This window comes from Cibotium barometz, chromosome 20 (assembly GCF_041138505.1).
Source record: "Cibotium barometz isolate CiBa-2024 chromosome 20, ASM4113850v1, whole genome shotgun sequence".
In the NCBI taxonomy this organism is placed as follows: domain Eukaryota; kingdom Viridiplantae; phylum Streptophyta; class Polypodiopsida; order Cyatheales; family Cibotiaceae; genus Cibotium; species Cibotium barometz.
The window spans coordinates 43,060,288-43,132,376 of NC_141065.1; the positions used below are offsets into that span (position 1 = coordinate 43,060,288).

The 72,089-nt window shown below is 40.4% G+C and overlaps 1 protein-coding gene across 1 annotated transcript; it reads left to right on the forward strand.

The window, feature by feature from the left end:
* Positions 1 to 25,916: 25,916 nt before the first annotated feature.
* LOC147627907 (uncharacterized) lies at positions 25,917 to 43,006 on the forward strand. The gene is made up of 14 exons (XM_086814878.1): positions 25,917 to 26,373; positions 26,453 to 26,905; positions 27,283 to 27,378; positions 27,459 to 27,542; positions 27,713 to 27,770; positions 27,990 to 28,033; positions 28,150 to 29,667; positions 29,863 to 29,945; positions 30,063 to 31,483; positions 31,692 to 32,748; positions 39,114 to 39,353; positions 39,477 to 39,601; positions 40,411 to 40,997; positions 41,093 to 43,006. Exons 3-14 carry the CDS (start codon positions 27,310 to 27,312, stop codon positions 42,815 to 42,817), a joined length of 7,011 nt encoding a protein of 2,336 aa, XP_086671004.1. The 5' UTR covers positions 25,917 to 26,373; positions 26,453 to 26,905; positions 27,283 to 27,309; the 3' UTR covers positions 42,818 to 43,006.
* Positions 43,007 to 72,089: the final 29,083 nt, after the last annotated feature.

A 72,089-nucleotide genomic window follows, 5' to 3' on the forward strand; every position in this document is an offset into this window, starting at 1 on the left:
TCACTCCAATCGATCGAGCGGCTAACTTGTGGGGTTTATCCCGTGGCTTGTCCACTGCCTACAAAAAGTGGCCAATATTTGGAAGGGTGGCATCCCCTTTTGGTAACTCAGTTGTGTGTGTGTGGTGATGAGTAGTATGGTGTGTGTGTGTGTGTGTGTGTGTGTGTGTGTGTGTGTGTGTGTGTGTGTGTGTGTGTGTGTGTGTGTGTGTGTGTGTGTGTGGTCAGGTGAAATTCCCATGTGTGACTAGGAATGGAATAAGACCTCACGGGAAAAAAATTAAAAATAAAATTTCTTATAACACTATTATGAATTGAATGAGTTTAAACGAGTCATATAACATGTTAAGGAAAAACATTTGGCTTCAGAATCTTTAAAAGATTCCCTTGAAAATACATACTTTTATATCTGGCAACTTTGAAAAAAAAACATTTTTCCCTTGAAAAACATTTAGCTCCTTTAAAAGATTCCCTTGAAAATAGTTATTTTTACACCAAATTCGAAAAACTCTTTACTTATGAGTAAAATTATATCCTTTTCTACACCTAAAAAAATAAAAAAATGTTGGAAATGGCCCAATACTTGGGACATTACCAACATAGTAGATTTAAAAATATGAATTTCCATAACTCTAATGAAAACTCAATGATTGAATTTGACATTTATGATGGTGGTTTTTTTCACGCATGCACATTGTAGCCTATGAGCACAATGTATCAAAACTTTAAGATCTATGCTATTGTGCATGCTCTATGCATCATGCTTCTAGGCAACAGATGCATAGAGTATTACAATGCATGCATTACATTGCATAGAGTATCACAGTGCATGCATTTCATAACAATGCATTGCATGCTCTAGGGTATTGTAGTGCATACATTTCATAACAATTTATTACAATGCATGCATTACATTGCATAGAGTATTACAGTGCATCTATTTCATAAAAATGCATTGCATGCTCTATGAAATGCATGATTTATACTTGTAGGCAAATATTTTACATAGAGAATTTCCATGCATGTTTTATGCATGATCTATGCAATGCATAAATCTCTTATGCATGCTCTATGCAATGCATGTTTTATTCTTTAGGAGTTATGCATGGATGTAATTCATAGAGCAATGTTTTGTGCACAAAGAATTAATTTAATATATTCATAGAGATGCATTGCATAAAGCATGCAATCCATAGCGCTATGCATTTTATAAATCTTTACGCTTTAAGATCTACCCCTCTATGAATAGCTTTATGCATGCTCTATGTAATGCTTACATATATGCATAGCTCTATGCATAAGAGATTTATGAAATGCATGCATGCTCTATTATTTTTAATATCTATTATATTGAAAATATGTTCTTATGTATAAGGGCATAAGACCTTTATTGCATAGATGATGCATTTGTTGTATAACGCATAGCTCTTAAAGCATAGAGTAGGCATGTATAGCTCTTAAAACATAAAGCGTGTCAACATAGCTTCTAAAGCATGAACATATTCTTGTTTTAATTTATGGGTGTTTTTGTAAATTATTCTTCACTTTGCATGTGTATTGCCAACATTCACTCTTCATGTGAGGTAAGAGTCTCTCTTATACATTTTTTCTATACACCCTCATGTGCATTGGCTTTTCTTTTTAAATTTTGGTTTAAAAACAATGCATAAAACTCTATAGCATAAGATTATAAGAGTTGCATGCTATTATTATCTTATATATTGCATTGAAGTCTTATGCAATGCAATACAATCATGAAATTGCATTGGAGTTCTATGAAATTATGCTCATTTCATAAGAGCTCTATGCAATTCATAAGAATTTGAATCATCATAATTAAGTAATTGCATGCATTGGAGAAATTGCAATTATGCAAATTCATATTGTAATGGAGCTCTATGCTCATTACATAAAAGCAATTGCATGCATTGGAGCAATTATTGCAATTATGCAATTTCATATGAAATTGCATTAGAACTCTTTGCTCGTTGCATTGGAGCAATTATTGCAATTATGCAATTTCATATGAAATTGCATTAGAACTCTATGCTCGTTGCAAAGAGCTCTCATTGCATAAGAGCCCTATGCAAGTAATAAGAGTTTGGATCATTGTAACTATGCATTGCATTGGAGCTTTATGCAATGCTTGAATTGGAACTGCATTGGATCTCTATGCAACTATGCTCATTGCATAAGGTCTTTATGCTTTATGCATGAGATATCTATGCATTACAAATTTGCATGGCATAAGAACTCTATGTATTTCTCTTATGCATTATTGTATAAGAGATCTATGTATTTCTTTTACGCAATGATAGAGCTTTCATAATTGCATATATAAGCTCTATGCATTGATCATATGCATGCTTAAATATCTTATGGAGTGTATAGATCATGCTTAAAGCTCTTATGCAATGCATTGATCTATGTGTTGCATTTAATTATGCTCTATGCATTTGTCATTGTTGTGTGTCCAGGGCTTATATCATAGATGGGGTGCATATATCATATATCATATGCATGCTTAAATGTCTTATGGAGTGTGTAGATCATGATTAAAGTTCTTATGCAATGCATTGATCTATGTGTTGCATTTAATTATGCTCTACAAATTTTGCATACAATTATGCTCTATGCATTGTATGTAATTATGCCCTCATACTCTATGCATAAGAACATTATAAGATCTCTATGCAATGTCGTGGCTTTAAATCGCTTGATGTATTTTCTTACTCAATTATGCTCTTATACTCTATGCATAAGAGCATAAGAGCTCTATGCAATGTACTTCTCTAAATGGCTTGATGTATTCTATTACTCAAGAACTCCTCAAAAATATGGCTTGTATTGGAATTGCTTTTTGTCTATACCCCCATGCGCAAGTTTGAGAAGCCTCTTGATTTGTGGTCCACATAAGCCTCTTTCCCTATCTCAAGCAATTTTTGCAACTCAAACATTCCAATGGTCACTCGCATCACTCTAGTGGTGGTTATATGTGTTGCGTTAGGGGTAGAGACATGTCACCCTCTTCCTCTCCCATGTATCAGTGCTCATCACTCATCATCACAAAGGCATGGCAAGTCCAATTTGAAGGATGAATTGGACCCAAATACATATGGCAATGTCATTGAGGATGCTTAAGAGAGGCATGTCATTACACATATGCTTAAGAGAGGCATGTTATTACACATATGCATGGCCTTATTAACCTTGAATTACCTTTTTGTTTCACAAAGTGAAGCAAGCAAGCCAAGGCTAAAAAATAATACGAGAATAACACATACTTGATGATTTGAAGATGGAGTACTTTATGCATCATTCAACTTTGCCCTTGAATGATGAATTCATGAAAAGTTGGCTAAAGCTTCACATCTTTAGCAAGAGATCATTTATATGAAGACATATAAGGACTAATGATAAAAACTATTAATTCAAATATGAGTGGAATTTTGTAAAGGATGAACTTAAAAGATATCTTAATCAAATTTCCACCAATAAAGAGATACAAGTCACACTCAACTTGGAAATGTGCCGTGCCTTTGCATTGTGGATCTAATTGAAAGACCCTTTTGTGGTTGCTTTGTAAACTTCTACACTCTTCTTTCTCCCCCTTATTAAGTTTTAAAATAGATTACTTGATACTTGAATTCTTATAAGTATCTTAGAAAGAAGTAGTAAACCACTCACCAGAGTATGGATACTACTAGAATTATAACATTTCAAAAACATTTTAATGGTGGGTGCACTATGAATCTCTTAGAACTCATGTTAATGTAAGTATGCCTCTAAAATCCCTTATTGATTACATTATAACCACTTAATTTATTATACTATTTGTATAAACCTTACTATATGTGGGTGTAGGATATAATGATGATGATGATTATGGTAAACATGTTGATGATGATAACATTGATGGCAATGATGAGACGATGCATGAACTCTACATTTAGTCAATGAGTCTTTTTTATCCTTTTTAAAATGGTAATAATATATATTTTTGTTAGTGGTCTCTTGTATACACCACAGACCTTATATAACTTTCCTTCAATAATATAATTACAATGTTTTTATGTGGTTTTTCTTTAAAATCATAATGTGAACATTTTGGCATGTGCATTATGATTCTTTTGACGCTTTGATATGTAATCAAGAATTTTGGGGCATATTGGGGGAACTTTCTCATTCTAGCTTCTTTCATTCATATGTTTCTCATTGTGGCCTGGAAAATTTTTCCTTTATTTATAATTTATAATCTTGGAACATGTTGAGGACTTTCCCAAACTATTTTAATTATTTTTTAAAAAAATAAATTACTACTATGCTCATTGTTATTATGCTACTCGAGTATGCCCACAACAATGAAAATAGCAACAAAATGGTAGCTTTATTGGCTTGTTTTGTTATGCACACAAAAAATAATTCTATCTATTTTGAATTTGTTTTTTTAATTAAATTTATTGGGAAAGAGAACAAGCCCAAACTACATTAGTCCAAAAAAGATTAGATTAATTCTTGGATGGTTAGCGAGCTTTTGTATATTTAGACTTTGAGAGAAATAAATCCATTCTAGGTTGCTATTTTTACATTCTTTTTAATTACAATTTTTTTTAATGCATCCTAATTTGGTTTCTTTATAATGTCATAAACTTGTAAATATTTTCAATAAACTCAATTATACAATAACTTACCATATAAAATAAAATTATAAAAGGGAAATAACACATTTGATTCTTTTTGTCTACCTTGAGAATAGACTCAAATCATTAGATTCTAATAAATTTATGGTTCATTTTTTACATTATTTTTTAAAATTTAAGTACGTTGTTTCTTATTTACAAAATTGGTTCAATCTTTTTTATTGTTTTTAACATGTTAAAGATTTTTAATATCAGTTAGTCATACTCAAGGGTTAGTTACATATGTGGCTCATGTTTTGCATGGGCAAGTCCACAAGTACATATATACATACATACATGTGTGTGTGTGTGTGTGTGTGTGTGTGTGTGTGTGTGTGTGTGTGTGTAGAGAGAGAGAGAGAGAGAGAGAGGATTTGTTGTACGTTATTCACACAAAAGGATGTGTGTGTGTGTGTGTGTGTGTGTAGAGAGAGAGAGAGAGAGAGAGAGAGAGAGAGAGAGAGAGAGAGAGAGAGAGAGAGAGGATTTGTTGTACGTTATTCACACAAAAGGATAAATTCAAATATCTCCTATGATTTTAGCCAGATGATTAAGCTATGGAGGTATTTAGTAGTGTCCATGTTGAAGACTCAATGAAGATCATCGACTAAATTTTAAAGCTTGGTAATTTCTATGGGGGCCTCACTTTTAAGAAAACCTCCATATCACCTACATTAACAATTACGCATGTGGTATGTAACACACTTTAAAACTATGCACTAGTGTATAAATGGTTTTCTCTTTACTTATGACACAAATCAAATTTGTGGACAATTGGTAATAACACAATATTTTCAAAGTTAGTAGTATAGAAGGGGTGGAAATGTATAAAAAAACATTGTTATTAGATTTTTTAAATCTTAATTAGAAACACCATGATATTTAAGGTTTCACTCTATTGAAAATAAACATATAGAGTACATGTATTAAAGTAAGAACTTTTATTTATATTTTAAGCTTTTGAAGGTTTCCTTTCTAGTGATGTTTTTTCTCTTTCTAAATCCCCCGCCCCTCTCCCCCCAAAAAAATTAGAAATAAAAACTCCCTATGCAAATGCTGTAATTGACATGTCATCTTGGATGTTTTAAAGACTCTTCAATCACATCAAGTTGCTATAATCTATCTAGAAAGGATGTTGTGTAGACCCTTTGAGTTTGTAAAATAGTATATCAAAGCTAAATGGAACCATTTGAAAACTATTCTAGAGATATAATATATTGAGGCTCTCTAAAGTTTTTGAATCTATCATACTAAATATTGAACGATTATGTAATCAATATCCATGGGGAACATAGGATTGAGATTTAGAAGTTAGCATGTTTTATAGTTATGATGAAACTTCCATACATAAATACCTTCAACGAGAATAAATCATTTTTATCATGTGGAGCGTCATAAACTATTTGAAAAAAATATTTATAAGACCTTGGTGCTTTTAGCATTGCCCATGACATATGCACATGCCTCATAATTGAGAGTGTAATACCAACTTTCTCAAGGTGGTTAATTGAGAGTGTAATACTATTTTGACAATGTGGTTGATGCTTTTATTCTAGAATGTGTGATCAATATCGCCAAAAGGGGGGATGAATAAAAATGTTATTTTGCAATCATCTTAAATAGACATAAAAATGTTTATTTGCTATCATCTCAAATAGGCATAAATATGCATCTAATAAGTTTGCTCTTATATTGTAATGTCACAATAATAATTACCCTTTTGAAAATATAATTTAATATTTAATGTCACATAACTACATTATATTTAAATTTAGATCAAAAAGGGACATATGGGAATGGAAACATCGCTCTTTAGATACACCCCATTTCACTTTTAAATTCACAAAAATACTTTTCCCTTACATGTTTAGTAAAATAAAATACAATAACAAGAGAATCTTATTACAAACTTAATAAGATATATATTATAATGGCAAGGCCAAATCTACACCACCTCATTTGCACAATATACACTACAGCTGGTTACTCATAGCATGTGGAACGGTGTTAATTGCTTTAAAAGATGCATGCAAAAAATGAAACACAAAATGGTTCACCGAATCTACTGAAAGATAACTATTACAGGACCTTTCCTCCAAATACAAGTTTTCAACAAATTTTTTAATTTCTTTAAAATACGTTAACTACAAGTTAATACATCAACCTTAGAAGAAGAATTAAATGAAATTAAACTTAACTGAAAAAATATTTATAAACACAAGACAAAAGCATTGGGTCCAATCTGCCCCCCCCCCACATATGTGACACCCACGGTCTCACATATGAGTGTTTTGATGATTTATTAAGGTATGAAATAATTTGATATAATCAATACATCTCCTCATCAGGGGAAAAAAGAGAAAATAGAAAGAAAAGAGAGCTTCATCCAAGGAACCTACAATTCAAGTTACAAACCATGTTTAATATCTCACACATACACACACACACACACACACACACTCATGAAATAATTAAACTATATAAGGAAAACAATAAGAGAAATGGATACTCCCTGTAGACGTTTGCATGTCTCAACCTATCCTAGCTCCATGTATGTAGATACAGGCTTGCAACTTGCAGCTGACTGTAAGTCTTTGGTTTTTTGCCAGAATATAGTCGAGTTGGTACTCAAAATTATGGGAATATGCCTGGTCTAAAACTTAGCAATGGCCGTTTTACTAAATTCAACCATATGTAAAATCTAACCTACTTTTTGGGGGATCTTAATCATAAAGATGCTATTTTTATCACAAATTTATTTTCTTTAAATTTTTCTAAAGAAAAATATAAACTAAGTTACCACCCGAGAAAATAATTGTACCTAATCACATACGCATTACTAGAGGATTATAAAGTTTATTATTAAACTTCTTATAGTTATTGTTTTTATCCATTTCAAACTCCATTTTTTCTTTAATAGCAAACAACTTTTCAACTCAAGGTAAGTTTCTCCAACTTTGATATCAATAATTAGTTGATATTTTATTTTATCATGTCAATTTTCTCATAAATTGTGTTGAAGAACTTTATATTTTGTATGCATAAAAAGTATAAAGCTTCACATGTCTTTGGAGTGTTAAATTTTTTTTTGATAGATAATTTCAATGACATTACAGCAATAAGATATTCATTCTCTACCATTCTTCTCATCACAAATATTTGTTATTTCTTTAGTTTTAGTTATGAAAATCTCACCAAAATGCCCTACACTTCAAGAACAAATTGACTCTATTATCGCGAGTTCTTATATAAAGAACGGAAACTTCAACAAATATTCCAGAAGAAACTTTTCAAACGACTGAGTAGAAACAACACAAAAAAGAGCTAAGAAAAGTTAATAACAACCCTTGTAATTCCATTACTAACAAAAAGTCCAAGAAGTCTGTCTTTACGTGTTACATATGTCGTCAAAAAGGACATTATACAAAAGAATTTCCAATGAAAAATGAGAACACCCTCTTATCTACTCTCTCATAAACTAATGACAAAAATCTCAAGCAGGAGGGTATCATCACCAATACATTATCAACCATGGAGGTATTTGTTAACTTTGTTTCGTAAATGGTTTACATTTATTTTATCATTTCTAGTACTATCTAAAGACTTAAACAGTAAACACTAGCAAACCATACATTCAACATTTAGATTATATCAAATTAGAAAAACTGAAGAAATATCTTTACTTTTACAATAAGATTTTGAAAATAAATTCATTAGCTTATCATTCCTTTCTCAAGTAAGAATAGATTTTAGAATGTATAATTTAAATATTTTCACATTTTAGCTAATAATTAAACAAATTTAAGATAAAGAAAATTTGTGTCAGAATTTACGTTTCAGAGGGAACTGGCCTATCCGTCTCAAACTTATATTCTGAAGGTGTGATATGTGGAGTTAATCCGGTGGCATGGGACATCAGATTCATTTCATGTACTTACACCAAACACATTTATGTCTTCTATCTTTTACCATTTTGTGTGTGTATGTGGAATGCACCTTTGTGGTATGGGACACTTAAACTTGTTTCACATATGTTTATTTGATTGGTTCGTTGGATATATTCATTATGTGTCAAGTTTTTCCCAGTGGTTTTTCCGTGCCTATCCTGACCTTATCCAATCTTACTTTCAAACATGGGCCAGTTGATATAATGCAACTAAGGACAGTTGCTATCCCAGGCAAGAGGGATGTTATGGATTTTTCGTTCGTCCGTTTTTTTGGGGACGCCCACTATGTTCGTAGCATGGCACTTGGGTGATTCTGAATATTCCACATGTAGGACATATGAAATTCAAGATGGCTAGAACTAAATGTTGGATTTAATGCTTATATGTTGTTGTGTAATTTTAGCAGATGTTGCTAATGTGAAATGTGTTTGACTGGACAACCTGTAGGTTGGTGAGATTGATGAGCCTTGTGCTCATAAGCCGGTATGGTTGGGACATGATGGTGGTGATTTGGCGTGAGCAATTACTGGGATGGTTCTCTTTTTTGGTATTTTGGCCGTAGTATTTACTATGAGATACTTTGTATTATTGTCGGCCGCCCACTTTTATTATATATGGGCATGGACCTATTAATTTTGTTGCACGTGAATTAGCCCTTAGGGTTCTTTATGTGTTTTTCATTTAGTGGTTTAGATGGGAAGAATTTATCTAAGCTTGTGGTGGAAGTAACTCCTATTTTTATAAAAGGGCAGGCCCATGCGTAAGCGTGCAACTATTTTTGACATATGGCCTATTTTTATTAATAAACATAAATACTCAAGAAGTGGAAGGATGTGGACACTTCTTGGGGAGGGAGATTGGACCCAATACTATGTTGAAGGTGATGTCTACTCTATTTCTTGTTTTTGTTTCAATTTATGCTCATCGTGTCAATTTAAATTCAATTCTATGGTTTAGTCGTTGTTGTATTTGTGAGTTTTGTATTATTATTCAAAAAATATTTTAAGGTCCTGTGTCGAAAATACACCGAAAATTGATGAATCTAACAAGCAATTAGAATTAAAAAGATTTTGATATGCAAGATCAAAATTTTCAAGGTTGGTTTCAAAGATTATCTACCAAGCTTACTCTATGGGCTTCATGGCTTGGGATGGTGGAGGTAGGGTAATTGGGAACTCCATGTTGTCCTTGGGGTTATGGTGGACTTATAAGTTTAATCCCCCCCTAGATGCACTTGATATTGAAGTGGCAAAGATTCTCAATAACAAAGGTATTAGATATCTGGCTGACTATTGAGACAGGGATGTGGCTGGGTGGAAAGAGGTGAACCTCTTATCTGAGGAATTTTAGTTAACCAAGAGAGAGAAACTTGATAACTCGGGTGATGGAGATGTTGCATAGTGAATTATGCTCCACAGCAACAACTGATACTTCAGTCTGGATCAAGGACTGGTCTTGGATTAATGGTGTCAAACTAAAGGAGGGCAAAACTAGGGATATTTATGCATTAATGAGAAAAGGGGATGCCAATGTTATATATTGCAACAAAATATGGAATGTAAAGTGGAGTGCCTCTAGTTGGAAAAAGAGATGGCACTTGATCTGGAACTACCAAGTCCTTAGGAAGTTTCAAGTTTTTTTTGTGGAAGGTTAGCATGTGGGCATTACCTATTCGTTATAAGCTGCAAAAAAAGAAACATGGCTAGTGGCATTTGCCCTAGATGCAGGTCTTCACAAGAGAACGTGGCAAGCATGTGTTTTGCGAATGTCCAGCCTTAAGGAGCACTTGGTGCAAAATGACTAAGTGGATAGAGAGGGGTCTGAATATGCAAACCTTTTCGGAGGATTGGTTACTTGGGAAGTGGGCAATTAATGATGAGCACAGTGGGTTGGTGTTTACCATTGTCAAAACTTGCATCCTATGGGAAATCTTGACTAGCAAAAATAAAATTGTGTTTTTGGGGGCTACATGTATAGGATTGCAGGATAGTGAGCTGATGTATAAATGTATATGCATGTGCTGGTCTATATGTAATGTAAATAAAATTAGATCTCTGGAGCTCGATTTGTTGATTCAGAATTTGCAAAGGAATATACCTTGATTATTTCCCTGATTTTGGCTAAGCTTCATGCATACTAGGGTTCTTTCCCTAATGTTGGTTTGTTGGGTGCAGGTGACGTGTTGGATTGAGAAGAAAAGGCCTCCAAGATTTGGTCCTAAAACTCACAGATATGGTACCACAAGGAAAAACAGTTGGATCACACTTTTGTGGTTGGCACTAGACCTACTGTCAAGGTGTGGTCAAAGCATGGGGGTATATTAGAAAAACAGTCCTCGCATGGCTGCACTACTGAGGCCATGATGGAGGCTTGCTTATTACTGGGGTATTAGATCTCGTGGGATCAGTCTAGTTTCTTGTGTGAGGATGAAAGATGGGATTTTCTTTGTAAAATCTTGAATGAGGTTAAAAAGGAATTGATAGTTGAGTCTTTGGGAGTGATGTATACCTGATTTTGAACAGTTAATATAAAAAAATTATTGGTCCCCAAAAAAAAAATCAAAGGCAATAGTCTTTTAGCATCTTTTTCAAAAGTCTCCTCTCATTCACAAATGCTCCCCAAGTGAAACTCCTTTCTATATCAAGTTGCAATGAAAAAGCACTCATTGATAACTTGGATGGTATGTTTATCGAATTTAATAAATGCATTGAAAGTTGTGAGTGTGAGAAGGTAACCTTAGTTGTCTAATAATAATAAACATAATTAAATAAAAATTAGAAATAATCAAGAGATGTAAATGGGTGTTATGACGGCAAGCGCATCTATTATTATTTTTACATGGTATCGAATTTGCCTCCTTTCGCTTGATCTTGGAAGAAATACATTTGCACCAATCAACATAAACACTATGCCAATAAATTAGTGCATGATGATTGAAGCGCAGGAGGTCATTTGATCAGATAGAAGTGATTGTCTCCCTTTAAATGCCTGTGCTACTTGCATGATGATCCTAGAGTAGAGAAGATCAAAGAGCAGTCGTCGTGGAGACCAGACCTCGTTAATGCCAGCAATAAATGATCCGCACTAGATTGATGCCAACGTGCCTACAATTCGAGGGCTCACAGTTTGCAACAAAACAATAATTCCCCCCTCTAAATCTTAATCCACACAATATTAAGCTTTTATTATTAAATGAAGTTGTTAGAGCAGGTCTTAAATTTGATGAGAATCAACAAGTTATGCATGCTTGGTTCTTTTGGATCTACTCTCAAGACCGGCAATATGGTGTCCATTCATCTCTTTCTTTTACAGGAGGGAGATCCATGCAACATTGGTTGTCTGATAACTAATATATATATATATATATATATATATAATTAATTTATAATTAAAAATAATGAAGAGATGCAGCGCTTGAATGGGTACAAACGCCTCTCAAGTCTACCGGCTGTTTATCAACGTAATCGAATCAATCATTATAAACTAGTCCATGTTCGTGTCGATCGTCTTTCTCAGTCTCTCTGAGTTTTCACGCCTTAACTGTATTAACCACATCCACTATTATTATCTTTACAGTGAGATCGTGTATGGAAGACAGCTACAAAGCGCATCAAGCACAGGGATATGTGGCGAAATCCATCTAAGCTCTGATACCATGTTGAAGTCCATGGTACCTTCACTAATGCAAGTGGATTAAGCTAATCACATGCTAATGATAAGTGATTATACTAAGATAAGATGGATGGTGTCTAATTACACCCATGATGATGTGTATTTGCAAATAAACTCAAATCAATTAGGTTCAAAGATAGATTACCTTGGACCCATAGAGAGACTTGAGATGTGTGCAAGTTCTTGTACATTCATTGCTTGAAAATGATCCCTTGTATATTGGTAGAGCACATTTTTGCTTGGTCCATGCATGTGGGATAATCCAGTTTTGCCATATGGCTTCATGTGCACTATGGCACCACACTTCTGAACACCATGGCCATACATAATGTGAAATGGCCTTGGGATAGAGGCATGGATTTTAAATGTACGACGAAATGTGTGAACAATGTGTCCAAGGGTACATAAAAGGTGGTGATGGTGAGTTGAACAAGTTGGAATAGTGTGTTGAGGTGATAGCAAGGTTTCGCATGGGCATCCTAGTGGCAAAGTCAAACAAAAGGTTTCACATGGGCATGCTAGGTGGGCAAGGTAAGCAAGAGGTCACCCAATCTACATCTACCTTTATAAGAGAGTACTAACCAATAATGGGCATGAGAAATTCTTAGAAAGAAAACCAAGGTTGAATGAAAATGCCATATTTTGTGTCTTCTCTTTTGTCCTTGTCTCTTTGGTTTTTTGCATACCCATACCTGTCAATCCATATTTATATTCCTCCACAATTGTGGTATTTATCTTCTCTTTCTCATGAAATCACTCATTTATATAGTAGTTCCTTTTAATAAATATATCTAGCCAAGCATGATCTAGATTTTGTTTATACCAACAAAAACTTCTCCAAGCCATGGAAATTCAAATCATTATTTCTATTGGGAGACCATAGTACTAAAACATATATCACATATAATTTTATAGCAATTAGGAAAGAGAATATAAGCAATATATTTAGCAAAGCTTGATCTACATTTTGTTTATACCAAAAAAACTTCTCCAAGCCATGGAAATTCAAATCATTATTTTTATTTCTCTTTATCAATGACCCTTTCATGCAATGTAATATAAATACCTTACGGAGTTTGTCAAACTACTTTGTTATAAGTCTTTACATATATATATATATATATATATATATATATATATATATATATATATCCCTCTTATTGCTTTGTGCCTGTGCTTTTTGCTCCTCCCAATAGAAATTCCCAACATTCTTGTATATATATCGGATCTAAGAGATGATTGTTTTTGAATTCCTCCTCATCCTTGGTGGAGGCAGTTCCACACTACTTTTTCAAGTTTCATGCCAATTACTTGCTTTCGTTGATGGGAGCTTTGATGAGACCATCTTGTGAAGGGTAGTTGTGTAGTATGGGTCTTCTATGCACCCATGCACCACTTTCCTAAGATTTCATGTTAATTTCATAATCATGATATCATAATTGTGAGTTTCTTTATGAGAAGAAATTATGTGTGAGGTATTGCACGAGCTTCCATTCTCTATGTGAGAAGAAATTATATGTGAGGTATTGCACGAGCTTCCATTCTCTATAGAGGCACCGATGATATTAATAGTATATTTTTAACCTAGCAACCTCACCCCCACCAATGGATGTTGCACTGGCTTCCCCTCCAAGAAATCCAAGATGGTTGCTACTAACACCGTCCTTAAGTGAAAGATTTTAAAGGTGAGGGCTAAGAGCCTAATGTGGTAATAGAAGTGGCTTGTAGATAGTTTCTGATGGTATTAGAGTTTGCTAAAAGGCTATGGTGGATGGAGGATATCCATGGTGTGTGTACTAAGGGAAAGGCTATGGTGGATGAAAGATATATCCATGGTATGTGTGTTAAGAGAGAGACAGAGAGAGAGTATTTCGCGACTCAATGATTACTTCTATTGATCTGTAAACCTTCACCAAATATAATGCTTTTATAGTCATGTAGCCTTATCTTTTGACCCATTGGAATCAAACATCCACACTAGACAAGTAACACATGGCACACTTTCCTATCCACTCATGAGAGAGAGAGAGAGGGAGAGGGAGAGAGAGAGAGAGAGAGAGTTGTGATAAAGCTCAAGAGAGAGAGTTTTGAATAACTCAATGATTACTTCTATTGATCTGTAAACCTTCACCAAAGTACAAATGCTTTTACAGGCATGTAACCTTATCTTTTGACCCATATAAATCGAACATCCACACTGGATAAGTGACAAATGGCACACTTATCCTATCCACTCATAAGAGCTCACACATTACCAACACATTAACCCTTTTAGGGGTTGTTCACACATACACACATATGGATACACAAATAGGGGTTTACACATCTCCAAATCAGAGAGTTGTTGTAGAATAGAACCAAGATTACTTAAGTGTTCTCCCAAAGCATCAAGCGCATTCATTTTTAGACCAATGAAAGACTTTGGAATTGATAATTTTGTTGCTAAAAATATTTTCTAGCTTATCCCATATCTCTTTGGATCTTTTGTCAAAGTCTACATGATGATGGTGGATAAGATTGTCGAAGCCTAATGAGTGCCATTAATATCATTCCAATCCTCCTAGGTATAGATGTTCTCAGCACTTTGGTCATCGTCTCCGGGCTTATGTTGACCACATTCCAAACACCATCTCTCATTGGAATATGGCACAACCACCCATGCATCAATCTCTTCATTTGAAGAGGAACAACTGCTACCTTAAGCCACCCATGCCAGGGAGACAACTAAGCCTATTCCCAGAAAGTTAGCCAAATACCCTAATCCCATTGAGGAAAAGGAGAAGCTAATAGCAACCCAAGAGTTGGTCCGGGATTACCAAGCTCAACTAGAGGATGAGCCTCCAACAGTTCTTACCTCTAGCCATGCCCCTTGGTTTCCAACATGCAAGCTACTACTAAGGAAGCGCAAATCCCTACGCCTCCTGAGGATGGACCAACCGACTGACCAACGCCACCCGTCTGGCTCGCAGAACTTACCAAGGCACCACCACCAAGGATGGGGTAGAGTGGTCGAACATCACCAAATCATTTCAACAGATGCAACCTCTCTAACTAGGGACCTATCCTTTCTTCTAACCACTTGATGGACAAATCATTTCAGCAGATGCAACCTCTCTACACATGCTAGGGTCCACTAAGGCACACTTGTCAACTGGGCAGAGTACCTCCATAAGGAGTTGCATTTAGTATGTGCAAACCCACAGCAATCACGGCCATGTCCCTACTCACAAAGGTACTATACCATGCCGCAGGATGGGAAGAACTCCCTAGAGCCATCTAGCTGGAGGGTCCAGATGCTGTTCCAACCTCTCTCCCTCCCACCTCTCTCCTTTCCCACCTCTCCACCCCCAAAGCGCCATCACCCCGACCCTCAAGGTTCCACAAGAGCAGCTTCCCCCCAATCCGATCCTAGCCTAGATACTAAGGCACAAGCTGCTGAAGCCCACCGCAAGGCTGCTAAGGAGGAGGCGCAACGCAAAGTCTTTTTTGACCAGAACCTCTACGAAACCCCACCACCTTTGAGCTCCTCTCCATTCCCTAGTCACTTGTCAAAAACCATCTTCCCCTGCCTCCTCCCAGTGCAACACTTTGGAAACCCTCCGCTGGGCGCAAATAGGCATCTTCTGCTCACATGAGACTCTGAAGGCATCCGTTCATCGCATGGGGAAGTGCCATACTTCACCTAAGGCTTCTCCCACTTGGCCAAAGAGCTTATCAACCAGATGACGGATTACATGTACAAGCAACAGGAACCGGCAATCGTGGCACAGCCAACAGATGTTGCTTTTTGCAAAGGCCCAAGAGCAACAGAGCCAAGAAGCTCTTTACAACATTAACCTCCAAAGCAAAACCTAACCAACACCCTCTCCTCACTCTCAAAGCTTCAAAGACAGCTCCAGGCAGCACAAGAAGCAAAATAGTAGGCCCTACATGCGCTTTCCCTTGCCTAGGCCGAAGCAGGGTGGTTGCAAGATCAGGGTGCCCAGTTTTGTCCACTCAGGCACCCTGTAAACAGTAAAAAAACAGGCATTTGTTTACCTTTAGTGGCTAATCTCTCCTAGTAAATGAAGGAATTTTGTTTCAAGTTCTTTTGTTGGAACATCATATTCAAAGTTGGAAATATAGTTGCATAATTTGATTAAGCATTAGATAGTCAAAAGTCCTCATTTTCTTAGGTACAAAGTCAATGTATACACCCTGTCCCAAATTTGAACTGATTCCATAAAATGCTAATATCTTTTACATATAAACTCATATGAGATTCCCACTTTGTACCTTAGATCTTTGCATAATATGGAGCTTAACTTGATTTTTTGAGAAAATTTTAAGATATTTGTCTATTTTCTTTAAATATTTCAAGGTCTTTAAAGTGTTATAATATACGCCACTTTTTGTACCCACAATAGCTACCACTTAAAATCCTCAATCTTATAGATCAAAAGAGTGGGTAGGTACTGAAACATTAGTAGAATGTGGTGGTTAGTAAAAATTGCAAATCCAATGGTTGGATTTTTAATGATCTCTTTTTTAAAATTCTTCCAGACTATCAGAAGGCCTACAAATATTAATAATCTAATTAGTAAAATTACATTTTTGATGTGAATCATATAAAACCTATAGGGACTAGTGTGCTTGTAATGGTGCATCTATGGAAAAATAAATTGGATCACTCTAAGTATGGAAAGATCATTTTTTAATCATTTCATCATATTTTTGATTAATTTTGATTAATTAGACTAATTTATATTAATTTAAGTTATATTGGGTTAGTTTAAGGGCAAGCGTATTTTCTATTATTTGCTTGATCTTATTTTAAGTACCTTGCCCCCCAAAACTTGCTCTCCAAGCATTGTCCCAGTCCAGCATAAACTGGGATAAAACTGGACACCCTGATCTTGCAATGACCCAGCACAAGACCTTCAACATAAGAGCGGCCACAACTGAAGAAACCCTCACAACCACCAACCTTGCCTTCTAGCAATACCGCAAGGTTGCGGAGGAGGCCCTCCACCACAAAACCTCACTACTCAAAGCCGCGAAAGCTCGGGCTGCCCAACCCCCACCCCACCCCATTTGGCCCTATCCCCAACGAGCTCGAAAAAAGGTCGACGCGTTGATGGACACTGCCAACAAAACTCCCCATCCTTGCCATTCCTCCCCATAACCCATCCCAACTCATTAGGGTTGGCTAAGTGCAACTCTCCTTACTTGAACCTCGCATTTTGTCTCTCTTCTCCTCTCCCTCTCTTGTGTGCAAGGTATTATGTTAGGATCAACAGTGGGGGCACCGAGAAGATGTGTGGTGGTTGGGTGATGGCCTCTATACACTACCAATAGGCACACAACATAGAAAAGAAATGGGATTAAAACTACAATATGCTGACACCAATCAGACCTGCAAATATCCTTTAGTCCTTTAGCTGACACAATGATCAACCACCCTCTGCCTCCTCTGTTGAGACTGGGTTTAGTTGGCTCCTGCCTCACAATTCAGATGTAGAATTCTACCTCCGAAACCTCTAGAGAAATAGAATGTCCCTCTTGTGTCCTTTGTCATCCTCATATCCTTAGGCAACACTTATCTAATTAACATCTCACCCTAAAATCTTTCTGTTGCCTACAATTAAGACCCACACAACTGCCTCAAAATGACTATACTCACAAAGATGGACAATCTGATCCAGCTTAAGTAGCCTCTCTCTCTTCTGGGTCAACTGACTCCTCTAGATTCTCTAAACACTCAACCCAAGCATTGATCTAACCCTTTTGACTCCTAGCTGACTACACCCTATTTGTAGCTGCCATATAGAAGCCCATTAGATTATCATCCTTTTAACTATTGACAGGCTCATATTCATCTCCCTTCTACCCAGACACACCAAAGCAAAGTCTCTACACCCTTAGCTAATTAGTCTGATGTCCAAGTGACTCACAACTAGTTCTGTTCCTCCTGTAACACCTTTGATTCTAACACAAAATCACTTGCCAACAGATCAGACTAGCATACACAAAGGCTTCTTTTCCTCAAACTCAATGAAAATATATCTCTCACAACAAAAACATCAAAGCAAGAAAAATGTGTCAAAACACAAAAAGAACACAAAAACATGACATCGTCTCAACAACCCTGAGACCTGGGCATATACATATCGGAAGAATAACTCAAAGACACAAGGATTCCCCTCAAATGGATCACAACAACCAGTTTACAAACACCCGAACCATTTGCATGAACTTACTAAAACATGATATTTTCATCGACGAACCCCTCTCACAAGCCACCTTCTCCTATATCCTAAAAAAACTCCTATATCCTATAGCCACCTTCTCCTATATCCTAAAAAAACTCCTCCTTCATAGCATCCCCCTACTGGCAGCCTTCTTCTTTCAGGGCTAGCTTTCTTTCACCCACCCCACCATCTTTTTTGAACTCCCTATCCATCCCCTCCAAGCCAATCTCATGAACTAGGCACACCTCCTCCGCTTTGGACAACCAACTGAGCAAACTAACCCAATCAACCTCGCCATCCCAGATGGGATATGCCCTTACCCCTACTCCTCCCCCCTAGACAGACGCCCTCTGATACCTCCACAACACTGAATGGGATATTGTACTTGCGGCTTACAAATCCCTCCATCGCTACAAGCTCTCCCTATATAGCTGAGGGCCTCCTCATCCTTTACCATCAATGCCATCTTCAAATGGAGGTGATACAGGTCACGGGGATCATGCAGTTTGACGGCCTTCCCCATGGAGTTCACCTCCCAAGAAGCCGCAGAAGCCAAAACCTTCTTCCACTCCAAAATCCCTGACAACACCTCCTGAGTGACGAAGATGACAACAACAATGATGACAACAGGATGAGGAGCCCTGAGCACCTACCCCCATCAACAACCCCCACCCTCATCTCCCCCACATCAACCCCCTCCTCCCAGCTTATCTCACCCCAACACAAGCACCCAACCTCCCCCACCCCCACCCAGCACCACCACACTTCTTTACCCCAAAATCCTCTACACCCCTCCCCTCCCCACTCCACCTCCATCACCAACTCCTCCCTCACCTACCACTCTCAATCTCCACTTAGGCCTTCCCATACCCAAAAAAAGACTTACCCTTTACATCGACAAGTCCTCCCCCTTTATTTACCGTAACCCTCACCACCATTGCCTCATCATCGGCCACCCCTCCACCTTCGTCACAACCGCCACTTAACATCCCTTCCCCCACACCCTTGAAGGGAAGTCCCCCCACCCCCACCTCGAGAAAACGAGGAGGTAGATCCACCCTTGAACCCCCTCAATTGGCACGATCCATTAGATCGCACACGGAGTTCGAGCAGACAATAAATATCCTACTCGATCGACAACTCTAGGAGGCCCCCAGCACCAAGGTGACTGACCACATGGACATCCTTGTTCTACGGCCATACCTCGACACCAAACATTGCACTTGGAAGCATGAGCATTCCCCTCGTCAACGCGGAGGCTACCACCGGTCCCCCACTGCTCGCCCCATCACATTCAAACTCATGGGTGACCAGTCGGCCTGGCGATGTCCTTTCCTCCTTAAGCCATTCATTTGGGACCATTATTGCAAGGCGTCATGCCAGCTCCGGAATATCTGCCAATCTGCCTGTTGGGCCTGGAACCTTAGGTGTATGCATGGAGTGGATGATGTGAGTCTAATCTTCTCTTCTCTTCTCCCTTCTCTTATCTCCCTCTCAAGATCCCTCTTGCATACACATTGGCATTGAGTGGAGGTAGAGCTTTCCATAGCTCCCTTCTTCCTTGCTCACTACCTAGCTTGTGGATCTCCATTTGGGTGACACAAGTGGAGGTGGAGTGAGCCCCTAGCCACCTCACATAGGGGAGTTAACCCTCATTAGGGTTGGCTAAATGTAAGTCTTCGAATCAACCCTTGCATGGCATTATTCTCTTCTTCTCTCCCTCATTAGGGTTGGCTAAATGTAAGTCTCCGAATCAACCCTTGCATGGCATTATTCTCTTCTTCTCTCCCTCTCTTGTGCAAGGTAGTATGTTTTGGTTAACAGTAACTTATGGAGCTCATGTTCAATTCACCTTCCAAGGCATCTAAAAGTAAAGTTAGTGCCGCGCTCAACTCAATGTATGCACAAAAACCTCCCTACGGTGCTTTGTGTGATCACAATTTATGTATCTTGAAATACGCATAAACACAAAAACCTCCTTAAGGTGCTCTATGTGATCACATATTGTGCATCTTTAAATATGCATAAGCACAAGCTCAACACACCTTAAACATGAGAGCTATTTATCAACATTCATATGGTGTGTAACTATTCCAACTCTTTAAACATCTAGCCATAAGGTATGGACATATAGGAACTGAAATGAACAATTAATTTCAAAATTTTGCCTAAACTCTTTGTCTTTTTGGGAATATATATATATATCTCCCAACTGAAGGACTTCATGTATTTCCATGACATCCATTGTAGGAAATTGAAGGACTTTATGTATTTCCATGGGATCTATTTGTAGGAAATTGAAGGACTTCATGTTAGGCTGTGGCATAACCCTATTGGTGAGATGGGCTTGCCTACTGGAGCTCCTTGGAAGGAAGATTAGGCTCCATATTATTGTTAGCCTTCTTTACAACTTGCTCTCGGTTGATAATAATAATAATAAACCCAAGTGATTGTGATTTTATTTATTTATTTTGCAATATCTCCACCTAATAACAAACAAGGGCATATAAATTTACACGAGGTAATGAATTTTTGAACATGTGTGCATTCTCTTTTATGATGTTGAAGTGCCATTTTATGATGTAATACTTTGCACTATGATGTATCTAATTTTGCCAATAAAACTAGTGCAAAGCATAATACTTTGTGATGTAATACTTTGCACTATGATGTATCTAATTTTGCCAATAAAACTAGTGCAAAGCATAATTAAACTAATGTTTATAATCGTTTGGAATTTAAGTAAAGTGAAAGCATTAACCTTTATTAGAAGAGTATAAGGGAAAATTGTTATTGAAAACAAGACGGATTGTTTACATAACAAATTATTGCTTTGCATATCCTCTTGTTAATCCCAATTTCTTCAATTTCTTACGTTGTGTCCATTTGTTGATTTGCTTTACTAGACATAAAATACGTGCTTTAGTAATTGTGCTCCCATCATGAACACAACTCAGCTTAACACATTCTACTTTATAACTTATAAAGAAAAGGAATCAACACAATAATTATGAAGCTTATTATGACATAATGGCATGCAAGTGACGACTCACATAAAATCATCATGACAATGGAACTTAAGTTTGCAAGAAAAGAAGAATTGCAAGTAACATCTCCAAGGCATTAGATCTCAACACCCAATTGGGAGGTTGTGGGTCCAAATACTGAGGAAACCACTTACCTCTCCTCAAGGGGAAAGTCACTTGGATTTGATCAACTAAGAAAGCGGGCATGCTAGTCTCACTACACCTAACAAATCAAAAGTTTGCATACCTCAACGCCATTTGAGCAGGATGTGTTAGAGAGGGATTTAACCACTTCCTTAATTACTAGGTCTTAAGTTTTTCCTTGAACTAACCAAGTATGCAATGATCATGCACAAAGACTCCCTATACATATGATCTTAGCTAGTTTACTATCTTTAAAATTTTGCTCAATCCAATTTTGATATGTGAATGAGTATAATCATCTCGTAAGATGTTGGTACTTTAAACTCATCCAAGGAAATTTGCAAATATGACTCTAGTTTCTTGGGTGCTCTGAGAATATGACTTTATTTTCTTGGACATTACACTGTTTGAATAACAACGTTGCTAAAATTTGATTGCATTCAAATTTACATTAAGACTGACAACATTAGCATTCCTCTTTTTGTTTTGTTTTCCCCAAGACTACAACACCAACATTCCTCTTTTTGTTTTGTTATAGTCTTCACTTGCATCAAGACTACAACACCAACATCATTCCCCTTTTTGTTTTGTTTTTCTTTGTGGGAGAAGGGGGGGGTGTGCATATTTGGTCTTAAAGACCCATTTGACATCAATGACTGACCGTTTTGACCGCCTCGGTACCAACTCCCAAGTGTTGTTCTTCTCAATGACATCCAGTTCCAGCTGCATGGCTTTCCTCCAAGTATCCTGTGCAAGGGCTTCCTTGACGGAAGTGGGCTCTTTGTCCCACATGATACGAGACATCAAAGCATAGTTTACCTATAAAAGCTCTGCTGAATGACTTTTGTCACGGACTCTATGCGATCTTTGAGGTCCGTCCTCTGTGGTCCATTCGGAGGGAAGCTTCGTGACACCCGACTCCCAAAGGGTGTCCACTAACCACCTGGGTACTCAAACAGAAGCGGAGCCTCCTGCGGGAGCTCAACTCCAGCTGCAAGCTCAACCTCCTGAACTGACGTGTGAGGTGTGCACACATTGCATAGTTAAGGCAGGGCCAAATTTATGAACAAGAAAATTAACAATATGTTGACGTAGTCTAAGTATTAACATCTACTTACCATTGTAGACTTTTTCAACTATCTTGTAAATACACCCTTCATGCTTAGGCCTTGTTGCTTTGATACTCATCTCCTTTGGCATTTTTTACTCTTTCTCAACAAAAAACATAGATTTATGAGGTGCTATGGGCAATGAATAGAGAGTTATATATGTTATTTAACAGCAACAACTTTTAAAACTCAATGCTACTAAAGAAATAATTTCTTTTTAGTTATATTTTAATATTTTAGGTACGAGCAATATTATTAGTTAATTTGGAGAAATGTAAAAAATATCCTCAAGCCACGTGACCACAACATTTTAATGCTATGGTACAACATGGTTGAGTGAAGCTAAAGCCTAACACACTATTTAGTGTTAATTGATTTTAGTTGTGGAAAAAAGTGTACATATGAAACAATATTGATAAATTGTTTACATATGAAGAAACAATGACTTATATGTTCCTTTTGTGTGTGTGTGTGTGTGAGAGAGAGAGAGAGAGAGAGAGAGAGAGAGAGAGAGAGAGAGAGAGAGAGTATCTTCATGGTAAAGGGCTACTCAAACATTGTTTAGGGCATTTTTATAAATAAGAGAAATAACAATATGTTGACGTAGTTTAAGTAGCATCTGTTCCTACCACTGTAGACTTTTTCAACTACCTTCATGCTGAAGCCTTATCGTCTCATCAATGCCATCTACTTTGGCATTTTTTACTATTTCTCAACAAAAAACACGTGTTTATGAGGTGTTTTTTGCAATTAATAGAGAGCTAGATACATTGCTTAACATCGATTCATCTTTTTATTTTAATATTTTAGTTATGAGCAACATTATTCGCTAATTTAGTGAAAGGTAAAAAATATCCTCAAGCCATGTGACCACAACATTTTAATGCTATGGTACGTGGTTAAGTGAAGCTAAAGCCTAACACACTGTTGAGTGCGAATTGATTTAGCTGTTTAAAGAATTTGTACGTATCAAACAATATCGATCAATCTTTTACATATGAGTAAATAATGACTTATATGTTTCTTTGTGTGTGTGTGCACATGCGTGTGCGAGTACGCGCACGAGAGAGAGAGAGAGAGAGAGAGAGAGAGAGAGAGAGAGAGAGAGAGAGAGAGAGAGAGAGAGAGAGAGAGAGATCAGTGTAGAGGGGCTACTCAAACATCACTTATTTGTGGAGTATATCTCATACATATGGAGATCATTTTGATCATGGTTTTGAGTCTATATTTGTGCTCGTTAAGAATTGGGGAAGAAGAAGAGAGACATTGGAACATTTTAAACTCTTTTATGTAATGATTCTAAGGGAAAACACGATAATGGGCGTAATTAATAGTATATTTACTCCATTCCACTTCATACATTTGGCAAATCACAAGAAGCCATGATAGCAATCTCTGGGCCATTTTCTAAAGCACGTGGAAAAGAAGCGAAGGATTGCTAATCTTGGAGGGGGGAAGGGGTGTGTGTACTGATTAAGTTGCCCTTCTTTAATTCGCACTCCTACTCTACTATAGTGAAAACAATGGTATGACAATAAGTCTATAAAATTGTCATCTTTTTCTCATCTAGCCTAAAGTAAAAGATAATTTTGAATGAAGCTGCAAATTTTTGAGGAAGGACCTTGGTTGTGCATGGTAAATAAAACGTTTTGTGAGCATATTTATTAATGCCACTCACGTGGCATTAATAAAAATGCCACGTATACCTTTGGTAAGGTATACCTTTCGCTACTCGTCTCACCAGCCTACTCCACCTACTCGCCCCGTTGTTGTCAAGGCTACTCAACATACTCGCCGTCATCTAGCCTTCGCGTTCACCAGCGCCTACGCCCAATCAACTGGAGTTTGAGGTTGGGCGACTCGCTGCTCCAAGAGGGGGCGACGTTAGGGCACGTGGGCTAGGCAAACGTGAAATCGTTTGGGCATAGGCAGTTGAAATCGTTGTTGGCACGGCAAACCCACACGTGCGTGAGGAGGGCTCTAGCTATGGCGAGCGAGGAGGGTCTCTAGCTATGGCGACCGAGGAGGGAGAAGGAGGAAGGCCATCTGCAAACGCAATCTAAATGTGTGTCCCCTCCCCTCCGAAATGACATAGACGACGTAACTCTAGCTAGAAAAAACTAGAACACACCCATGTTTTATCACATACTAAAAAAGGCAAATCGCTTGATACTAACAATAACCTGGTCTAGAAAATTAATTAATATCGACCTACAAAACAAAATTAATTCATATTGGCCTACAAAACGTTTTGGGTGCATATTGGTGTCCAACCCTAAAAAACATTCATTTTATTTAACCAAGGATCTTGTTCTTTATTTTATTGTTTAGCCATGGTAAAGGGATTGAAAGGTACACATTTGTAATTGGAACCAAGATCTCTTTTAAGAAAAATGATTGAGAGAGAGAGAGAGAGAGAGAGAGAGAGAGAGAGAGATGGGATGAGTCCATATTGTAGGCAAACTAACATGCCACATGTGATGCATTTGTAATTGGAACCAAGATCTCTTTTAAGAAAAATGAATGTGTGAGAGAGAGAGAGAGAGAGATGGGATGAGTCCATATTGTAGGCAAACTAACAGACCACATGTGACCCATACGACATCATTGAAGAAAGGAACGGGGCTTGGAAACCAGATTTGTCAATCGACTAAACGTGATATGTAGAATGGCCATGGGAGCATTCTGAAGAGAGAAGGATAGATGCTCAAATGGATGGTTGTTGTGTGTGTGTGTGTGTGCGCGCGTGTGTAGAGAGAGAGAGAGAGAGAGAGAGAGGGGGGGGGGGCGTGGAATTTTGAGGGAGGGAGGAGTTACAAGGAGGAGAGTTACTCACATGGACGGTGGTAACGAGGAATGGAATGGAATGAAATGAAATGAGACGAAACTGAAAATGAAATGCTCTCCCTGGAGCTTAGGCTAATGGTACACAAAACAGGCATGGAAGGAAGGGGCTGGGGGGGGGGAGAACGATGATGATGACGACGACGATGACGACGACGCAAGAAGGGCTCGTATGAAACATTACAACGGAAGCCCAAAAGCTATTTGGAGGGTGGGCTGCTACTGCAGCACATCCTTTCTTGCACGCATCACAACAGCCATAGCCACACACACAGCCAAACCCACCACAGGCATCGACCTTTCCTTCTTCTTGCTAACCTTCTCTCCATCTTTCTTCATCATCACCACCACCACCACCACGGAACCCTACTGATTTATATATTGCAACCTATATCCATTTTCTATATTTATCATTTTCATTTAATTTGCGTTTATAGCCTATGTATATATTTTAGTGTAACGCAGCCTGTTAAGGGCATATGTTTCATCGGTCCTCCGCTTCTCCCTCGCGAAAAAGGAGTCTCTTCATCGCCATCGCCAGTGAACAAGAAGAAGAAGGGGCTGCCTCTGATCCGTCGTCTGATCGCCATCGCCATGGCCAACGTCTGTTTAGCAGAGAGAACCCTCCCACCCAGTCGCACCGGAGAACCCACTCCAGCAGCAACAAGAGGATCTCAACAACAAAATCTGCTGCGGAGAACCCACAGAAGCTTCGTACTGACTGTACGGTTTTTTTTGTGCTTATGCCATATCTTTTTTTGTGCAGGATCAAGAACTGACTCCTTTCCTGTCATAAAAACAGTCGATCCAAGCACCAAGGGGATTAGCTTTCTGAGGCCTTCGCATCTGTTTGTACCCACGTCATTAATGTCACTCAAGATTTGCGCCCACATCTCTGATCTGACTTAATCAGGCGCCCACCTGTCGGAAACCCCTATCAAAACAGCCCACTTTCTTAGATTCCCTTAATCTTCCCTGTACCTAGTCCCCAATTTCCCAAACCCTTCATGTTACTCAACCAAATCAGAAAGCCTTCATTCACCCCCTAGCCTAAACGACCAGGGAAAAAAAATAATCATTTCTCTTTCTAACCTCTTGCAAACCACACAATCTGAGCGCCTACCTTTCTGAATTTCTTTGCTATCAGCGTCATCCTTGTAAATCCTTTAAGCTTTTCCTAACCCTGACCTCTGCACTGTTTGGGGATTTGGATCTTCATCAATAACGCTAATGCCAGAGCAAACACTGTGAAGAGGTCTGTACTTTTTCCTTGGACCATGTGTATACATCATCGCATTCAATTAAAATCCACATTTTTGGGGTGAGTAATTATTTATATTATAGGTCTAGACAGTAAGGGGTGCGAGACCACTAAGGCTAGGGTCTCGGGACAAGAAAAGTCACATATTTTGCATAGTTTTCATATTCTTTTCCCTCTTTAGGTCTCTTGTGAAGTAATACTAACTCATCTAATGTACATTTAGTATACAAGGATCATCAGTCTACATCGTTGAGGTCAAACGGGTTGCTGCCCAACACGCAGCTGGGGTTACACTTGATCTAACTTAATTAACTTGAATGGCTATGTAACATGAGATCCAACTCATGCCATCTCTAACCTTGGACTTGCAGGTACGATAGTCCTCTTGTTTTTCCAACATGGACAGATACAAGCAGCGGACACTTGCAGAGCTTTTGAAGAAAACTTTCAAGATTAACAGACCCAAGGTATATTTGCTTCAAGATAATTATGTTAGCGTATGTTTAGCATGGTTAAACACAACTAAATTTAGCTGTTCTTGACATAGATGACTTCAATATTGGAGGGAAAGGATCGAATGCAAGGGCCGCTTGATAAAATGGATGCTGAGATGGACTTTAGAGCATTACAGGTGTTTTTGCGAACCAATTTTTTTTTGCATAATTTGTGAATTTAGCATGGCCAGTGGTTGTGCAGTGGTGTTTGCTTAGAGATGTTAATGGATGTTATTGCGATTAGTTTTGTAATGATTGTGACTAATCACAATTCATTCTATCTTGTGGTGTGGCGTAATTGTCACAGGTCTGTGGGAACTGCAGGAATCATCTTGACGCAAACACGTCTCAGGATTGTGGAATTTGTGAGTTGAAGAAGTGTTTTGCATGTTTTTCGGTTTGTGTAACACAAGGGTGGCTTCAGAGATAGTGACATAAAAGGTTTTGGGGTCAGAGGTTGTGAAAGGATCCTATGTAGACTTGTCATTTTTAATGTATTGTGATGTGATGTCTTTAAAATGTCAAGGTTTTACCACATTGACCTTCAATTGATGCTGAATTTTGGCTACTTTGCTGGCGGGCAGGCAACAGGGGATACCACAGCTTTTGCTTGGAAGTGCCACTGAATGTATGTATAGAAATAGCTAGCACTATTTTTCTCCCATATTTTTGATTGTGGAGCACAATCGCTGAACCTTTGTTCTTAACAAACCAAACAACTACATGTTTACCATTTGTGTGCAGGCCGCCACGGATGGTCTTCGATGCTGCTATGATTGCCAACATCAAGCTGCCTCTGATGATTTTCAACCTGGTTCAAGGCTAGCAATACCTCATGATAAGCAACCAGAGGAAGGAATGGATGTCTGTAAATCAAGTGAGAATGGGCAAGGATTTGAAGGGCCTGGGACATCATACAGTGCCAATGAGCATTCAGCTTCTTTGAAAGGAATGGATATGAATTGGAAAGAGGCCTCTCCTTCTAACTCAAGTGTTGATCCTGAAGATATGTTTTCTGACACTCTTTACAAGCCTGCAAAGACACGCGCTGCTCGAAAGTTGGGGATCCGACGAAAAAAGATTGCAGATGATCTTGGACACGATAGCTCCTCTGGTCATGTAATGTTATCTGACCTGGATACATCGAGGTCTACATGCGAGGGCTCTGGGGTGGACGCCGTGCAGACTAATGCTAAGGTCATTGTGGAAGTGGGAGGTGTGGTGTCTCCTTGTCATGAGGTAGCTCCGGATGAAAGTAAAGATCGCAACTGTGCAGAACCTTTGGATGCAGACATACAAATGCGGGATCTAGGACAAGCAGATGTTTTTCAAGAGAAAAAGGATGACCAAATGCTTGAATCCAGTTTAGCAGTTCAAGACAAAAATGCCGAGAATCTGATGGAAGGGGTTGTAACAGGGGATAAACCAATCAAGGATGGCCAGAAGTCAAGTGCGGCGTCTGCTGTTGTCCTCACTGCTCATAGAGTAGACAGTGTAAAGGCTGGTGTGGTATCAGAGCATCTTCCTAGTGAACGCTTAGTTTGTTGCAATGTTGGTATGGTCTCTGAAGGGCATCCCCATGGGGCCATGCAAGATGAGATGAGAGTAGTTGGTTCTCTAATTTTAAGAGAATCAGATGAAGAACTGAATCCGCCCAATCAAATTGAGGTTGCTGCAACAAGGTTAGTGCCATCGACCCAAGTGTCAAAGGAGGATCAAACAGGATTCTTAGGTCAGCACAATGTTGTTGGTGAAGGGCAGTCTTGTATGCAAAGATGGGGAAGCTCAGTTGGCCAATTGTCAAAACAGGATGATGAGGCCCACCCAGTTTCAGCACAATTAAAGGGAAACATGATACATAATGCAGATATGCCCCTGCATGACACAACAGATGAAGCAGTTCATCTCCCAATGGCTCATAGAACGGCTGTCATGAATGAGGATGCAAAAAGCAAATGGCCATCTCCAGGCTCAGCAGAGCAGACACAGGATGATAAGGTTAAGCCTTCAATTTTTGTGGATGAGAAATGGGTGTCACCACCAATTGCTGCTGAATCTGAAGAAACACTTGAAGGGTATCTGGGTGGCGCAGCTGTTGTCAACAAGAGTGGACGCAAGGAGGAGATACCACCCAAAGAGAACCTGAGCCCAAGTGCTGGTGTGGAAACAGGCATGGAAATGGGAAGAACCTTTATAGGCCCAGAGCCAAGCTGTGCAGTTTCTCTGGTTTCATCCAACACTAAGTCTGCAATTGAGGATGACGTAAGTCCCCAGCTGAATGCTATTTTGATGCCTGTCAGATGATGTGCAGTGTGTAGCTTATTGAAGCTTCTTTATTTTTTGCAATATCCATTCTGTTCTCTGTCTCTCTCTGTCTCTCTCTCTCTCTCTCACTCACACACACACACACACGCACACCTCTCATGTGTTTCTAATTGTCTTGATTATATGTAATAGATCAAAGTTTGTGACATATGTGGGGATGCGGGTTACGAAGATATGCTTGCTGTTTGTAGCGAATGCAATGGAGCAGAACATGTGTAAGTTTCAAATGTAGTTTCATATTTTCAGAATCATCCATCTGCTAGGCTATTTCAATTTTCAGACACACATGAGTTGTTTTTAATATTCTTGGGTTTCTCATACTTCTTTTACAGGTACTGCTTTCAAACCTTGATGGGACAAGTTCCAGAAGGGTATTGGCAATGTGAAGTTTGTAGAATGAAACAAAGGACCGGTGATTCACGACCCCCCACCGACATGCGACCTGTCAATCCTCTGCCATTGAGGTTGGCATCTTTTAACAGTACTAGAAAACAGAGCAGTGTGGGGAATGCTCGCTCGAGGCTTTCAGCATTGCTACAGAAGAGGAAGTTGCCGCCTGAGAAGAAAAGAGCGTTGAAGGGAGTTCCTTCATCTCAATATCCAGCAAAGCGGGGCGCATTGGAGGATGTGGCAGATGCACCGGCCACCAAAAAGCAGGCTGTGGAAATTTCTAGCCCTGTCTACATGCCATCTCCAAGGCTTGGTCTGGCTAGAGAAGGCTCTTTCAAAATTTCAGATACAGCAAAAGTTAAGTTTGTGTCACATACAACCTTAACAGGTGCAGGGGGCGAAGGCATAGGACTGTCTTCTCGTGGAAGTGGCAAACTGTCCCTTCCGGCTGGGTCATTTAGCTCACTTTCCCTCAATTCTAACACAGTTCAGTCTGGTCTGACCTCCAAGGGCCGTTTCTTGACTGCAAGTAACTCATTTGCCGGCTTGCCCGGGAGTGGAAATGCTAAGGGCAACATGACTACCCTAACAAACAACTCATGTCCAAGTGTTCCTTCAGCTACTCCTGGCTTGAAGACCTCAGGCTCATTGAAGTCGAGTGATTCACTGCCTTCATTTCTACTTCCTTCCAAATCCTTTGGTTGTAAGCTTCAAGCAAGTGCTAAGAGTTCAAAAGATGCTACAGAGGTTGTAGGCATGCAAGGGTTGGCAAAGGAGGGCTTATCAGGACAAGCAGGGATGTCAAACACGAGGACACTGATCAAAGTAAACTCATTCAAGCTATCAAAGGCCACTGGTTTGAGTGGCGCAGCAGAACAGAAGTCAAGGACTGATACCAATCCGGATTCTGTAAGATTATCTGGTTCGAAATCTGTGCATTCTGATCTAGGACTGGTGAAAGCAGTTGAAAGTAAATGTGAGGTAGCGTCAGCAAGCAGTATGGCAGAGAACAAAAGCAAAGCATCTGCAGCTATTGAATTGAATGCACCTTTGGAAGCACACAATGGTGTAAATAATTTTGGGAAACTGATCAAACACGAGCTTTCAAGCAGCCTCCAAGTCAGAAATCCTCCTGTAAGAAATGAGGCTGTGCTTGTTGGATCTGGCAGATCTGAACTTTTATTCTCTCATCAGAGTTCTGATCCTAGCAGCTCTACAAAAGATTTTCAGGATTTTATCATTGAAGATGACAAAAAGACGGCATTTCAAGCAACTTCGCCGAACACCTTGGCTAGGCAGAAAACAAAGGCAATAGACAAAGCAGGACCTGATACTTTGAAAGAGGTGTCTAAGGCGAGTGCAGGTATATCCTTGCTATCAGTAGCGTGGAACAGTTTCCAGCACTGAATCTTTTGCCCCTTCCTTCCCTTTCCCCCCTTCCCATTTTTAGTTTTTTTTTTTTGGGGGGGGGCACGTGCGCATGTGTGTGTGTGTGTGAGAGAGAGAGAGAGAGGTTTTTGTTTATTATTGATTGTTTTATTTTTTTCTGTGCCCTGCATGTGATAATGCAGATGACATCCAATTGATTGTTCCGGCACCCTATCCTCTGAGTGCTGCCAAAGAACCTTGTAGCTTTAAAATAGAGGGAAGCAAAATATTACAACCAGGTGCTAGTGTGGATGGGGTTGGTGAAAAGTATGCTTCAGCTTTAGTGGACAAGGCACCTACACATGATGAAAGTAGGAGTAGCTTCACTCCTAGAAGCCGATCTTTTGGTGCATGGGGCTCCCCAAGTTTTGTGCCATCACTTGGGAGTACTAGATGCTACAGATGCAAGGAATTGGGTCATGCTGCTAAAAATTGTAGTAACCGCAGCTCTATGCCTTGCATATCCTCAGACACGGCTGGTGCATTGAAGGGTGTCGTGCCTGCATCCAGCATTGACAGTGCTGGTGCGTTGAAGAGTGTGGTGCCTGCATCCAGCATTGACAGTGCTGCAAGAAACTCACAGATTGTTGTTGAAGCTGCAGCTAAGGTTAAGGCCCCAACTGAAATGACTCCCATTGTTAAGCTCCCTGACATTGACAGAGGACTGGCTTCAAAAATAAGCCCAACACTTGTTCAGAAGTTGAACTTGATTGTAGGCGAGGTACAACTACAGGGGCAGGAAGGGCAAACTCTGGGAGTCCTTTCATCATCACCTTCTTCAGATCCCATGGTGGAAGTAATGAGAACAGAAGAAGAAGAGACTCCTAAGCAGAATATTGCAGAACAAATCACTCCGATGTTGAGTCCTACACAAATCAGTCTGGGTGCTGATCACAGAGATGATGTTACTGAATCTGTCAGCAGTAAAAAAGATGATGATAGTGGTTCAGTCCGACCTGTGAATCCCACCTGTTTGGGTGTCCCCATTGGAATGCAGTCGGCCACATCACCAACAGAGTGCCAACCCACAGTATTTTCTGTTCCCTCTGCAACCAAGGGTGCAGCCTATTTGTCAGCTGCACTTGGGACGCTGAGTGGTGTTGGTTCGAAGGGTACAAGCCCTTTTGTCTCACGGTATCAAGAATCTTCACGATATCAAGAATCTCTGAAGGTGTGCCCGGAAGCTGAGATTGTGTGGCAGTAAGTTGCTTCACCCCCTTTCTCTTTTGAAGTGCATTTTTACTGTTTTGGTCTTTGATGTAATAATGCTGCAAATCTTACCAGTAATTTGTGGCCTGCTACATGCTGACATTCCCTAAAGCAGCTTGTGGCTTCCTTGTGTGCATAATGCAGATGTCCATGGATAAATTTGTGAACATGCATGTGTGTACGTGCACACATTCATTATACGTGTGTACGTGCACACATTCATTATACATATCAGTACATTAACGATGCACATAATCAATACCTTGGCCATGCTATCCATTTCTCCCATCACAAAGATTGAAACCTTGTGTGTCTGGTAGCATAGAGCAGAAGATTGCGGGGCGCTGGAGCACCAAGGAGCAGTCAAGTTATGCATTAATAGTGAATGCAAGTTAGCAGAAGTCCAGGTTCAAGACCAGATGTGAATTCAGCATTGTAAATACTCATGATCATTCTGCTAGTTAATGCATATACATCAGATTAGGTTGAAATGCCTACCTCTTCTCTTGTGCGTTTTCAATGTTCTGCATCTAATTAGTGATAATCGGCATAAATTGCAGCACTTAATCAAGCATGCTTCTTGTTTCATCCCTAACTTGGCTTGGGACCAGTGTTAACTTGGGATTAGGATAACCCATGGTTAAGGGACGGGCTAACCCAGATTAGCTAGGCTGAGGCTTGGGACCAGTGTTAACCTGGGATTAGGATAACCCATGGTTAAGGGATGGGCTAACCCAGATTAGCTAGGCTGAGGGTTGGGGTAAAAAGCTAACCCTAGAGTAGGGTTTAGCTTCTAGACGGACTTAGGGCTTGGGAGAGCCTTGGGTGGGTGGCTAGGGCTAACAAGAATGAGGTTTGGATGGCTGCATCTGGACGTCCAGTCTCATTGGGTACCATTCAAGAGAAAGGGGTTAGACCAAACGGTGACATTTCTTCCCTCTTCTAAACAATTGTCTACAATTGAGGATTCCCCCGCTTCATAAAGAAGCAAGGTTATCCTTGTTTCTAGGAACGTGCTTGGATCTTGAATCATGGAGATCCTCACCAATGTCTAGTCAATTCGGAAAAAGAGACGGGGCTGGTCAAACGAGTCTTCCATAGTCAAATGGCACCTCGATCCCTTACTACCTAACTTCAGTCATGTGACACACCTACGAGTATGTAGGGCAAAGCCAGACATCCGATATCAGCCGATAGGCAAAGTCGGACAATGCAGACCTATTGGTTGGATCAATGATGACAGCTTCAGATTTGGCTCTTGGACCACTTTCTTGTTATTTCCTAGATGAGGGAGACAAGTTGGATGGTGGTAACTTTCAGTCTTGGAAGTTGCAGGTTACTTCTATTCTCAAGGAGTATGATTTGATGGAGTTTCTCTTGTACAAGAATCGGTGCTTGTTGGACCTTGCCTCTGCGGAGGATGTGTGTCGGTGGAGGAAGACTGACGGACAGATCTATGGCTTTCTCCTCCTGAATTGTTAGGATTCGGTTCTTCGACACTTCATCTATGCTCCTGATGATGCTTCTACTTTCTATGTGTGGCAATTGCTTTGTGACCTGTATGGTGATGCCAGTGATCGACAGATGCTTTCTACTTCTGGGTGCTATGTAGCCAGTGATCTTGTGGATACTTCTTTTGGAGATGTTTCTACAGCGAAGGATAGTGGGCTAGTTTTGCTCAGTGCATCTGAGGAGTTTGTTTCTCCTATTGCCTTGCCTTCAGTTTCTGTGCATACTTCTCCTTGCCAGGATGATATATCTGGTAATGTTTTTGAGGCAGATAGTGGGCTGGGGCTGAAGGCCAACCCTGCGGTACTGAGTGAGAGATCTGGAACCGCTCTCCTCTATGACCGCAAGCGAGCACACTACTGTGGGCATCAAGATAGATGCATGAAACTCCCTTGATCCATCTTTGAGAGAAACCCATATGGCTAAGAGTACCCTCAAGGAAGTCCCAACCTACTCTATCATAGGCCTTCTCAAAAATCCAAGAGCAGAATGGCTAAGGGTTGATTACTGGCTTTGGCCCATTCCACGGCCTCCCATGTAAGAGTCCATTCTGAGTATCATGAATGACATCCTGCAAAATTGGCTGCAATCTAATGCTCATTGCCTTAGCAAGAATCTTATATGCAGTGCCAAGTAAGGTGATAGGTCTCCACTGGTCAATCAATGTCTTATCCCCACTCTTAGGGATAAGATAGATAAGCCCCTCTGAAATGAATAGAAATCTTTGTCTTTGAATGAATAGAAATGACCATGACTTGCCTTTATATAGGGATTTGATGGCAAGTCGTAATCAAGTTGGCCAGCCCCTTTTAGGTCACAAAAAGTCATCAAAAATGTCATAAAATGTGTCCTAATCATTGGTGCATGTCCTGGGCACCTATAGGGCTATCAAATTGGCTCCAAAGTGCCCATAATCTTCCTCTAACTTTGCCCTTTAGGCGGCTACAAGAAATAAGCATGTCCACGTCACACCTCGGAAGAGTGCACGTGACACTACTTTCGTAACTTGATAATTGATCTTTGATAGACCTCCTTTGGGAAGGATCTGACACCAATTTTCTCAATACTTTCTCCTAGCCATTTATGACCTCCACACTAGGCACTTGGCCGCACCCTTGGAACTCTGGATCTAGCACAAAACTAGCTGCATGCAAGGGTGAATGATAGTTATTCCATTGAGTTTGGAAAAGTGCTCTCAACTCCTCTTGCCTTCCCTCATTAGGCTTCACCTCTCTAATGTGCTCTATCATCTTGTCCATGCCTTCATAAAACTTGCCAATGCAAGGTTGCTTGCTGTCCACAATCCTTAACATGTGAATGATGGGCTTCACAACAACATTAAGATGGACCACATTAGCCCAAAATGCATCATGAATCACATTATTGTAGCATGCTCTACTTGTAACTAAATGAGAGGTGGGCCAATTATGTTGGAAATTAGGGGCCACTTAGCGAGAGGTCACTCATCCCAATAGTGTTCATGTCAGTGCGCGTTTAACCTTCACTACTCTAATCCCTTCCAAGCCACGAAAATTGGAGGTGGAGGGATGAGAATGGCCCTAGGCTTCTATTACTTATAGATGATCCCATTGCTTGGGACTATGCACGTGGGATGTAGGCGGCGAGTCGGTCATGTCACGGTTGGTGCCCTTAGGATTTATCCACACAGCCTTCTTTTTGGCCCGTGATTACATCCGGCATGTCAGCAAGCTTGTCCATCTGCTCATACAGGCGTTCGGCCTTCGTTCAGCTCTGTTGTAAGGAATCAACAAGTCAACTAGCTCCGCTCTAACAACATCCCAACATGTCCTCCCTGGCTCTGATACTGTGTTGGAAATTGGGGGCCAATGATCCCGGCATGCAAGACCTCTAGGCCAAAGTATGCTGCATGCAGGTAGGCGGGCTGGTGCTATGGGACACCAGGATGTGGTTGCTGGGGCTTGGTTGACTCACGGCAGTTTGGACCTCAGGCTTGGTGGGTGGCTTGCAGTGTTGCATAGAAACGCGTTCTTTCCTAGTGGAAACGTACGAAACGTTTCGAATGTTTCGTACTGTATGAAACACGTTTTTTTGCAGCCCTATCTTAATAATGTCCTAGACTACATTGCCATCATTTCGCACGTTTTTTCTGTGCGTGTTTTTCAGAAGCGGTTCCCTGCACATTTCTCGACGGTGTGTATATACGAGTTGGCCAATGATAGTGCGCTTGTGAAAGCCCCGTGTGCTCCTTCGTGTCCTTGGGCCTTGTGGAGGAATTTTCTTTGTGTTTTATGTACGTTTTCTTTGCAGAGCTCATAGAGAAGCATGCTTTTTACCCTATGCTCAATATTTCTTGCATATCTTCCTCCCCTTGCTCTATTGAGGCCTAAGGCTATCTACCTTGGGCAATATAGAGTGAATTTGGAGTGTTTTTACAAGGGCAACATGATTGGGTGAGCCATGTATTTTTAGTTGCATCTAGCATGGTGAATTTGTGTGGTCTCTTATAAGTTATGTCATAGGGCTAAATACATATTTTTTTGTATATTCCAAGTTAAAAATATACATATTTTTTTCATTTTGTTTGAAACCTTTTTGGACCCGTTTCTTACCTTTTAGGAAGTTTTAAAACGTATGAAACCCGTTTCATACGTGCCGTTTCAGAAACGCTTGGCAACACTGGTGGCTTGTGAACGGAGCCTATGGCTGTGTGGTGAGCTACTAGCCACAATCCTTCGCGGTCATGGATCTGTTGATCTGACACACGTTGAGTTTCCCTTACGGGGTTGTTTGCGGACCTATTTTCTTATTCGTCTCCTTTGTTGGTATTATGGCTTAATCGCAGGTTATACAGCCTGAGGGCTTTACACACATACACCCATAAATCTTAATCAAAACCTTCTCAAAACAAGGCCGATGCTGGTTATGAGCAGCTTTCAAACCCGATTGTGCCTTCTCAAGGCACAAGCTGATTCTATTTTGCAACAGATTACAAGTTTTCATAGCACCTTGCTGCACAAAACATTGCTCTATGCGTGCATAAAGTACTTGCCATCTATTGCCTTTCATGCTATCCACAGAGAACCAATGCCATGCATCTTGTGCTTGTGGGGCAATGAAAAACCAAATGTTGCTGCGTGCCTCTCTGAGTTTCCACATTCTTGTATACATATGGCATACAAGATCAGTTGGTCAAATGAAATTGCAAAGGCATACTATCCACCAACACATGCCAAAGCACACAAAAGCTTTGACAACAAGAATTGTAAAGTTCAATAACCTTAAAGGATCATGCGTTTAGACTATTTAACTTTTATGGTCCTTAGTACCTGAGCATCTTCATGTAGCCATGATATTGCTCCTTGAAGACTTGACTTGCCAATCTCCCTTTAGATCGCCTGCAAGTCGTGTATGTGGTGTCCTTCATGCAAGGAATGGTGAGTCATACTGACAAGGGAGGTGAATGAGAACACAACAATGATAGGACGGTCGAAGTGTAGGAAGGCTGTGCTCTGATACCAATGTAACGTGCCCGAGACAATAGGGGCTCTCTCACTACTTTGTTCACATTAATAAGTCCTTCAAACAGTTGGCAAATTAAAATACCATTCACTTTGCATAAAATGAGAAAAGACAATGCACATTGGGGCCGGAAGGGGCCAGCACCCCCTTAGGAATGCTCACACGGTCTTGTAGTGAGTAGTTTAGAGCATCCCCGGCCCTACAAGACTGACCCTTATCAGCACAAATAGCATATGAAAACATAGCATAAATCATCTACATTCACATGCAACCATGCATGAAGCAAATGCACATCTACTTTGGAAATCCCCAGTTCCCAGCACTTGCATCTGGATGCGTGTCTTGCTGGGCACTGTTCAGGAGAAAGGGGTCAGGACCAAATGGTGAAATTGTCCATCTCTATTCCTTGGCTGCCTTCACCTGGACCATACTGGCTTTACGATACTCCATCTGTATCGGGTGAGGTCCTCTCCAATATATATTTCTCTTAAAACTAAATTCTTCTCTAAGAAGTCAATCCTCGAACTTAAAGAGAAGTGGATGCTCTCTAGTCTTGTCTTCGGCAGCTCTCTATGCATCCATAGAAGGGTCCTTTGCAATCCCAATTTCCTCCATAGATGGACACCATCTCCGTTGGGGGAAGTACCGTGGTAGACCTGTAGCTCGCACATGAAGAACTCCAGACTGTAATTTTTTCTCCTCATCAATGATGGCTTGCATGATCTCGTGCTGATTTTGTGCTGGCTTCTGTTTCTTCACCACTTTCACTCATTTGGGCTCACTTTGAGATTGCCATTGTCTCCCTTGAGAAACGGAATTCCAGCCTCTATTTTCTCTTCATTTTTGCTCAGACAGTTGTTTTCTTCTGACTCTAGCTTGTCTGCATGCAGGGAAACGGTGACTTTTAGGCAGAGCATCACCTTCCTGTATCAATTTTGCAATGGGGCTGATGGGTTCCAAGGAAGATGTTGCTAGTGTGTTAATTTTCTTAAATATTTTCTTGAGCTAGTGTGTTAATTTTCTTAAATATTTTCTTGACCTTTTGTTTAACCCATTGCACTTTGCTGATCCTGGCATGATGGTTGGATTTGCAGATTGGGAAAAAAGAGAGGGAAAAGAATGAATGAAAGCAAGAATGCAAAAGAAAGAGGGGCAAATGGGGGCTGGAAATGAATGTAGAAGAAAGAAGGGTGAATGGGGTTAGCAAATGAGCGATTTGGTGCATGGAATGTGTGATTAAGGCAGCAGGCCGTGAATGGGTGATTGCAGGCCCCAGAGAGAGAGAGAGAGAGAGAGAGAGAGAGAGAGAGAGAGAGGGAGGTCCAATACACTTTCTGTGATTGCAGAGGGACGTTTGACTTAGCTGGAAAAGCAAAGTCACAAGTAAGTTTTCATGGGCTGCAAGCAAATGCATCAAACCGAGCTTTGCCAAAAGTCCGCGAAGTTGCAAAAAAGCTGCAACCTTCATTACCTCTAGAAGAGCTTCCACGTGGCAGTGAGCATAACTCATGGCCTGTTCAGTTCCAGAAAAGTCCACCCATCAATGATAACATTGCCCTTTACTTTTTTGCCAGCAGTAAAGAAAGGTGAGGTTGTTGGCACATGTTCTAGCTTTCACTTCTGGATGATGCTTTACATGATCAATGACTGCTTTACATGGTTAAGTTTCTCTATGTGTTGCTCAAGTGGCATTTTCCTTTTATCTTCAGCTATGTGCAATACTACAAACCCTTGGTGGATCGGCTGATCAAGTTTGACCGAGCTTTGAAGGGGTTTATTGAAGATGCAGAGCTTCTGATTTTCCCTTCTAATTTATTACCTCCTGGCTCTCAATGTAAGTAGCTCTCCAGTTTTCCCACTTTGAAATGTACACATGCATATGTGCTAGCAACTATGTGCGTGCATGTGTGCATGCATGCAGAATGCATCTATGTATCTACACATACATACACACAGTGAAACATATGTATGTGTGTTTAATACATATACGTATGCATATACATCCTGTACGTGTACATGTATGCGCGCGTGCGCACATACATGGACACATGTATGTGTATGTCTGTACATGTGTGTGTGTGTGTGTGTGCATGTGTTTTACATGTGTGTGTGCACACACACACACACACACACACACACACACATGCACATGCACACGTGCACACACTCGCACATTGCATATATATATATTTACATATGTATATATATGTATGTAAATAAATAAGTAAATAAATAAATAAATAAATATACATATGTGTGTACGTGTACACACATATATGCATATATACATATACATATACTTAGGACGTTTACATACATACACATGCGTATTTATGTATGTATATACATATATATATATGTAGATATGTATATGTATTTATTTATGTATATACATATACATGTATACATTTTCCATGCATGCATGTATATATATGTGTTTGTATGTATGTACATAGATACATACATAGAAACACACTTATACGTACATAGATATACCCACAGACTCCTACAAATCTTTGAAGGGAGGTGTGCATGTATATATATATGCACATACATAAACATACATACACATCTCTGTTTGGAGGTTAAAAGACAAAAGTGAAGCTTGATGAAGTTTCTAAAATTTTGTTCGTGCTTTGGAAGGTTGGAACAACTTCATGTTTCTGTGGGCTGTTTTCCGGGATAGAAAACCTCCAATCAAGCAGCCAATCACACATCATGTGGCGAGTTCTTCTAAACAGCCAGAAAGTTATGTTGGCCCCAAACTACCATTGCAGCCAGGAGTTTTTACCTGGGGAAGAGGCGAGGACATGCAAATTGACACCATTGGAAATAAAAGCATCGATTCATTGGATACCGTCGGAAACAAAACAGAAATGCCAAGCTCAACTGCAGCACAAGGCACGAATGTTGTTGGTCCGTGTATTCAGCCTGATACTGATTTTACCCTGTGTGAACAACTTTCTTGTCAGCAAGCACTCGAGAATTCTATGCAAGTAGGAGAAGTGGTGGCGATGGAAAGCGTTGAGCAGAAGGTCGACAAAGAACTAGTTTCTTCACTGTCTGGAAAGGCCGTGTCAGTGGTTATGCCCTCAATACTTGATGACATGTCTGCTCCAAAATTTCAGCTTTTGAACCCTGTTTTACCTGCCAGGGAGGGGTGTCCGGGGCTAGATCCACCTCGTGGATCGGGACACAAACCAATCTCTGTTACCAAGCTAGGAGAAGAGGTGGAGTTTATTTTACTAAGCATAATTTAGGTTATACTCTCAAACTAAATCTCGAAGCACGGTTTTACTGAAAGTTTTGTGTATTTCAATTTTAGGGTGATAATCATACTGAAGTTGTGGCTCCGACTGTTGCAAAAATGAGCACTGTTTTTCTGCCAAGGAACGAGCACGCCAACATGGAGAAGTCCAGACGCTCAACTCCTTTGATGCCAACCTCACCAGCATTGATGGTCTGCCCAAGTCCCAGAGAAAGGCAGGAGGATGCATGGACTCCTCGTAAGCTGGCCCGCCCAAGCTCTCATTCACCAACAGGATATCAGGACAAAGATAAAGAAAAGGGAGTTCGAGAGAAAATCTATGAGAAAAGTCGGGAAAGTGAGAGGATGGAATCGGGAAGAGGATTGAGTAGAGACAGAGATAGGGATAATAGGCAAAGGGACCGAGAAAAGCAGAGAGAGAAGGATAGGGACCGTGAACGTCCAAGGCGACATACAGAGTGGGAGAGAGAGAAAGAAAGGGAGAGGGGAAAGGAAAGGGAGAGGGATAGGGATAGAGATAGGGAAAGGGATAGGGTGAGAGAAAGAGAAAGGGATAGAGAGAGGTGGAGAGACAGAGAGGAGAGAGAGAGACGGGGCCGAGATTGGGACCGGGATAGGGAGAAGGCAGGGGAGAGAGAGAAAGGAAGAGAGAGACGGGAACCTGAGAGAGAGAGGGCATTGGGGAGAGATCGTGGTAGCAGGCACAGGCATTGGGATCTTGCAGATACAGAGCATGGTAGAGGGGGCAGGCATTGGCATCGGTATCCTCGCTCACGCTCACCCTCTCGGTCCCCTCAAGGTAATCGTGACTGGTCACCATCGCGCTCGCGGTTGGACCGATACCATAATAGATATCATCGTTCCTTTCGTCATTCCAGGTCTTATTCACGCTCCCCAGATTCGGATCATGGGTTGGGCCGGCTGCAGCCAAGAGCAGAAAGTAGAGAGCTGAGCAAGGACAGCTTTGCCCAAAAGGGGAAGTCACCCGACATTGTGGTCGGGGATTCAAGGGCAAGAGAGGTGACTGGAACAAAGAACATAACCACAAAGGACTCGGGTGGAGAAGATCAAGGGAATTTCTCACAGCGGGGGAGCAACAGTGATTCTCTATGCAGAGAGAATACAGTGGGATTAAAAGAGCGGAAGGTGCCCATTGCAGACTTGAATCTGAGTCCTTCTGAGATCGAGGGGAATGAAGAGGATGGAAATGAAGATGACGTGATGATGTCCCGAGAAATCATCATGCCACCTGCTGCCAATCAAGACGATACTAGTCTTTATTGTGATTTCTTTCCGGCTGGTTTGCCTGGTGGATCAAATGGAGAGCCAGGCGAATGTTCAAATAGTGCTGGCAAAATCCTCAATCACCGTGACTCATTCGACCTCATGTGCGTGGATGAAAGAAATGACTGCCTTTCTCACAGTCTGGTGAATGATTCCACAGAGCCTTCATTGTATCCATTCAGTATGTCATCGGAGCCCTCCTCATCATGTCTTCAATTCTTCCCTCTGGCTGCTGAGGATGGTATCAGAGCTCTTAATACCCCTGACCTCAATCTCGCACTTGGTGCAAAAGGGGAGAGTCTACCTAGACAAGGGGAGCTGCCTTTGTTTATGCAGCTGCTTGACCCTCGTCAGGAAAGTTCAAAATTGGGCGCCCACATCCCCTTCTCGGATGTGCCATTGAAGGTGTCAGAGCAGGCTGACTTGTCGTTATCCTTGGCCATTCCGGAACACTCTAAGAGGCCAGTAGTCAATACTTCTCTCCGTCTTTTTGGGTGATGTAATATTTTTGTACAGAGGTTAATGCAAGACCTGTGCCGAGCCTATAAATTCTCGTAAACTTTGTAAGGGTGTCGGTTCCTCATCTGTAAGAGGCAAAACCTTCTTGTTAGGCAAAGGTCTGTCACAGGAAAGTATTTCTTTATATGGATCACTTCTTGAAAGTGCAAATATCACTATTTTCCCCCACCACTGTATTATGAAAGCATTATTTCCAGAGTGGATATCTTGCAATCTACAATTTGACACCGCTTGGTGAGCTTACCCCACAGGGCATCAAGATATTGTACCCTGTGTGAGCGTGCGCGCGTGCGTGTAGGCACACAGATTGCAATTAGTTTTATATTTTGAGAAAAAATTGTATGGATTTAAATGTGAAATTTGATAAATATACACAGCCGAGTGAAATTACATTCAGAGTTTTGCGATTGATCACATGTAACAGATAGGATATAGCGCTAATGAAAATGCAGATTTGAGGTTGAGCATGGAATGGTGATGATGCTGGTCAGTAGGATTTGATCAAATGCTCAAACACAGGTTCCACATTTGACTGGACTACTAAAAAACGATCTGTTTTAAGTACGTTGTTTACACCAACTGAAAACAGGGGTCTTTGGGACACAGATTTGCTTGAAGCTAGGTGTGAGGGGCTATATGTAGTGTGGCATGTGAATATGCATTCACTCCAGGGTCACGCTATCATCCTATGGTTTTTCCCTTGAACATATGGTGGTAGAGGACACCTAGGCTAGGTTTATTATTATCACTTGAACTTGTCACTTATCATATTATTGTGTGAATATATGTTCAAGTACTTCTCCCTCCCTCCCTCCCTCTCTCTCTCTGCTCCGTGTGAGAGCTTCCAATGCCCCATAAACCCTAACACTAGGTCTTTGTGAGCCAACATTCGGTATCAAAGTAGAGGGTCATGGTTTTTGTTGTCTTAAGAATTTAGCTCATTTTAGGGGTTTTGTTCAGAATTTGCCTACACCTTTCATATAGGGAACATAACAAAATAATCAAGCTTTAATTTTAGTCCAAATAATCAAGGTTTAATTTTAGAACTGGACAACCTGTTCGAACTATTGTACGGCCAAATCCTAATGGAGTTTCGTCTACATGTGTGTTTGCTCTGCAAAATTTGAACCTGTTTGGAGGTGGTCATATAGTGTTGATAGTGCATTTTGTGCCTACACAGTACTATTATGCTCTTGTCAACAAATTATATTTGTAAGTGCAAAATTGAGACTTTTTTCCCAATCTTTTTTTCATTTTCTTGCAATAGGTTTATATAGGACAAGTACATGTGATTGCATTTGGTGGCAATTTGTGCTAGTGCCTGGTAGAGTGCACATATGTGTATATTTGGGTTGCATACATCCTCTCCTTAGTTCTTGTTAGTTGTCCATTTTGCAAAATGGCATAGAATGTAGCACATATGTATTTGGTGTTTTATCCCAAGAGAAAAAACTTGATGGAAGTTATTACTCCTTGTAGAGTTTTATAGTTAGGAACTTGCTGGTTGCCAAGGGTTTTGTGGGGGTATGTTAACGGTGATGAGCTCTGTCCTGCAAACGTTGCGTGTGCCACTCTTGGCAGAGGTGCTCGGCATGCTCCAACACATGCTCTTGCCACTCAAGAACAAAGAAGATGGGATGCACATGCTGCCCAGGCCATGACTTTGATCTCTTTGTTTGTCAAGAGATTATTTATTCCACACATCTAGTCATGTAAGACTTTGCAATGTGCATGGGATGTTCTTGAAACTATGTATCATGCAAAGAATAAGGCCATAGTTGCACATCTCAAGAAAGAACTTGAGAACCTGGACATGCATGACGGTGACAGTATAATTGATCATTTTACGAAGATCTTGCACATCTCAAGAAAGAATTGGAGAACATGGATATGCACGAAGGTGATAGTATGATTGATCATCTTAGAAGATCCAGGATCCAAACTCCCTAATATGGTGTTATTTGCCATCGCGAGAATGGGCAAAGGCTGAAGCAAACCATCGGGATTATGTGTGGGATCCTTGTTTTGTTGTCAAGGTAAGCAACTTGTCACAAAAGCATACACATCTTTCCACATACCCTTCTAATAAAAATGCTTTTGCACCTTCTCCTCAAAGGTCTTGAACAGCTCGATGTGTCCCAATATCGGAGAAGAATGCATCTCTTCTAACACACTTTTCTTATAGCTTGATGTAGGCACAAGGTGGACTTTATCTTTGTAGCAAATGAGTCCATTGCAAACCCCAAAATGCAGTAAATCATCATGGGACCCTTAGTGTAATTTTTGACACATTGGTGCCACTTCCTCATCCAATAGGTACTCCTCTTGGATATCCAATATCCAATCTTTATGTACCTCCAAAATTGTCATGCATGTGTATGCCCACATACGTGACAATGCATCTTCCACCACAACATTCTCTTTTCCTTTCATGTAAGAGATTTCAAAAGCATAGCTTTGTAATGTAGCCATCCATCATCTTCGCTTAAGGAGATAGTGTAGGTTGAGACAAAAAATATTGGAGTACTGTATGATTACTCGTCACAAAGAAGTGACTCCCATACAAACTATCGTGATGCCACTTCTTAATTGCATGAAGTATTACTAACATCTCTTGATCATATACATGCACAACCATGTCTTTCTCATTAGGTTTCTGGCTCTCAAATGCAATTGCTCAGTGATCTTGAAACAAAACAGTCCCGATGCCTCTTCCAAATGCATCGGCTTGAACCGTAAATGGCTTTGGGAAGTCCGGGCGTACAATTATGGGGGTTGATGTGAGAATTCCCTTAAGCTCTTGTTAGAAGCTCTTGTCGGCTATGGCATCCCAAAAGAGAGCCTCTTTCTTAAGGTTGCCGGTAAGAGGAGGAGTGATATGAGCATATCAGTTAATGAATCCCCTCAATTGAGTGGTATTTATAGGCATGGGCCAATTCTTAACACATTTCACCTTCTTGGGATCCACCATAATACCTTTCTTTCTCACTATATGTCCAAGATACTTAACCTTTTGTGCCATAAATGTACACTTTCTCTCCTTGGCATATAAATTGTTGGCTCTTAAGGCATCCAAAATAGCCCTTACATGCATTAAATGCTCTTTCTCCCCCTTGCTATATATCAAAATATCATTAAAGATTTGTAGAGAAAGGGCCCAAGAAATTTGTTTATTAGGGCTTTAAATGTTGCTAGCGCATTGCACATCGATATAACTAAATAGTGGTAGAGACCCCTCTCGGTCCAAAATGTTGTCTTATACTCATCATCTTCTTTGATTCTTAATTGGTGATACTCCGATATCAAATCAATCTTGGAGAAGAAAGATGCACCCTTCAACTTATCAAGCAAGTCATCAATCCTTGGAATAGGAAATCTATTCTTGATTGTAGATTTATTCAAATCCCTATACTCCACATATGCGAAAAGCGCGGTCCTTCTTGACCAAGAGTACAAGAAAAGGTGATTAGCTAGAAGTAACCTATGTCTGTAAGCTCTTGCATTTGCTTTGCCACTTTATCCTTCTTCACTTTTGAAAATCTATAGAGTGTTTTGTTAATGGGCTTGGTGTGTGGCTCAAGCTCTATCCCATAATCCACTTCCCATTTTGGTGGCAAGAACTTTGGCATTTGAAACACATCTTCATACTCCTTTAACAATTCCTTCATACCTTTATCCATAACTTCACCCTTTTCCTCATTTCTCTCTTCCTTACAAAGCTATAAAACATATATGCGTCCCACTTTCTTAAGCTCCCTCTTGAGTTGTGTTGCATTGATCATCTTGATACTTGGCACATTAAGTTCCGGTCAATGCAATCTCATCATATCCATGCATGAAGCTTATATACCCTTGTTGTAAATTCATGTGAAATAACCTAAGAGTTGCCAACCAATCACACCCCATTTGCATACCAATGTGTAATCCATCCTTGCCCCATTAGCCACTTGAACTTCATGCCACAAAGGTGTTAGAAAATATGTGATCTAGCACCCATCCTTAGCGGTACCTTAAAGTGTCTTATTCTAAGGTTAGAAGGCTCATTTACTAGAGTATCTGAGTATAGGTCTAGTAGATACTTTCTCTTGATTGAGGCATCACCTTTTAGGTGAGTCTAGTGAGAAATCTAAGGGAGGTGGAGAGATTCAAGGGCTATAGGAACCTCCCTCTCTTGAGTCTATATAAACAGGGCACACTACTCCTTCTCAAGTGGGCTTTTGGAGAGAGAGTAAAACCCATGCTTTGTGTACTTGCTTATTGGCTAATATACTAAGTGGTCCTTTGTGGAAATACTCTCTCTTTGACATTTATATTAGCATGTGTTTATGTGACGCTTAGTGGTGACCCTTGAGTATATTCCATTGCTCATTGGTCTCATCTCATCTTTATCTAAGTGGTTGCATGTGTTGTTCTATTGGTTGGTGTGGAGTTTCTTATGTGATAATCAACTACATTGTGTGATTTATTTAATCATTGTCAAGCTTAAGCTCATACCATGTCCTTTAACATGGTATGAGAGCTACCTTCTTGGGAGATTTCTCAATGCGAGAAGTGTGTGGGTTCATATGTGATTTGTTCACAACCATTTATCTTATCATTAAGTGGAAAATTGGTGAGAGACTTGTGTTGCATTTGTTGCATTTAGGCTAATTTATTGCTTCATTAAGTGGCATTTGGAGCAAGGAGAAAGCCATCATTTTTCGCTTCTTAGTGCACATCATCTTTGTGAGCATTGCTTTGTGAAAAATCCCTAATCATTAATTTCATCGCTTTAGTGAATGGCACCATGAGGCATTTGGTGAAGGGTTCTCATGATTGAGGGAGGGCAAAGTTCAAGAATTTGAAGACAAGCTTGTGGAGGATTCTTTAAAGCATTAAAGCAAGGGAGGAGACTAATTTTAAGGCTTCTTAGGCATCATCAAATCCACCAATGTGGAGCAACAAGAAAGCATCAACATCAAGCTTCAAAATCAAAAGGTAAAGACACTCTCTGTTTTCTATGTGTGAACCAAAGTGAAAACTAGCTTCATTTGGAGACTACAATTGCCTTCTTGTGGGCATCCTTTGCAAAAATTGGTTGAGGGCTTTAGTAACCCACCTCAAGGCATCAAGCTTGGAGCCTTGGGATGGCAGAAAACATATGAAACTAGTTACCTGTAGTGGTATTAGCACACAGGGGTCTCAGAGTCTCTGTTGAGAAGACAGGTCGTTTGGAGGCCATCATTCGTCGAATTGAGCCAAGCATTAGCAACACGTTTGTGGGGCTTTTGTAGCCCTTCTCTAAGCAGTGAAGCCCAGCCTAAGATCTCTATGTTTGCTGCAGCAGTAAATTGCACATACCAGCAACAATGACAGAATCATGGAAGAGGAGCAAATCAATGGTAATCACAAGCTTAATTAGGTCCTAATCAAGTGTTAATCAAACACATCATATTGTACCAGGCTCTAGAGATATAAAGAGAAAATTGCATTCATCATCTTGCATGGTTCAAAGTCATGTATATGTTTGGTTAGTAACAATGCCCAGATTTATCAAAACCAAAACCAAACCCTAAGTACATAAATTCAAAAACAAAGCATTCGGTCCAAGCAAATATCCAAGCCAAGTTACTTGGAGTTGTCAAATTTCATGTCCACACATCTTCATCTATTTGGTGAAGGGATTCTTGAGTGAAGTTATTGTTGTGAGACGACTAGCTCCTTTGTAAAGTCCTAGAACTATAAAGGACTTCCCTATTTGTATAATTTGGGAACACTGCGTGTAAGGTTGAGTACCATGGAAAATATGGTGGGTAATATGTTTGATAAAACAGATAAATTTGATGGATCCAAGTATCATACTTGTTAGAAATGTGTGATCTAGCATCCATTCTTAGTCTGTTTCCTTAGTGACACCTTAGAGTGATTTGTTCTAAGGTTAGAAGGCTCAAATTACTAGAGTAACTGGGTGTAGGTCTAGTAGTTATCTTCCTTTGTTTGGGGCATCACCTTTTAGGCGAGTCAGGTGAGAAATCATAGGAAGGTGGAGAGAATCAAGGGCTTTAGGTGCCTCCTAATGAGCCTATAAATTCAGGGGCTACTACTCAGACATTAGAGAGCTAGTGATAGGTAAGTGGAGAGTATAATGCCCATACTTTGTGTACTTGCTTAGTGATCAATATACTAAGTGATCCTTTGTGGAAATACGCTCTCTTTGCTCTCTTCATTGATATTTGTCTATGTGATGCATTTGTGGTGACGTTGAGTATATTCCATTGCTCATTGGTTACACTTGATTAACATCTAAGTGGTGGCATGTGTTGCTTTAATGGTGTGAGATTGTTTATGTGATGATCTTTTGTATTACTTGATTCATTCAATAGCTAAGCTCACACCATGTATTTTAATATGGTATTAGAGCTCCTTTCCACCATGGGAGTGTAATCTTGCATGAGTTGATAGATACATCTTTGTGATTGTGGTGGGTAGCATTCTCTACTAACATTGAGTGGTACTCTTTGTTGAATTTGTTGTTGATTCATCACTTAATTGAGTGGCACATTGGAGTGAAGAAGAAAGTGTTACAATTGTTTTCTTTTTGGGGCTGATTCATCAGTTCATTAAGTGGCACATTGGAGTGAAGGAGTCAAAACAGTTTACACATATGTAGGCCTCTATGTGAGCATAACATCTTTGTGGGTCTTATCTTGAAATCATTATCTCATCTATTACTCTCATTCTCTTATATTGAGTGGCACAATAAGGTATTAAGGGAGGGATTATAACTTAGTGGGGCACACCATTGTGGGTGTGAATGAGCATTAGGAGAAAGGGAATCTCTATGTGAAATAATTTTTTTGTGTGAAGAAGAAGTAGTGGTCGTGAAAGCATTGTGAAGGGAGTTTGATTGCATTAAAGCATTGAAGCTGAGCTCAGAGATCTTCTTCAAGTCATCATCAACATTCCAAAGGCCTTTCTCAACACTAACTTGATGTGGGCAATAATATTTATAAAGGTGCATTTTGCTTTTTTTTTAGTGACAAAAAAGTGTGTAGAAAGGCGAAGTTTGGAGGGTGCAATCCCACTTGGGTGATTGCCCATTGCCTTCATCAACTTGGGGCTTTTGTAGTCCTCCAAAGAGTGTCATGATTAGGACCTTGGTCCTGTAGCAACAACACAAGAGATGCCGCCTACAACCTGTTAAACAGGCAGGTGTCTCACAAGTTTGAGAGAAGTAGAGAAAAGAAGGCAATTTGGAGGCCTTCAATAGCTTCACATTGCAGCATAACCTAAGCATTTCTTGAGGGCTTGTGTAGTACAGTTTGTGGAAAGTCGGCTTAGCAAAAAACTGGTCTAGAATCAGTAGCATTGAGCATATGGTGTTGCAATTCCAACAATAGGGTCAGACAAAGATTTTTGCAGAAAACTAGGTGTAATCATTGATCAAGTCAGCCTTTAATTAGTGGTTAGTCAAAACAATCATTTGGATATACCCTGGCATAGCTCTGGTGCAAAAAATAATCAGGAAAACCATTCAACACATTGAAGGAGTATGGTGACCTCCACCATCATCTACTTTCCTGCTTCATTATAGGAGGGAAAGTACTTGGTTAAAAAATCTATTTCTTTGTGATTTTTTTTTCAAAGGGCTCTAAAGGCTAAAGATACTTCATATTCAACTTGTAATCAAGGGGGAGTATCATAATCTTGATATTGTTTTCATCCTTGTGGGAGAATAGCATTACACATGCATCCTTTGTGAACAACATAATGTACATGCTCTAGCACTATAAAGAGCACATCTCATCTTGCATTTCTTAGTGAAAGGGTTAAAGGGTTCAAGTGTGTACTATGTTAGCCAAATGCCAAGGTATTTACACACTAAAACCAAAGCTCAAATTGCATTTAGCCAAAAGGTTCAAAGACTAGTTTCAAGATCAAAGCAAAGCCACATTACTTGGAGTGGTCAAAGTTTATGTGTACACATGTTCACTTATTTGGTGAAGGGATACTTGAGTAGAGCATTTCTATGTGAAAAGCAGAGCTCCATTGTAAAGTCCTAGAGCTATAAAGGAATTCCTTGTGTGTGAAACACTGTGTGTGTGAGTGCCAGGTTGAGTACCATGGCAACCATGGTGGGGAAAATTTTTTATAAAACCGACAAATTTGATGGCTCCAAGTACCACACTTGGTGCATCAAAATGCAAATGTGACTAATTGAGAAAGACGTGGGGAGTGGTAAATGGAACAGAGAAAAGACCAAGTCGAGATCCAAATCTTATCTCTAAGTGGACCACTTTAGACTCAAAGACATTGTCTCTCATCATTTGTGGGCTTGGTGATAGCCAGATTCATCAAGTTAGTTATGTAAAGACTTCGAATGAAGCATGGCTTCGGATCTTTGGGCAAACAAATACAGCTGCTAGATTCTTCTTAAGGAAGAAGCTTTATAGGATGAAAAAGGATGATAAAACTAGTATTGCTGCTCATGTAAATGACATCCGTTGTATGATTGACCAACTCATTGGTGTAGGTGTGACTATTGATGAGGAGGAGGCCGTCTATGTGTTGCTTTCCAGCAGCATGCCTCTTTGCTATGAGCAGTGTGTCTATGTCATATAGCTAATCAAAACAATCATGCATTAACCTCAGTGACTTCTGCCCTCATTCTAGAGGAAACTCGCATATGGAGGCTTCCAAAGCTTTAGCTCCTTCAGTTCCAATGGAGCATGCCTACTCAGCTACAATCAAAGAAAAGAAGACCAAGGCTCCTCAAACGTGTTACTATTGCAAAAAGAAGGGCCACATCATCAAGGATTGCTACAAGAGGAAGAAGGATGAAAAAGAGAAAGAGAAGGGCAAAGCCAAGCAACCAGAGAAGGAGGAGGCAAACTTCTCCAACTCATTGTTCTAGCAGTTTGTATGACATCTTATAGCCTATGGGGCAAATTTGTTATCTTAGTGATATCTTAATGCTTTCTTATCTTAGTGATAGAATTTATCCAAGCACACCTTGCATGGTATGGATGCTTGATCAAGGGAGGGTGTTAGAAATGTGTGATCTAGCATCCATTCTTAGTGTGTTTCCTTAGTGACACTTGAGAGTGATTTGTTCTAAGGTTAGAAGGCTCAAATTACTAGAGTAACTGGGTGTAGGTCTAGTAGTTATCTTCCTTTGTTTGGGGCATCACCTTTTAGGCGAGTCAGGTGAGAAATCATAGGGAGGTGGAGAGAATCAAGGGCTTTAGGTGCCTCCCTCTAATGAGCCTATAAATTTAGGGGCTACTACTCACACATTAGAGAGCTAGTGATAAGTAAGTGGAGAGTATAGCGTCCATACTTTGTGTACTTGCTTAGTGATCAATATACGAAGTGGTCCTTTGTGGAAATACTCTCTCTTTTTTCTCTTCATTGATATTTGTCTATGTGATGCGTTTGTGGTGACCTTGAGTATATTCCATTGCTCATTAGTTACACTTGATTAACATCTAAGTGGTGGCATGTGTTGCTTTAATGGTGTGAGATTGCTTATGTGATGATCTTGTGTATTACTTGATTCATTCAATATCTAAGCTCACACCATGTCTTTTAAATATTTGGTGCATCAAAATGCAAATGTGTCTTATAGAAAAAAGACATGTAGGGAGTGGTCAATGGCACTGAACAGCGGCCCCCAATAGAGATCCAGATCTCATTACCAAATGGACCAATCTAGACTCCAAAGCATTATCCCTCATCATTTATGGGTTGGGTGATAGCCAAATCTATCAAGTGAGCTTAGCAAAGATTTTCACTGCACCGTTCAATGAACTATCCATTGCAACGTGATGTGATAGGGGTTGTGGCAATGAGTCAATAGAGGCCCCAACATTGGATCATCAAGTGGCAACGCACCACCACACAAGGAGGTGCATTGAAGGCTCCAATGGCACACCGAATGACACTCCATCGCATCTCCAGAGATTGGATATTCCACCAAAGGCTACACTACCACCCAAGGCATCCACTAAGGATAGGAGATGCCATCGTCTTGACATCAGGCATATATGGCCCTCGTTCCATCTTAGAGGACATCCTTATCCTGAATTCTTATCTCACTTGGAGGACATACTCATCTTGTAGCCTTCATACCACTTTGTACCTTTTGTTCTATCTCATCAACTTATGTTGTGTCGTCCTCTTTACTGTGACCTCTGCTAAGTGTGCATCGCTGAGTGTGCATCGTACAGTGAAGGACATGTATCAGTTGTCTCTGAGTACTGCAAGTGATTTTGTTCCTTCCACAGTCTTCTCTCTTCTGTCTCTTCTTGTTTGTGTCCCGCTTGCGTAGTGTCTTTTGTGTTGTGTCCCGCTTGCGTAGTGTCTTTTGTGTTGTGTCCTGCCGCTTGCGTAGTGTCGTCCTCTTTACTGTGACCTCTGCTGAGTGTGCATCGTATCAGTGTTCTCTAAGTAGTGCAAGTGATTTTGTTCCTTCCATAGTCTCCTCTCTTCTGTCTCTTCTTGTGTTGTCTCGCTTGCGTAGTGTCTTTTGTGTTGTGCCATGTGTGTTAAGGACTCCAGACATATTGTCCAAAGAAGAGCCACCACGTAGTGTGCCAAGTAGCCAGCTCTCTGCTACTATAGGTACACTAAAATTTGGCACTCCTAGTGGGACTCTTAAAATTGGGAATCTTGATAGCTCACATTTTCTTTTACGTTGCATCCTTTTTGTTGTGTCCTCTTCCCGTGTTGTATTGCATCCTCTTTCCATGTTGCTTCCTCTTTGCATGCCCAATACATGCTCCCCTGTTGTCCGATGATCCCATACAAAAGTCCTCTCTCAATACGCTATAATCGAAAGAGGTTTAGCTAGTTGCCACCCAAGGAACCTCCTCCTCCCCTCCCTATGATAGCTAACCTTGGTAACCCCACCCTTGGAAACGTGGGAGACCAAGCCAACCTCCCCTCTCCTCTCAATACGCTATAATCGAAAGAGGCCACCCAAGGAACCTCCTCCTCCCCTCCCTATAATAGCTAACCTTGGTAACCCCACCCTTGGAAACGTGGGAGACCAAGCCAACCCTCCTGCCATTCCTCATGGCATAGAACCCCTTTCCCTGGTGCTGGGCCGAGTCAACGTCAAGCTTCCCACCTTCAAAGGATCATACAACACTGAGGATGTGGATGACCACATCATCCGACGGTTCATCTCCATTTGTAAGAGTTGAGGTCTTAGAGTGGGAGGATGCCTTCTTGGTCCTCTTTCCGTCCACTCTTTAAGGTTCTACAGACAAGTGGTTCAGTTAGTTTCTGATCGACCACTTTATAGAGACGACCACTCTGAAAAGGAAACATTCCTTGGAACCTTTTGTCCTGGTAACTATGAGGACCGCATTCTCCAAGAGCTAGGGAAGCTCCAACTGCTACTAGGGGAGAGTGTGTCAGAACTCATGACATGAACCACGATGCTAGTGGCCCGCTTACCGACTTACCCTAGTGACTTAATGGTGCGTCAATGGGTGACACAAGCCTTACCCAGATCCACCCAACAAAAGATTCGGGAGAGTGGCCTACCGTCCAAAAACATTGTTGGAATTCCAAGAGCTAGCCTCCCAAATTGAAAATGCACGACACATGTTTGAGCGTGATGTCGGCTCTGCACATCCAACAGTAACATAGTCGGATGATCCGGTGGCTCAGCTAAAGTGGAAGCTAGAGGCACTCAAAGTGAGTCAGAAACCTCCTAGCAAGGAAAGTACCTTGCTCCAGCTCAAAAGGGAGATTGAGGACTTGAAGACCCAAAATGAAGCCAAGAAGGGGCTGTGGTGTGCTATATGCCAGTCACTTGGACATACCGTCCAAGAATGCCCAAAAAGGAAGTACTACTCCTTTTGTGAAAAGGATGACATGAAGATAAAGAGTGCTACTATCTCAAGGGTTCCATTAACTCAATCAACAGCAACCTCCTCACCCAACCTTGACAGTCTCCAACCTTGCCCATTATGCTACAACTGTTGTTTCCGTTCCACAACGCTCCCCTTTTGCTACACCTCCTCCTTGCCCACCCACTCCCTAGGTGACCTATCTTCCACCACTCATCCCAAACCCTCCTACCCCAACCACCATGGGGGCAGCTGCCCCTGTGAACCGTCCTATTCGCCCTCCCCAACCTTGCAATCGTCCCGTTCTTTGCTATAGATGTGGGGAATATGGTCACTACCAGAGCCGCTGTCCTCTTCCTGAAGGTGCTCTGCCCTACCAAAATTGTCCAGAATCCAAATATCATTATACCTGGGACTTCCCCAAGCAAAGGGCATCCACATACTCCAACTTGAGATTTCCTACTCCCCACCACCCACTTAGTATCCGTAGGACATACTCCATCTCTAGGACATCCTCCATCCACTTGCCAACCTTCCTCTCCCACTCTTGGAGTGTTTGTCACAAAGGAGCATTTGAGTCTTGCATTAGTTGATTTTGCTTGGTCAACTCATTTAACTACGTCAGTAAGTATCGCCTTATCTGTAGCTCAGCCCTTCAATTTTTGCATTCAATGTCTGGCTTTCAGACTTCAGCATTGAGCACTTCGTTCTTCTCTTTTAGTGCATGGCTCTCGGCTTTTAGCATTCAACACTTTGCTCTACATTTAAAAATCTATTTTATTGTCTACGGTTTCCTATCTTCAGCAGGCAACACTTTGCGTTCCGAATTCAACAGTTGGCCAGTTTTACTTTTTGGTTGGGGTTTACTTTCAATAGAGTTATATTACAAATCTACCAACTTTGGATCTACTGATGCCATGTCGGCTTCAGAACTATTGACTCCACATTATCATCAGATTTGTTGACACCACATCACCTTTGGAACTATTGACTCCACGTCAACATCAAGCCTACTGACTCCACGTCAACTTCGGATATGCTAATGCCACATCACCTTCGAAACTACTGATGTCATGTCACCTTCAAAACTACTTCTGATGCTATAACAACATTGGACTTGCTAATTCCATGTTAGCATATCAGACCTGCTGATTCCATGCCTGCTTCCATCTTGCTAATTCCAACCTACTTCTCCCCTATCCGACTCTACACTTGCTAATTTAGCAACTTGCTTTTGGTACGTTTGCACATCCCTCTATAGAAATTTGAAGTAATTTAACTACCTTACATGTAATCCTTGTGTTAGATACACTTCAGCCTATATATTCCTTTGTTGTGCAATATGTTCGAAAACACCAATAAATTGTTTGGTATGCTATCTATTGAGGATAAGTTGGATGGAGCCAACTATACCATGTGAGTATAGATGATGATCATGTTTCGGTGTGGCAAAGAACCTATGGGTATATGTATCTAGTCCATTGAGGACAAGTTGGATGGAAACAACTATACCATGTGGGTATAGATGATGCGTCATGTTCTGGTGTGGCAAAGAACCTATGGGTATATGTATCTGGTGTACTGACACACACGGCCTGTTGGGCATGCATCTACTGTTATCATGTCCTCTAGATCTATTGTTGGAACCATTGAATCCGGTTCTAGTGGTGTTATACAACCTGCACTTGTTCCTCCTACACCGGAACAGCTCAGATGGGATGCCAAAGATGCATAAGCACATGCACTGATTGTCCTCTCCTACAAAGAAAAAGTTATTCCTCGCATCCGATCATGTTCCTCTGCTAAGAGTGCATAGGATGTCCTTGCCTCTCTATATCAAATCGACAATGAATCCCGAATTACTTATCTTTGAAAAAAGCTTGACTTGGAGCATCGTACAGAGGGTGAATCTGTGGATGCATTTCTGACCCATGTCAAGGATCTGTGAGAATAGCTGATCAATATTGATGAGGTTATTTCGGATAGTTCTCTCATCTCTACTGTTCTCAATGGCATACTTGAATCATATCAGGGAATTACTACCACACTCCATCTCGTGATAAAGAGCAATTTTAAATTTTACACTTTTGATGAGTTGGTGGCTCTCCTGTTTTAGGAAGAGTAGTCTCATTCCAATTGGAATAATATGATTACTTCCGATCAAGAATTTGCTGCCTCCCATCATGCCAAAGGAAAATCTAGGGCTCCACATCGTGCTAAGCCTAAGGGCAAAGCACTATCCTAGCCAGATAACACTAAGCCCAAAGAGGAGCTAGCTGAGAAGAAGAAGAGATGCAATTATTGCCAAAAACCTGGTCATGTTTAGAAGACTGTCGAAAATGGAAAGAAAGTGAGAAGAAGAAGAAGAATCAACAAGGCCTTGCTTTGCCACTAAAAGTGACAATGCAGAGGAATCCAATTTGTCACATGATGGCTATGCAGCACTGACAGAGTAACCTATAGTCATCTACCTGCCTCTTGTCTTTCCTTGTTGGATGTTGACTCTCACTTTGATTTCGGTGCCACTAAGCACATTACTTCATCAAGTAACTGTTTTCTACCTTAAGAGATGCTCCGTCAGGTGGAATAGTTTTGTGTGCTAACAATGCATCCTATGCCATCAAAGGAATTGGCAATGAGGAATTAACTTCATGCTCTAGGGATTCTTATATTCTTGCTGTCTGTCTGACACCTTGTATATAAGCACTTACAAAAGTTGCATTGAAGATTCAATTTTCTGATCATTGTTGTTCCATTCATGACATAACTGATTTAGATGTGCTTCTCTTGTCTGGTACATTGCACAATGTTCTATAAAGGCTTGGCATGTATGACAAGAGTACCGATCCTCATGCACATGCCTTCACTGTTTCCACGCCATAGATTCAACATGATACTGAGCTTTGGCATCTCGGTTTGGCCATTTAAATTTTCTCTCTTCTACAATAGTTACAGTGTTAAGCTATGGTTCATGAGTTGTTGCCTATTACTACAACTCCCCCACAAGCATGTGTGTGAGGGATGTATACTGGGAAAGATGCATCGTCAATCCTTTTGAAAATATGGCACTATCCATGCTACTTGCCCATTGCAGATAGTGCACAGTGATCTCTATGGTCCTATGCGGGCATTTGTACTTTATGACTTTCATTGATGAAGTCACACACACTTTTGCTAGGTGTAGGGTCTGAAAGTCAAGTCAGATGCCTTCTTAGCTTTCCATCAATTTTTTTCTCTTGCTGAAAATTCTTGCAACAATGATAAGCTGCTGACATTACATACTGGCAGAGGGGGGGAATATCTGTCAAATGAGTTTACTACTTTCATGCTGTCCCGTGGCATTTGTCATCAGTGTACTACTTATACACCACAGTAGAAAGGTGTAGTTGAACATCAAAATCAGACACTCATGGAAATGGCCAGGTGTATGCTCAAAAGCAAGGATCTGCCTTCTAGATTTTGGCTCGAAGCGGTCACGTGTGTCAATTATGTATTGAACCGCTATCCAATTAAAGCCCTAAAATCTATAAGCCTATGAATCTTGGAATGATAGAATTCCAGTTCATTACTCGTATGTGTGTATATACGGCTATTTGGCTTATGTGCATGTACTAGCACAACACATACAAAGGCTTTGAAATGTATCTTTGTGGGGTATAGCAATGAAAGCAAAGGATATTAGCTGTATGTTCTGTCGAATCAAAAGCTGATTATATCTAGAGATGTCATCTTTGATGAATATGCAGTTCAACCCATGCTTTCTTGTTGGCTAGTCATCAATTGATGCTCTGGATGTATTTGATATAGTGCTGCCTCTTCTTGGTACTGGTGCTGACTTTGAGCCCTTAACTCAGCCTCTTACTGCTACAGTCCATCAGCAGATTCAACAGTTCAAGAATATCCCTATTGCTCTGGATTAACAACCCTTTAATCCGAATGCCTTAATTGAAGAGGATGTAGCTATTTGTGATTCTCAGTGGATTCCACGTTGACTTTGGGCTACTCTACGTGATAGAAAGATGTTTGAACCTTTGCCAAGCAGACATGAGCTACCTCTAGCCATGCATCTCATTTTGTAGATGTAGCCCTCGTTGCCACCACACTGAATGAGGAACCGATTTCTCACTTTGATGCCTTAGCGGATGACAATTTTAGTCGAAGTTGGACTCCATAACCATAAATAATACATGGGAGTTATGTGAACCGCTTTGCCAACAAGCATACAATAGGCACCAAGTGGGTGTTTAAACTGAAATAGAAACTTGATGGCTTTGTTGATAGGTATTAGGCTCGATTAGTCACCAAGAGCTATGCCTAGAGGGAAGGCATTGACAATGATGAGACTTTAGCACCTACATCATGTATGACGAAACCATTCAGACTTGGTTGCATTGGCTATGCATAAAGGTTGGAATGTTCAACAATTGGATGTCAAAACTGCATTTCTAAATGGTGCTCTGCAAGAAGAGGTTTATGTCACACAACCTCTTGACTTTGTTCACAGTAGGGTGTAGAGAATCAGGTATGCAGATTGTGCAAAGCACTATATGGCCTTAAACATGCTCCTCGTGCTTGGTATCAAAAAATGCATGCATACTTGCTCTCTTGCCTATTTTAGAATAGCCCCACCAAAAGCACTCTCCATGTCCACAAAAGGAAAAGGATCATCTCCTTATTCTCAACCTTTATCTTGATGATCTGCTCATGGGCAGGCCCTCACAAGGGGGGGCACATTGTAGCTGCTAGCTTGTAGAACACATTTGACGTTTTTGACATACATGTGTCTTCTGCATTATTATTTGGGTATCCAGTTTGTTCTGACTGAGGGGGGCATCATGTTATCTCAACAAAGATACATTTAGCAACTCTTGGAATGCTTTCAAATGACAAACTACAAACCTATTTCTACTGTAAAATACATATTCTCGCATAGCCAACAATGACATCACTAAAAATATATTCAAATATGATTCTAAATGCCACCAATGGCAATAACAACAACATAATGTATCTCTAAATGCCACTAATGGCAATAACAACAACATAATGTATCTCTAAGTGCCACCAATAGCGACACCAACAAAATTATGAGAAAGCCAATAGGGAGATAAACTCACTACTTCCATTAAACTGTAGAAAAAGTACATCATAAAATAGGAGTACATAATTATGAGACTCTATTATGAGAAGTCCATTACACCTAAATCCTAAACTACATTTTTCTAAGCTCGGCTAAATCGACAAGCTCATTTATGAGCTGTTATGTTTCTTGCATGGAAGTAATATGATGCTTCTCCGTCCACTCTATGATTACTTTTGGAAAGATTCTCTTGTGCAATGTTGATTTTTTCTTGAGTGTACCCACCGCGCTCTTATATGCCATGGAAAAGATCTGCAACATACTACTTTCTACAAAGAGCAGTGTAGTATGCATCTTGATTGTTTTGATATGTGAGAAACAATAACACATCATTGGCTATCTTTATTTAATGTTTTAGATCTAGCTATTGAACATGTTTAAACCTATGCAAATTAATTACTTTGATGGGTTTTCCCACAAAATAAACTATGACTGTAAATCAACCTAGTGACTATGCACTAATCATATTCAACATATTGCTAATGGACACACTTACTCAACATCTATGCACTATACTCTTGTTACCATGCCCTGTTTTGTGCCTTGTTGGTACAAAACAAGGAACTGTGCACATAATTGTGTGTTGACTCGGCACTAGACCACCTTGGCCAGGTTTTCGAGCCCTTTTTGCTCCAACTTTTCCTTCACTTCAGAGTCGTGCACCAACTGCATGTAGCTGGGGAGTGGTATTGGAAGTACACTTTCTTATTCTCCACTGTCTCTATGTGGTTTATGATGGTACCTCAGAACTTATTCATTAAGGGTCCAAGATAGCTTCCCTTCTACTTAGTTTCCCCTTAGACTTTTTCTTGGGGAAATCTTGTCATCTCCTCCCAAAAGGAAGTCGGTGAACTTGATTCCTTGTATAAAGGATCTTGGTGGATCTCTTTGTGCCATAATGTTGAAACAAAGAACTTTGATCAATTTAATTATTAGTAGAAGCATCATGATCCCTTGTTGTTAGATGTTAGAATTATATGTTAGTATAGGAATGGTGAAGAATTTGTCAAGAAAAAAATAGTTCTCTATTTTTCCAGTCTCACTAAATCACAGTCGTGATTTAGCAGACTACAGAATCATGGCATGACAATCTTTAATATTGCAATTGTTTAAAGTAGAAAAACATTCAAGTAGGCTTGTCAATGAAGAATGAAGTGTGGGATTGAAGAATTAAAATCCATCATTGTGTAGGCTGTGGTGGGGATGTGATAATGCAAAGATGACATGGTAATCACGTCGTGATTGGCTAGTGTGATTGGTGACATGGCATTAACACAACGAATGTTGACATGGCATCATGAATTTTTTTCGAAGTGTGCCAGTATGATAGGTTTTTTTGTGCTCCATACAAATGATACCTCTACAACTCCAAAAGGGTAGGAATGTACTTGTGGGAGTTTGGAAGTGGTCTAGTATAGTCTGGGTTGTGCTTGTTTTTATGGTTTTGTGTGGTTTAGCTTTATTAGCTTGAGACAGTGATTTGCATTTGTTATGTATTATTGCATATCATTTTCTTGTACAGCATGGTTGTCAGTGTGCTTGTGATGGTTTGATTCTTTTTGTGCAAGCTTGGAAAGTGATGATACCGACATTATCTCTCTCTTCTTACTTAACTTGGGTTGATTACACTTGAAAGAAACCAAGAATGGAGAAATTGTGCTTAGTGAGAAAGGGAAATTATTGTGGTAGGTAGTTAGTGCCATTCACTATTGGAGATAGCACTATGTCATGATGGCCAAAGTAATTGAGTCAATAGAGTTCCTTGATGATATATCTTAGCTCAAGCCTTGGTATGGTGTGATCATTTTCTATGGGGTAGGGGATTAAAGTGGGAACCCAAGAGTTATGTGGGAATATTCTCTAGAGAAGTCATTCAAAGGGTCTCCCCTTAGAGTGGGAACAATAGTATATGTTAGTTGAAGAGGCTTAGAAGCCTTAAAGGTATTCAATTAGAGAAGCCTTAAAGGTATTTATTAAGAAGGTAACATTATGCACTAATGTCGTGATATGAGCAAAGAGTCTCTAAATTGGCCAGCCCAGTGTCGGCACACCTCTACACATAACTTTGACGTACTCCTGGAGCTAAGGTGGAAACAGGAGAAGTGAAGTAGTATGGCCATAGAAGAGTCTCGAGATCTACGGAGGAGAAGAACCAGAGAGAAGCTTGATTCCAGCCAAGATTTGTGTGCAAGGCCTCTGTAGTGTTCGTGAAGTCAAGATGAGAAATTTCAAGAAGGAGCAACCAAGGTATTGAAAGGTGGTGCCGTGGAGCTGTAAGGCAAAAGTTGAGTTAAGCACAACAAGGAGGAGTCAGCACATGTGGAGATCCTATGAGATAAACGTGTGGAATCAAAGATACTATATACATTGAAGGTGAAGTTTGTGAGCCCCGAATCGCTACATATTCGAAATCATAGTGGGGTGTAGAGGTGTTCGAGTTCCATATTTACTCATTCTCAAGTCTTTTTTTGTTGAAAAAAGTGGGCATTAGTGTTTGAACATTGTATGTAATCCTTGAGTATGAATGGTTTCTATTTTGTTGAAGCTCCTCGGATGCATGAATAACCTTCACCTATCCCAACACCTACTAGAAGAGGTCTTGCATAGTGAATTTTGTGAAGAAGAAGATCTCAATTGAAGCAATTGTAATGCATATTGTGCTTGTTGGCCATTGTAACTTTAAAGTATAACTAATGACAACTCCAGCTTAATAAGTTTGCCTTCAGTGTTGCACCAAATGCAATTGAAAACTCTTTTTCTTCCATCCCTCATCATGAAGTTTCAATTATACATTTTCATTGAAAGTTAGAGGGAGTTGTTTACAAATCGTAGGGAGAGAGAATTTTTCTAGTGTTGGTAGTTGTCTAGTGTTGTTCCATTAGTGGTTTGTGGTGAATCTTGGCTAGCTATAGAGGCATTTCGGCTTAAAGGCCAAGTATCACATGTTTTGGTGCCCCCACTGAGTATTGGAGAGATTTTGTTTAAGGCTTTGATCTGTAGGTTGGAACTCACTTGCTGATCAACTCAAGACCAATGGTTGGATTTGGATATGATGTGTTAAGAGGGGAGAGGGACAAGATGTCTCTCATTTTCTAAGGTGGGTTGAGCTAGCATTTTTGAGGAATAACAAGGATGATGATGCTTATAAGTTGAAGATGATGATGATGATGCTTATAAGTTGAAGATGATGATGATGATGCTTATAAGTCGAAGATGGTGGGATTGTTGTTAGAAGATGAAGACATGGAGTGGTTTGAGGATGAAGCCATAGATGCTGAAAGAGGAAGCTCAGATGGGTCGAGAGAAGCCCTAAGGGAACAATATGGGAAAGAAGATACTCTAGAGAACTTGTGGAGAGAGCTGAGCAGGTTGAACCAAGGAGAGGATGAAGAAGTGTCAGATTTTGTGGGTATATTTGAAGCTGTCTCTCTAGAGAAGGATTCTCAAAGCTTTAGGAGAGAATCAATAACCTCTAGACTTTTTGAAGAAGTGTCAGATTTTGTGGGTAGATTTGAAGCTGTCTCTCTAGAGAAGGATTCTCAAAGCTTTAGGAGAGAATCAATAACCTCTAGACTTTTTGAAGAAAGACAAGTTTATTAAAGTGCTACATGGAAGGATAAAGGAGCAGGAGAAAGTAAAAGATCCAAGTAAATTTGCAGAAGCTGTGAAGATTGCCATGTAGCAAGAGAGGAAGATGACATGGAAAGTTGGTTTGTGTATGTCACCCACTATGCTAGGTAGAGTTGATACATTTATTTTGCCTAATGTATGCCATGTTAGTAGTAGTGTGTATGTTGTAGATCACTATGTGAGTGATGTGTCTGTTGATATGTAAAAGCATTGGATCAGTGTGTTTGTGAAGTGCAAGTTGTATGGCTGTGGACCCAGAGTTGGAGGTAGTAGATGTTGGCAAAGTGATGGAGGATTGCTCAGAGGTTCATGAGTCTACTATGGAGGGGCAGGTGGTCCCTAGTGTGTTGAAGATATCAGAGGTACCTACGTTGGGGGTTGCTTCATCAGAGGATTGCTCAGAGGTTCATGAGTCTACTATGGAGGGGCAGGTGGTCCCTAGTGTGTTGAAGATATCACAGGTACCTACGCTGGGGGTTGCTTCATCAGAGGATGCGAGTGTGGAGTTACAGGCTTGTCTTGTGATGTGTCAAAGTGTGAAGTAGAGAGTATGTGAAGTTGCCTTTGTATGATGATACATGTGATGATGATGCTAGCGTGGATGAGAAGTTACATGTGCATAAATATGTGGATAGTGGTGTGGATAGTAATGCAGATGCTTTGTTGGATGACACCTTGGAGGGTGTCTTTGCTTTGCTTAAAGAATCTATGGACCTAGGTGATGTTGAGCAGGTTGATGCCCATGTGGATGTTGAAGTATGTGTCAGGAATAATGAGCTTTTGGCTTTGTTGGATAACCCCTTGGAGGCTGTCTTTGCACTGCTCACGCCCGAAGAATCTATGGATGTAGGTGACATTAAGCAGGTTGATGCCCATGTAGATGTTGAAGTATGCATCAAGAATAATGAGCTTTGGATGCTGTGAGCAAATTGTGGAATGAAGAAGCTAAGGATGTTGATCAAGGGGTGCACCAAGTTGTTGATTTGGGCTATTTGGATGACATAGTTTAGGAGGTTATTGCGGGAGTTTGGTTTGATATTGTGGAGGATGGAGATGTGTGTGCAGGCATGAAGGATTTGTGGAATCATGCAAGTATAGTCTTTGTGCTATATGATGCAAGTGAGCAATAAGAATATGTGATTTTTGATCCACCAGGGGGAGGGTTATAAGTGCACTTGGCAATCGTTTGGAGTGGCCTTTTTCCCATTTGATCCAGGTGGAAGGATCACTTGTTCAGAGTACACAAGAGTGTTGTGAAACACTTGAAAGTGTTCCATCAAGGGATTGTGGCAATATGTGATGAGGTTTTTTTGTGCTCCATACAAATGATATCTCTATAACTCTAGAAGGCTAGAAATGTACTTGTGGTGGTCTAGAAATGTACTTGTGGTGGTCTAGTATAGGCTGGGTTGTGATTTTTTATGGTTTTGTGTGATTTAGCTTTATTAGCTTGAGACAATGAATTGCATTTGTTATATATTATTGCATATCATTTTTCTATTGTACAAATATAGCATGGTTGTTAGTGTGCTTGTGATGGTTTGAGTCTTTTTGTGCAAGCTTGGGAAGTGATGACACCAAAATTATCTCTCTCTTCTTACTTAACTTGGGTTACTGATTGCACTTGAAAGAAACCAAGAATGGAGCAGTTGTGCTCAATGAGCAGCAAGGGGAGTTATTATGGTAGGCAGTTGGTGCACCCATTCACTATTGGAGATAGCACTATGTTATGGTGGCCAAATCAACTGAGTCAATGGAGTTCCTTGATGATATATCTTAGCTCAAGCCTTGGTATGGGGTGATAATTTTCTATGGGGTAGGAGATTAAAGTGAGAACCCAAGAGTTATGTGGGAATATTCTAGAGAAGTCATTCAAAGGGTCTCCCCTTAGAGTGGGAACAATAGTATATGTTGGTTGAAGAGGCTTAGAAGCCTTAAAAGTATTCAATTAAAGAAGCCTTAAAAAGGTATTTAATTAGAAGGTAACATTATGCACTAATGTCATGGCACGAGCGAGGAGTCTCTAAATTGTTGTGCCCGATGGTGTTGACTGTCGACGCACCTCTACACATAACTCTGACGTACTCGTGGAGTTGAGGTGGAAAGAGGAGAAGCGAAGTAGTATGGCCATAGAAGAGTCTTGATATCTACCAACTTGGCATCGATTACACCTAGCAAGCTCAGCATAGCAAGCAGGTAGGGTGGAGACTACTCTTAGCAAGTGGGTGGAGCAAGTATCAGTGTAGAAGAATCTTCAGGTCCTTATGGCGAAGGCAACTCAATATGGTGACACTTGGTCAAGTACCATTCTTGCTTGAGAGATGAGAGAGCAATTGGTGCAACAATTATAAAAAGAGCATCAGGGTGTCCAAAACTGTGTGCAAGCTGAGAGAGGAGGGGATGCTACCATTCTAAAGACCTAAGCTTACCCAGAGAGAAGCTTGAGTGTGCAAGGCCTCTGTAGTGTTCGTTAAGTCAAGACGAGAGCTTTCAAGAAGGAGCAACCAAGGTCTTGAAAGGTGGTGTCATGGAGTTGTAAGGTCAATGTTGAGTTACAACAAGGAGTTAGTGCATGTGGAGATCCCCATGAGATCAATGTGTGGCACCAAAAATACAGTATGCATTGAAGGTGAAGTTGATGAGCCCCCAATTGCTACATATTCGAAATCATGGTGGTGTAGAAGTGTTTGAGTTCCATCTTTACTCATTCTTAAGTTTTTTTTTTGGTAAAACGCAGACATTATTGTTTGAAGATTGTATCCTATTGATCTATCCACAACAAGATGGTGGGGGTCGACTATCTATGAGTTCTCTTGAAGTGCCCAAAGAAATTGAGAAGGGAGAATATGTGCTAATCCTGTCAAAATCTTGGCAAATATATATGTATGATACCAAGCTTTGTATCACCTTTTTGTTGTGTTGTGGATATTTTGTGGTGATGTCATGTTGTCATTGGTTCTTTTTGAAAGAGAACATGTGAAAGACAAACATTGTAATCATTGTAAAATTATTTTGTCACTTTGTAAAATCGTGGTACCCTTGCAAGAGAGCGAGTCAAGGGAAGTTTGAGTCAGTTTTCTTGGAAGGTTGGCATGTGTTCCCCCAAGTTTCAGTGAGTTCAAAAGTTGTTCTAGTTTGTTTGTATGGTTTGGGTGAGATTGAGATTAGTCTGAAAACACATATATCACACACTTCATCTTGTTCCTTTGTGACACTGATTTGTTTGGAGATAAAGATAATTACCATAATTTTGTCCCTAGTTCCTGAACCACACTTCTGAAATATTGGTTGTATGGGGTTCATTGTAGAGGTGCTTAGTTTCTTAAGGACTAAGTATAAATGGTTTCTATTGCTAAAGCTCCTTTGATGGATGGATAACCTTCACGTATCCCAACACCTACTAGAGGAGGTCTTGTATGCTAAATTTTGTGAAGAAGAAGATCTCAATTGAAGCAGTTGTAATTGCATATTGTGGCTTGTTAGCCATTGTAACTTCAAAGTATAACTAATGACAACTCTAGCTTAATAAGTTTTGCTTCAATGTTGCACCAAATGCAATTGAAAACTCTTTTTCTTCCATCCCTCATCATGAAGTTTCAATTATACATTTTTGATTGAAAGTCAAAGGGAGTTGTTTACAAATTGTAGGGAGAGAAAGAATTGTGTTGGTGTGGGTAGTTGTGTAGTGTTGTTCCACTAGTGGTTTGTAGTGAAGCTTGGCTAGCTATAGAGGCATTTTAGTTTAAAGGCCAAGTCTCACACCGTGATTTGGTAATGTGGCATTGTGATCGATGATGTGTCATCGTGATTCTTTGGGCATGATTGGTGATGTGGCATCGTGATCGGAGATGTGTCACTATGATTCTTGGGGCGTGATTAGTGACAGGGCATCGTGATTGGTGATGTGTCAATCACATGCCATGATTTCATAGAATATAGAATCATGGTTACCATGGAATGTAACTAACCATCAAATACTAGCAACTTGGATGTTTCAATTGACTGACTAATTGTTAGTTTTGTTATGGTGGGGTTGTGATTTTATAGTCATGGGAGCTACTGAAGTCCGCCCGTGATTATGTAGACTACACAACCACATGATGGCTTAGCCCATGTGTGTGATTGATTAAGGGGAGTGCGAAGTGAGTAGTCATTGAATTTGGGAGCAGGTGGGGCCAAAAGATAGAAAGCATGAGGATATTTAAAGAAACATAGAAGTGAGAGGAGAATACCCACTAGTTTGATGATTATGCAGTTTTACCATTTTGAATAATACAAAGCAAGTGAAAAAAGACAAAGAAGGACCATGAGTCCTACCTAAAATGGGTGGTGTTGGTGGAGAAAATGTGTGCCAAAGAAGATGCCGGTGCACGGAAGAGTTCCAAGGATAATGTAAAGCAAGTGAAAAAATACAAACAAGGACCATGAGTCCTACTTGAAATGGGTGGTGCTGGTGGAGAAAATGTGTGCCAAAGAAGATGCCGGTGGGTGGAAGAGTTCCAAGAAGAAGAAGACAAAAGGGAATAAAAATATTGAAAATATGAGGGAATTGGATAATTCACCTATTTTACCTCAGTATTTTTGGCATTACTTGTTGTTGCGATGTCAAGTTGGGAAGGTTCTTGTGGCTTTTTCTCAGGTTGTTGTGTCTTCCTAGCCACATGTTTAGTGGTGACTGATTTCCGTCTCCATTCCTATATCGAGTCTTGACCTCTACTAGATGACTTAGTGAGATCAGGTCTTAAATTGGGTCTTGTCTTAGGGCACCCATACCTGCTTTGTTACTTGACATGGTAGAGTGCTGTGCTTGGTCAGGACCCATTTTGGCTCCCTGTTTCTCTTACCATGTTGCATGGCTAGTTTGCTCGTGGTGGTTGTTTTGCTGACAAGGTTTTTACATAGAGAGACTAGACATAGGATTTTGTGACTTGGTTAGCCTTTTTTTTTTCCTCATAATATCCATGTGCCTTTACTAGTCTTTTGGGAACCCAATAGCGTTGAACATGAGGCTACTCACACTATTTTTCCATGGAGTGGGATTCAAGCCTCTACTTGTTGTCACACTTGGTGCTTCCCTTTGGGGTACTTACAGGGCTTTGAGTAGCATTTTGGATAGCTATGGTTGCTCAAATTTGAGATTGCATTTGGGAACCCAATAGTGTTGAACATGAGGCTACTCACTCTTAGAGTTTTTCCATGGAGTGGGATTCGGGTAAAGGAAGACAAAGTAGCATTTTGGATGGATTTGGTTTGTTAAGCCAAAATGGGCATTGATAAGTGTCATGAAAAGGCACTATAAAAGTTGTACATTATGAGATATTGGCCACCCAAGGCCTAGTTAAGTAAGTTTTGGGCACCCAAGTGTGAATAAGGGCCAAATGTATATAAGGCATTTTCTCATAATGAAAAGACACAATCCCCCTTTGTGCTATTAAGAGCTTTTCTTTGTGTCTTGAGAGAGATTGAGAGAGAGCATTCTAGCATTTGTGCCTCTTCTATACTTGTACGATTCATGCTTGTGTGGGAGAGTGAGAGAGAGTGATTGCCTTATGCGACGGTGTGAGCAACTCTACGGTAACAACATGGAGGTGGAGCTTGGAGGTTTGGAGCTTAACAAGTGAGTTTAGAGCTTAACAAGTGAGTTTGGAGGCCTCAAGGGACTCAAGTTCAAAGCATTGGTATGACAGTTATGTTCTATTGCTCTTCCTTTATGCGAATGCATTAAGTTCCCTCTTGGAGGTGTGGTAGACCATAATAGTTTTGATGCCGCTCTGCTGGGGAAACACCTTTATAATCTTCCTTCCTCTTGGAGTTAAAGCTCCCATTGCATAAGATTCACGATTTCCTTTGCATTGTGGTAATACATTGTGTAGGTGAATGGATAAGATTTGTGTGGAAGTAAAAAAATCATGAGAAATTGGTTGTGTATGTTGTGTATGTGTGTGGTGGAGTGGTCTTAGAATAGAGCTTCATTATTTTTTCAAGTTAATTTTGATCTCATTTTGATATTTGCATCACTGGAATCATCAACGTGAACGAGCAGGTTGGTGTTCTATTTTTTTTTAATTCACAAAAATCAAAAAAATAAGGAGCCATTGACTGTGCCTTGAGCTTTTATTCTACTCCTTAGACGTGGCACAATTATTTTGGGAACTGTTGGATAATTATTTTGCACCTAGAATCATATTAATCGACACGAAAAGTTTCCACATGAAACTGTAGGAAAATGTTTACATCGTGAATCATTTTCTGCAACGTCATGTCGTGAACCGCTCCTGACATCAGCACCATGATTAATGCCGCAATTCATGGGATTACCTTGCCAAAAATAGATAACCTTATCCTGACACCTCTGATGCCATGGAGTTTGACAAAATTAAGAATTATGAAAGTACAAAAAATCATTCATGACGTGAACTATTTTAGAACTCTTCATGGTGTGAACCAATTTGTTCACGACGTGAACCATTTTAGAAACTTTCACGACGTGAACCATTTTTTATTCACACGAAATGAACCCATTATTTTTTACGACGTGAAACCTTATCTCTTCACAGCGTGAACGTTTTCCTGTAATCTCACGCATTAATTAAATCCAACTCACGCGCTTGGTATAGTCAGGTTACGGCTATGAAGGTCTTGAAAAGATTGACACCCATAACAAGGTAATGTGGAATTCTGATTCTAAGAGCAAAAAGTTTTAAATACGTGAAAGTGTAGAAAATCATTCACGGCGTGAACTGTTTTCTGACACTTCACGCCGTGAACTGTTCTCTACAATCTCACGGCCTTAGAAGAAGCAGAGCAACAGAATCTAATCAAAATGTAATTGGGACATCAAAGCAGCTTATCAAATCATACATACATGCACTTAAGGTCTGGAAAGCTCATTATAGACAATCTTACACCTAACAATAGTGCATCAAATCACCCAGGATATTCCCACCAAAAAAGTGTGGGTTCAAGCCACTCAGCAAAACCACTCACTTGAGTGTCTTAAAGGAATCTGACCACCATTGAAACTAGTAGTGAAGAGTCCATAGAAGAAGTATGAGGTACTTTGGGTTTGGGGAAGAGGAGAAACCACCCTCCCCAACTAGATCCAATGGATCATTGATATGGCCCAGGGATTTTTTGGTCTCCAAACTAATCATGATGAAGAAGCACAATCTGCAGGCATGGGTCCATCAACCAGCACTGGAGTTGGTCCAAGGCAAGAAGTGCCCATCCAAACGTCAAATTCAAGACTATCAAACATCGGCACCCCCCGAATGAGATGGGACATGGAAAGTGTGGCTAGGACGGGTTAAGTATTCTTCCCCACCTCTCAGAGGAAGTAGAGTTAGATCTAAAAAGGATCGAGGTGGAACGACAGCTATGAGAGTTGAGCTTAAGGAAACAAGAGCTCAATACTCGAAGGGTGAGAGCTGAACAAAAGGACACGGGAGGCTTACACCTACTCCAATCATGAGGTAAGGAGCCGGAGATAGTCATGGGAAGAAGTGCGGGAGAAAATCCAAACTTAGAACCCATAAATGAAGAGCCCAGAGTTGAGGAAGGGTTTGTAACCCTAGAAGAAGAGGATAATCTAGCAAGAGCGGCGGGTGAAGTGAAGGACCGTCTGTACACGAAAAAAGACATTGAGCAGATGATCAATCATCCTACGTTCCTACATGACATGCAACTTTTAATTCTGCAAAGGCATACAAAGGCAACTAATAATGAGCCACTTCAAGGTACAATGGTAGGACCATCCCCCCTGGACCGGAGATACCTAGAAGAGCCAACATAGAAAGAGGACGAGGTCTAGGTAGGGGGAGAGAAATTCCTCAAAGAACAAGGGTGGATCCAACCATTGATCTTAATGTAGCCACATGGACAGATCTGTTGAATATGGCTACAGAAATGGTCCAAAGAATGGTTAGGAAACTAGGCATTGCTCTAGAATCCCGACCCTCCCAGATGAAGCCGCACATCATTTCCAAACTCGTTCAAAAATTCTATGGGGATGGAGATCCTATTCAACATGTAGAGATTTTTGAATCCACATGTGAAACCTGCGGGCTTGTCAGTGATTTGACAATGATTCATGCTTTCTCACTAACCCTATAAGGGAAAGTGCATCAATGGGGGTTACGAACCCTCAAAAGTGAGGATAAGGTTAACTTCACATGACTCAAGAATGTGTTTGTGCCCAGCTTTGCTAGAAGTGGCGACAGATGGAGCTCGGTGGCATAGCTGCACAATATCAAACAAAAGGAAATGGAGTTGATGAGAGACTATGTGTCTCAACTTAAGCACTTAAATTCAAGGTGCAAACTACAGGAGAGGTTAACTGATGATCAGTTATTGCCTTACTTCCGAAGAGGAGTTAGAGACCACAAGATGCATGATTATTTGGTACCAGCCCGCCGACCAGCCACTCTAGATGCATGTTGCAAACTAGCAATTGAATATGAAGATAATATGCTAGAATTGCCGCAATCGGAAGATGTCAAAATATCTTTGGCAACAACGACTTCTCGTGTCTCAAGTCACCAAGAGATTGAAACTCGGAGCAAGCAAGTTGGAAACATGACTATGGACGAGAGCTTAGTAATGCAATACTAGAGAAATTGAAGGTAAAGGAGGCAAGAGAAAC

What these genes read in the sequence shown, in the direction of transcription:
- LOC147627907 (XM_086814878.1), top strand. Translation starts at nt 27,310, where the DNA reads ATGGACAGATACAAGCAGCGGACACTTGCAGAGCTTTTGAAGAAAACT. An exon ending in GTCTCAGGATTGTGGAATTT is followed by an intron (nt 27,771 to 27,989) that starts GTGAGTTGAAGA and finishes GCTGGCGGGCAG; the next exon opens with GCAACAGGGGATACCACAGC. An exon ending in GCTTGGAAGTGCCACTGAAT is followed by an intron (nt 28,034 to 28,149) that starts GTATGTATAGAA and finishes ATTTGTGTGCAG; the next exon opens with GCCGCCACGGATGGTCTTCG.